This window comes from Phoca vitulina, unplaced genomic scaffold, assembly GCF_004348235.1.
Source record: "Phoca vitulina isolate PV1807 unplaced genomic scaffold, GSC_HSeal_1.0 scaffold16, whole genome shotgun sequence".
In the NCBI taxonomy this organism is placed as follows: Eukaryota; Metazoa; Chordata; class Mammalia; order Carnivora; family Phocidae; genus Phoca; species Phoca vitulina.
In genome coordinates, this window is record NW_022589719.1 from 37062560 (window position 1) to 37131836 (window position 69277).

The 69277-nt window shown below is 59.9% G+C and overlaps 2 protein-coding genes across 2 annotated transcripts; both read left to right on the forward strand.

Annotated features, from left to right (window-relative positions):
- The first annotated feature begins 19342 nt into the window (after positions 1–19342).
- Positions 19343–29334, forward strand: CTSD (cathepsin D). Its single transcript, XM_032414887.1, has 9 exons — positions 19343–19514; positions 21473–21632; positions 23525–23648; positions 24124–24242; positions 25566–25792; positions 27519–27641; positions 28016–28160; positions 28246–28344; positions 28416–29334. Exons 1-9 carry the CDS (start codon positions 19447–19449, stop codon positions 28581–28583), a joined length of 1233 nt encoding a protein of 410 aa, XP_032270778.1. The 5' UTR covers positions 19343–19446; the 3' UTR covers positions 28584–29334.
- A 2891-nt stretch (positions 29335–32225) lies between these two features.
- On the forward strand, positions 32226–40749 carry IFITM10 (interferon induced transmembrane protein 10). Its single transcript, XM_032414839.1, has 4 exons — positions 32226–32233; positions 33219–33330; positions 34201–34653; positions 40109–40749. The coding sequence occupies exons 1-4, from the start codon at positions 32226–32228 to the stop codon at positions 40256–40258; spliced, it is 723 nt and encodes a 240-aa protein (XP_032270730.1). The 3' UTR covers positions 40259–40749.
- The last annotated feature ends 28528 nt before the right edge of the window (positions 40750–69277 follow it).

The following is a 69277-nucleotide window of genomic DNA, read 5'->3' on the forward strand; positions in this document are numbered from 1 at the left end:
TCTCGCTGTGTCTCTCTCTGTCAAATAAATAAATAAAATATTTTAAAAAAAAATTCATTGGATTTGGCTTACGTCACGTGAGAAAAGAGGAGAGGTCTCCAAATCAATGACCTCGGCCTCCACTTGAAGAAATCAGAGAAAAAGGGGCGCCTGGGTGGCTCAGCCGGTGAAGCGTCTGCCTTCAGCTCAGGTCATGATCCCGGGGTCCTGGGATCCAGCCCCCATCGGGCTCCCTGCTCAGTGGGGAGTCTGCTTCTCCCTCTCCCTCTGCCGCTCCCCCTGCTTGTGCTCTCTCTCTCTCTCTCTAATAGATAAATAAAATCTTTAAAAGAAAAAAGAAATCAGAGAACAAGAAAAATGAAATCTTCAGTCAGCAGAAGAAAGGAAGTAATGAACGACAGAGCAGAAGTCTACGAAACAGAAAATCAGTGAAGCCAAAGCTGTTTTTTTAGAAATTAAACAACGTAATCCCAGTCCATGGCGTCAGATGGGTCCGAACCCGCGGGAGCCCACACAGACTGCCGGCATCAGGAGTGAGACGGCGGCCATCACCACAGATGCGGCCGAGACACCCCAGGTGAGGGGGGAGCATGACGACCGCCTTCCTGCTGTTCCACCGCGGGGTGAGAGGAACACACCCCACAGCCTGCCCAAGAAGGCACACAAGCCCACTAACCTCACACCAACCGAAGAGACTAAGACTAGTTTGAAGCCTGGAGCGGATGTCTTCGTGGTGGGTTCTACGGAACACTTCAAAGAAATACTCATCCCACACACACTATACGGAGAATTTGAAGAGAACGAAGCACTTTCTGCTCATTCTCTGAGGCCAGCATTGCCGCGATCCCATAGCTGGGCACAGATATGCGTTATAAGAAAAGAAACGACAGGCCACGAGCAGAAATGCAAAAATTCTTACCAAACCAAATCCCAAAATACATGAAACGGATAACACACAGCCAAGTGGGGCTTCTCCCGGGAATGCCAGGTTGTTTTAACTTTGAAAAGTAATGAATTTAGCTCACCATATTAACAAAGGGACTAAAAGAAGAAAAAGCATGTGATCATCTGCAAAAGTGCAGAAAAAGCATTTTATAAAGCTTGACCTCAATTCCTGATACACGTTCCCAGAAGACAGTGGATAACAGGGAAGTCCCACAGCCTGATGACAGGGTGTATGGAAAACCCCACAGCTGACCATCCTGAGTGCTGTGGGATGGAGCGCTCTCTCGGGCGGTCAGGAGAGGCGGCGGGCACCTGCTCTCACCCCTGCTACCCCACGAGGTACCCGAGTCTTCGCCAGTGCAACCAGGGAAAGGAAAACAATGCATCCAGACCAGAAAGGAAATAAATTGTGTCTTCCTTATTTGAGGAAGACGCGATCATCTTTGCAGGGACCCTACAAAATGTATGAGTCACTGGAACCAACCCGTGAGTTTAGCGGGATTGTAGGATAGAAGGTCAGCACGCAAACCTCAGCTGTATTTCTTACCCTAGACACAAGCATTTGGAAACCGAGTTTTCACAATGCCTTTTACAAACAAATAAAAAATAGAACACATTGGTAGGTACATTTGACAGAAGATGTCCAAGACTTGTGCTCTGAAACGGTAAAATAGGACAAGAAGGGCAAAGCCTTACTAAGTGGGCACAGAGTTCAGGGACAGGAAGAAGCCCATGGGACTCTGACATGTCAGCTCTTCCCAATCTGAATCAAAACCCTAGGAGAATTTTGGGGTTTCTGTAGAAGTTAACAAGCTGATTCCAGACTTTATATAAAAATGCAAGGATGGGGGCGCCTGGGTGGCTCAGTCGTTAAGCGTCTGCCTTCGGCTCAGGTCATGATCCCAGGGTCCTGGGATCGAGCCCCGCATCGGGCTCCCTGCTCAGCGGAGAGCCTGCTTCTCCCTCTCCCACTCCCCCTGCTTGTGTTCCCTCTCTTGCTATGTCTCTCTCTCTGTCAAGTAAATAAATAAAACCTTTAAAAAAAAATGCAAGGATGTAAGGTGGCTAAAATCACGTTGCAGAAGAACACTGGGGACTCAGGGAGCTCACGTGGAACCTCGTGTCCGAGCTCCATTAAAGCCCAGACCGTGCGTCGGAACAGCGTCCAGACTGGACCCACACACATTGGTCGACTGGTTTTCGGCCAAGTTGCCGAAGCAAATCCACGGAGAAAGGATTACTTTTTAAATAGAAGGTGTTGGAACAACTGGGTAGCCCTAGAAAGGAACATAACCCTTACCTGGCATTGTAGACAAGAGTTCATTCAGAAGGGAGGAGAGACCTAATGTCAGAGATCCCACTATAAAGCTTCTGGAAGAAAGCACAGATGAAAATCATACTGGCCTTGAGTCCGGCAAAGATTTATTAAATTCGGCACTCCAAAAAACAGTATAAAAAAATCAATAAATTTGACGTCATCAAAAATGTTTTTTTGGGGGGCGCCTGGGTGGCTCAGTCGTTAAGCGTCTGCCTTCGGCTCAGGTCATGATTCCAGGTCCTGGGATCGAGCCCCACATCGGGCTCCCTGCTCAGCGGGAAGCCTGCTTCTCCCTCTCCCACTCCCCCTGCTTGTGTTCCCTCTCTCGCTGTCTCTCTCTCTGTCAAATAAATAAATAAAATCTTTAAAAAAAAAAAATTTTTTTTTTTTTTAAACTTCTCTTTGAAAGACGCTGTCAAAAGAACGCAAACACGTACCACCAGCTGGGGGAAAATATTTGCAAAACATTGAGTTTTTGCAAAACAGTGAAGGCCGTAGAGCTAGAATATGTAAAGAACTTTCCCCACCTGATGATAAGACAAACAGGACCCAACAAAGAAATGGGAGAAAGGTTTAAGGCACACTCCACGGAGATTCACAAGTGGCCAATGAGCACGGGAAAAGGTGCCCAAATTCATAAATCATTCAGGAAACGCAGAAGAAACGCACATCGAGAGGCCACGAAACTCCTATTGGCACAGCTAACCGTGGAACCGGGGCCCCGGGGAGGGTGGGGAGCAGCTGGGGTCCCCGGGGAGGGTGGGGAGCAGCTGGGGTCCCCGGGGAGGGTGGGGAGCAGCTGGGGTCCCCACACACCCTGGTGTGAGTGGAGAGCAGACACCATCTGGACGCGTCTCCACAAACCCCCCGCCTCTCCCACACGACCCCGCGCTCCCGGATGTCCACCCAGAGAGTCAAAACCGGATGCCAACGCGAAGCCTGGCACGAGGAACACCCGTAGCTGGAAGCCGCCCACCCGTGCGTCAGCGCTGAAATGGACGCATGCGAGTTCTGGGACACTGGTCGTCAGTGAAAAGTAACGTGACAGAGATTGAGGCGGCAGAACAGTGTCCCCGACGACGGGCATGCCCCCACCCTAGGAACCGCGTCCAGGTTCTGCTACCCCACGAAGGGGAAACGAGGTTGCACATGGAATCTCGGCCGCTAGGCAGCTGACCCTGAAGCCGGGGATTACCCTGGATTATCCCGGTAAGCCCTGTGGTCACAGGGTGTTCAGGGCCGGAGCTGGACGTGTGACTTTGCAGAAGGCGGGAGGGACGCCCCGGGACCAGGACTGGCTGCCGCGGCTGGCTCTGAAGACGATCGTGGGCCATGAGCCACGGAATGTGGGGCCTCGGGCAGCCAGAAGGGACAAGGAGCCGGGGTGTCCCTAGAGCCTCCCGAAGGAGCACGGCCCAGTGACCCCCAGAGTTTGGCCCAGTGAGACCCGTCCAGGTTTCTGACCCCCGGGATTGTGGAGTGATATGTTTGTGTTGTTCTGAGGCCCTGAGTGCGTGGTCACGTGTCACGGCAAGCGGCCGCTGATAAAGGCAGGGACAACAGGACCTCGGGTGCGCAGCACGTGACCTCTCCCGAGCAGGTGCCGTGAACGTGGTGTCCGGCGGCTCAAAGGAAATGTGCTGTCGATTTGGACTGGGGGGCAGGACCTCAGGACAGGAGGACAGGGGGCACGGACAGCAAGCTAGCCCTGGGGTTGGCGCCTGTGGGGCCACTTGGGGAAGGGTCTATGGGGCGCCCAAGGGGGCAGCCGCACTCAGCGGGGGTGAAGTGCCGGGCTGTGGGGCCCTGGGGAGACCACACAGACCTGGTCCTGCTTCCAGGTGCACTGGGGACCATCAGCAAGTTTTCAGGGGAGAGGAGTGGTCTCTGACAAGCCCCCTGCTGTAGTGAGCACAGGAGTCTGGGGGCTCTGGAGTGCAGAGAACAGAGGACTGGCAGCCCGGGGTGCGCCGGCAGAGGGGTCGGAAGGTGGGGATCCGGGGGTGACCAGAGAAGGCTAGGGCTCTGCACTGCGTAGTGGGAAATACGGAGGTGCAAGTACGCGTAGGAAGAACCCGCTGAGAAAGCTGCGTGTGTAAGGGGGGGCAGAGGATGCTGCCTGTGACGGCGGAATCGTGTCCCCCACATTCATATGTTGGAGTTCTGGCCCCCAGTACTTCAGAATGTGACCACACGCGGAGATCGTGTCTTTACAGTGTTTAAGATGACACAGAATCCCCGGGGTGGGCCTGACCCAGCAAGACCGGGGTCCTGACGAGAAGAGGGGATCGGGGCACAGACCTGCACGGAGGGACGACCCCGTGAGGACCCAGGGAGAGCACGGCCGTCCACACACGAGGAGAGAGCCTCGGGAGGACCCCGCCCTGCCCGCGCCTGCATCCCGGGCGTCCTCCGGGACCGGGGGACAGTGAGTCTCTGCTGTGAGCCCCGTCCGCGGTGTTTGCAGAAGTGGCTCTGAGCAAACGAGGTCCCGGCGCTTCTGCACAAGCCTCAGGGAGCTGTTTGCCCCCAGCAGTAAGAGGGTAAAACTGACCAAACAGAAGCAGGGTTCCCGAGGAGTCGGGGGCAGGCAGGCCCGCCCATGCTGGGGGGCTGCTTCCGGGTGGCGCACGAGGTGACAGTGCCCAGCCCTCTGTCGCTGGCCTGCAGGGGAGCCGGGAGGGCGGGAGGAGGGCCGAGCAGGCTGCTGTCACCACCCCGCCTGGCCCCTGCCGCTGGCGGGGACTGGGGGCTCCTGGCACTGACCCCCAGAGGCCCCCTGGGTCTCCGCCGGGGCTGCGCTTGGTGACGAGCAAGGTCAGCAGGACGTGAGGCACAGGGCCCGGAAGTGTCGGGGAGCTGGGGAGGCGCTGTCTGGGGGGAGACTCCTCTCTGGGGGCCCCCCTCGGTGGTCGTGGGGCTCAGGCTCCCGACCACTGCTGAGGGGCTGCCTGACCCGTCCATGCCTCGATGTCCTCACCATGAAGTGGGCCCCTCTCCGAGGAGGGCGGGACGGACACGGCGCTTTGCTCCGGCACAGTGGGCACGCGGGCAACGTCGTCGCTCCTTGGCAAGTCGGGGACTAACACACAAGAGGGACAAGGAGACTGACCAGCCGCCCTGGCTGCCCCAGGGACGAGAGGACTGTCACTGTGAAAACGGGGAGCCTGGGCCGGCCGGGAGGGTGGGTCACCTCCACAAGGGCCGCATCCCCTTCCCACGGCCAACGTGCAGGCTCAACACCCCTTACAGTCTGGGAGTGGGGAGTCCAATGTGGGTCTCACTGGACTAAAGTCAGGGCATCCTCGGGGCTGGCTCCCCTGGAGGCTCGGAGGCAGGATCCGCTCCTGGCCCTTGCCAGCTTCTGGGGGCGCCGCACTCAGTGGCACGTGGCCCCGTCCCCCAACCACAGGGGCAGTGGCCTGGTGTCCTCCCTGTCTCCCTGTCTCTGGCCTTCCTGCCTCCATCTCGTCGGGACCCTTGGGATTGCAGTTAGGACCCACCCAAACCTTCCAGGACAGTCCCCCCTGCACTCGGGTACACCCGCCAAGTTCCTCTGCCCAGTGAGGCACGTCCTCTCGGGTTCCGGGGATCAGAGTGTTGTGTTAGTCAGGGTCCTCCAGACAGACCGCCGGTAGGATGTCTGTCTCTCTGTCCATCCATCCGTCTATCTACACACCATCTCACAAGGACTTGGGTCCCATGATTACGGAGGCTGCCAAGTCCCAAGAGCTCCAGTTGGCAAGCTGGTGCCCCAGGAGAACCGGCGTTCCAGTTCCAGTCGTCTGAAGGCAGGAAAAGGCCATCAGGCAGGGATTCCCTCTGACTCAGGGGAGGGTCAACCTTTTGAGCTAGTCCAACCTTCAACTGATTGGACAAGGCCCACCCACCCTGTGGCAAACCATCTGCTTTATTCAGTCCACCCATCACGTGTGCATCTCATCCAGAAACACCTGCACAGACACACCCAGAATCATGTTTGACCGAACATCTGGGCTCCCCGGGGCCCAGCCCAGCTGACCCATAAAACTGACCCTTACACACATGGGTATCTCTTGTTGGGGCAGGGGTCGGGGGGGAGCACTAGTCAACCCAGCACAAGGACAGAGGGACTGGGCAGCAAGAAGGGACAGAGCAGGGCACGGGGACTGAGGGTCAGGGACGGGGTGATGCAGTGCTCTTGCTCTGTCCCCCATGGGGGCACGGGGCCTGGACTCCTCGAGCTGCCGGGCAGGTCCTGAGACCTTCCATGGTAGGGGCTGGGTGGGCAGAGGTCGGAGGTCCCAGCAGGTGGGAGGACCAGCAGGGCCACCCAGGTGACAGTGGCCTGTGGGAGAGGACCTGAAGGGCCCACGGGCTGTGGCCACATCGAAGGGCCTTCAGGAACACGGGCCCCTGTGGGCAGGGGGCTGGCTGTGGCCAACAAGAGGGGCTGCCTCCCCCAGGCGGTGTTGCAGGGCCGCGGACGGGACTGGGCAGGTGGAGCCCAGGGGCAAACACCAGCCTCCCACGACTGCCCCCCAAAACACACCCCAAGAGCAGAAGCCGCCTGAAGAAAGGGAAGGAAGCTGCTGGCTGAGCCTGCCGGCCGCACGACGGCCTCTCATCAGGGCTCAGAGGTCAGCAGGGCCCGGGGCCTCTCCAGGCGCCCAGGGACCCCGTGGTCATCTCGGTGACCTGCCTGCTTCTCTCTGACTCTGTCTTCCCCTGAAGGGCTCTCCCTGGGGACACTTCTCCCCGTGTCACCAGCTGCCCCTCTGACCGCATCCCTGCGGGCTGTTCCTCCCAGGGACAACAAGCGAGCGGTGGCCGCCACCCCTCCTCTGCCCCCTTCCCGCCGCACTCCCTGCGCTTGGAGCCTTCCCCCTGTTCCTCCCGTCTCTGCTGCCCCAGGAGCGGCTCCAGCACCTCAGGGCGGCTCCCGGGCTCCTCTGCTCACGTTGGGGCCTTCCCACTTGCTGCCCTGTCCCTTGGCCTGGACACTTGCCCAGTGGTCAGGAGGCTCACTTTCTCCCTGGGTCATCACCCCGACCTCCCATGTAAGCTGTGACATGCCCCCGGCCAGAGCCCTGTGCCCCCTCTCTCAATGGCTCCTCGAGTGGCTGTCACCTCCTGATTCAGGACATTCGTCCCTCCCGCCGCTGCCCCCGCCCGGGCCATCGGCTCCTGGGGGCCGGGGCCCGGCTGGTCCTGCTCATGACGCGTCCCCAGCGCCCACGTGGACGCCGCACAGGTATCTCCCTGGTGCGGCTGCTCCACCCTGGCCACCTCTGGCCCCAGGAGACCCGCCGCAACCCGGCCTACACGGAGGGGACCTCTGCCCAGGGCCTGAGCCTCCTTTGAGGCCACCATCCTAGGAACTCAGGGCAGACCCGTGAGTGGTGGGCTGGGGCCGAGAGAGGGGGTCTGCTTCCTGCAGTCAGGACCCTGCAAAGGCATCACCTATAAACAGACTCAGCCCCTGACTTCGGCACTCGAGGCTCCTCACAATACCCCGTGACCTGCCCGTCTGGCCTCCAAATCTGCAGCACCCTCCATCCGTGCACCATCCGTCCCAGCCACGCCAGAAGGAGCCACACAGAATTCTCCTGCCCTGCCCTCGCTGGGGGCCCCCCCGTGCGCTCCTTCGGGGCCTCCACTCACCAGCAAAACCCCTTCCACCTCGGCTGCCCTTCCCTTGGACCCCAACCTCCCTGGCCTCTGAGTCCCCGAGTTCTGTCCCCACACTTCTCCCATGCTCTGGGGTTCTCCCTTCAGCCTGTGGGCAGAGGGGACATGTAGCTGGGGGGCGGGGGTGTGGGAGCACCCGGCTCCAGGGTTCCCAAACTGACCGGCTCGGCTGCTCGCCACTTAGAAAATCCAGAGGCAGACAGACGAGTGGTGATGACACAAGAAAGGGGTTTATTTCCGCGAGGCCGCTCCTGGGAGGACTGCGGACTGGCCTCTCCAACACTGCCTCCAAAGCGCTGGAAGTCCCTGCAGGTTTATGTAAGGAGAACGTGGGGCGAAGGTGGGCAGGTCTGTGCAGGTGGGCCGTCAAGGTTGATCACTGTCTTGGGGTCTGTCACGCGGGGGTCCCGCTGGCTCGGGGCCATCCTTGTGCTGGAGGGCTCGTTGCGGGTCCCATCAGGGCACGCTTCCCCTGGGGTCTTCTGCCTGAGTTACGGGATGAGCCGGAACAAGGAGCTTCCTCAGTTAGAAAGTACAGAGCGAGGTCAGAAGGGAGGTGGTCCAAGTCCTCGTTCAGACAGAGGGGGTGGGCCACACCTGGAGCTGTGCCCCCCACCCCACCCCATCCCCCACCCCCCACCCCCACCCCCACCCGCTGCAGGAGAGGTCTGTATCATGATCCCATTTCACAGACTGGAGGCCAAGGCTTAGAGAAGCTGAGGGTCTGCCAGAGCTCTCACGAGGCGGTGGGGGGGGGGGGCATGTGTGTCTCCAGAGCCATGCTTCCTGGCAGCGTGTAGTGGGAAGTGCAAGGGACAGCCCTGGGTCACCTGCAGGGTGGGGGTTCACATCCACGGCCCCCGCTGCCCCGCCGGGTCCCTCCAGGACTGAACGGGGAGGCCTGGGCGTCTGCCTCCGGGCGGGGCCGAGGCCCATCCTCCCTGCCCCTCAGCTCATGGACTGTCTGAGCCAGAGTCTCCAGAACGCTGCCCCCATCACCCCGGCTGGGCGTTTGCGAAGGAAGAATAGGGGCATTGTTCACGGGACACAGGGGCCACCTGCCCCCACCCACTCTCCTTGCCCTTCTGAGTCATCGCTCCAAAGAGAGGGGGCGTTGTAGCCCCAGACCCGTTTGTCTGGCTGCCTGGGAGGGGCTGGGTGCCGCAAGGAGCTGGCATTCCCCAGAGCAGGCGGGCACTGACCGCCAGCCACCGGCCCAGCCCTGGGAACGAGCCCGGCGGCCCTGCTGGCCGTGGGCCGAGGGTGGAGGGCTGCAGGAGTGATAACGTCTGTTCCGGGTCAGGCTGAGGTGGAGCAGGTTCTCCCAGCCGTGGAGGTGAGCTGGGACTGGCCCCCACCACTGTGGGGTGGTCCCCTGCGGACACCCCCTTCCCCGATGCTCTGCCACAAGGACATCTCTGGGAGCACTGCGGCAAGACGGCCTGCCCCCACCCCCCCAAGAACAGCTGGCCCGGTATGACCTCTTCCGGAGAAGGTCAGCTGCAGCCAGCTGCCTGGAAGGTAGTCGCTGGTCACATCTCAGGTGGAGCCGGATGAGGATGCTTGGGCAGCGCCCCTCCACGGCATCAGCCTCCAGCTGCCGGGACACAAGTCGCACCTTTGTTCTGTGGGACACATGGAGGCCAAGAATACTTAGGGGAAGCCACAGGCATTGCCCAGCTCTTCCTGACACTCACAAAGCCAGCACCCACAAACAAGCAACCCACCCCACCCAGCCCAGCCGACTTGGAGCAGATAGTCCAACCACCACGGCCATCCCAGCTCAACCAGCCTGCCCATCCCACACAGCCCAGGTCCCATGGCCCATCCCATCCCAACCCAGCCCCATGGCCTCAACCCACCCGGCCCAGCCCCCATGGCCCCATCCCACCCACCCAACCCAGCCCCCATGATCCATTCCGTCCCAACCCAGTCCCATGGCCCCATCCCACCCACCCAATCCAGCTCCCATGAGGCATTCCATCCCAACCCAGCCCCCATGGCCCCTTCCACCCACCCAACACAGGCCCATGGCCTCAACCCACCCAAGCCATTCCCCATGGCCTCATCCCACCCAGCCCAGCCCCCATGGCCCCAACCCACCCAACCCCCCCCCCCTGCCCCCCCCCCCCCCCCCCCCCAACCCCTTCCTCATGGTCCCATCCCACCCAGCCAGCCCCCATGACCCCATTCCACACACCCAGCCCAGCCCCCATGGCCCATCCCATCCAACCTAACCCCCAAGGCCGCATCCCACCCAGGCCAGCCCCCATGGCCCATCTTCTCATAGCCCTGCTCCACCTCCCCAAGTCCAGGCACCTATCCATCCCATCTCCAGCCCCTCAGCTCAGGCTTCCTCAGGGTATCCATCCTCTTGCCCCAGACCCCATCACAGACCACTCAGATGCAGGGGGCTCCAGGATTCAGGCCCCTGCCCCTCCTTTTACCTGGACCTTTGCCCCAGCTTTCATGCATGTGCCCCTGCCAGCCCCTCACCCCCGTCAGTCTACTCCCACAACTGTCCCTCCCCTGGCCTTGCTCTGACCTTGCCCCTCACGTCCAAGGCCCTCAGGGACACCCCTCCCTGCAGGTCCAGCCCACCAGCTGCGTACACTCTCTGGGCCCCAAATTGAGCCACTTTGCACCTGATGTTCTCCATTTTGACAAGTGACAGTATGTGTGGGTGGAATAGTGCCCCTCCAAAGCCATCTACATCCCAGTCCCCCAAGCCTGTGTATATGTGACCTGATGGGGCAAAGGGCTCGATGACCTTGAGACCAGGATTATCATGGATCCCCTGGGTGGGTGCTTCTCAGGGGGAGGCAGGAGGGTCAGAGCAGAGGGACCAAGCGAGGCTCCTGGCTGTGAGGGTGGAGGAAGAGGCCGAGCCCAGGAATGTGGGCACCTCCCCAGAGCCTCCAGCAGGAACCAGCCCTGCGACACGTCCGCATTAACCCAGCAAGGCTGGCTGCAGACTTCTGGCCTCCGGAGCTGTAGGAGAGCACTTGGCGCTGTTTGAAGCCACCCAGTTTGTGGCACTTGGCCACTAACAGGCAGTTCTGTGTCTGCAGTGACTCACGCCACAACCGGGCCGGCATCCTTCTTTCCTGGAGGGGCAGATGGGGAAACGATGGACGCTGCCCTCATCCTCTTCCTCACCTCCTGCCTCCTCCCTCCTAGTATCTGACAGAGGACCCCTGCCCTGCCCCCGGAGAGCCCCCCAGCCTCTGCCTTCCACATCACCTGCTGTTCTCACCGGGCCCTTGCCCAGAGCCTGTGGACCAGACCTCCCGTCTGGGGCCTCCTCCTTGCACACCCAGCCCGGTCACCACCATCGGCCTGGCTCACTACGCACCTCAGGTGCACCCTCCCCAGGAAGGCTCGCCTGAACCCAGTTCTCCAGAGAAACAAAACCAAGAGGGTGTGTTTCTCTTACCGTCACGGGGGCTGTGAGTCTGGGGCCTGCAGCCTGGACACCAGGGAAGAGCCAACTTGCTGCTCCAGACTGAGGCCATCTGCAGGCAGGATTCCCTCTTCCTTTGGGGGGGGGGGGCTCAGCCTGTGCTCTGAAGGCCTTCAACTGATTGGATGTGGCCCACCCACATTATGGTGGGCGATCTGCTTTACCAAATGTGTGATTGGAAATGTGAATCACCTCCAAAAAATTCTTCACGGAAACATGCAAAACCATGTGGACCAAATGTCTGGGCACCATGACCCGGCCAAGTTGATGCCAAGTTACCCCTCACACCTGCCTCCCCTGTCTCTTCCGCCCTCACCAACGGGCTCTCTGGGCGGCTCTGCACCGCCGACCCCCTGGCCTCCTTCTGCGGCTGGCGGGTCTGCAAAGGGCAGGATGGTCTCCATCCTCACTCTCAGTTTGTCACCATGTGGAGCTCGGGGAGTGCAGGGCATGGACACTCTCCCCAAGGGCAGCCCTGCTTGTCTCTGCACTGACCAGCAAAGCCCTGGATGAGCCCTGTGCAGCTCCACCATACTGAACCCCAAACCCACACCCCCAGTTGAACAGCTCAGATCACCCACACCTGGGTCGCCACCACAGCCCCGTGTGTCCCTGCGCCCCAGCACCCACCCTGCCCCAGGCCGCAAGGCCTGTCCGGGAGCTGGGGTCCACAGGCAGGGTTCAACGCCTGCAGATCCCCGTCCTTCCACGGGGACGCAGCTCGTCCCCCCGGCGAATGCCCTCCTGGGGCCTGGCCACGGCACATGCCTGCGTGCGCACACCACCCGGCCAGGTCCCTGTCATCCCTCTGACCCCACCTCACACATGCTTCCCGCCTCCCCCAGCCATAGGGGGCTTCTCTCCGTCCCTGGAACTCACTGGGCTCAGTCCCATCTTGGGGTCTTTGCACATGCTGTTCCCAAGCCTAAAAGGCTCTCCCTACCTTCCCCAGCCCCCAGCCCACCACTGTTCCCGGGCTGGCTCCTGTTCACCACCCAGCCGTTGTCGTGAAGGCAACCCCCCCGCCCCCCCACTCTAGAGCAGTGGCCTCAGCTGTCACTCAGCCCATGCCACAGCCCGGAATAGGCCATTTGTCGGTTAAGGACTTGGTTTGGGTCTAGCTGCCCCAAGAAGGCAGGTCTGCGTCTGTCCTGCTCACCCCCAGTGTGCGGCACGGTGTCTGGTGCCCTCTGCTTCCGTGGGTTTTGATAAATAAAGAGAGGGGTCCCCAGCCAAGCTTGGGGACCAGAGAGTCAGCATGCAGTCATTCCAGGGCAGGGACACTTGCAAGCTCTGCACTGGGCTTTCGAGGAAGGTCCCAGACCCGTGGGCCCCTGGGGACCCCTAAGGGTCCCACGTGGCTGCCCGCCCCCCCCCAACTCCCCAGCGCAGCCATGTTGGAGGAAGACCATGACTCGGGGCTCAACCCTTGGGGTTGCAGTGTCTACTCCAGAGGGCTTGTGAGCCACTGGGACCCTAACTGTGCCCAGGCACCCCCCTCGTTCCACCTGTGCCCGGGTACCCCCTCCCCCACCCTAACTGTGCCAGCCATTCCCAGCCTCCCCCACCAGTTGTCCACGGTCAGCCGACCTGAAGCTGATTCCCCCACATGGCCTCCTGTGTTGTCCTAGCAGAACTAATAGCCTGGGCCTCTGGCTGGGGCCCCGGGACACCACACCTTCACCTTCCTTCTGAGGGCTGGGGTGACTCAGGCCCAGGAGGACGGCGGGGCGGCGGAGGGGGGGGGGAGCAGGCATGACTCAGCATCTCCGCTGCTCTCTTGCAGCCTCGTGGGAGGTCCTGGTGAGAAACCACTTCCTGCCTCCTCCTCTCCCAGGGTTCTGCCCTTTGGCAGGTCCCCCTCAGCTCTGGGGCTGCTCTTAGGACCTGCAGACCCCTCTTTTCTGTCCGGGGCACCCAGGAAGCCGCAGGTGCAGAGTGCCAATGAGAGAGAGTGGCAGGCAGGCAGCTTGCTTTGCCCTGGGGGCTGCTGGGGGTCTCAGAGCCTCCCGGTGACACCCAGGCCTGGGACAGCAAAGAGCCAGCTAGGAGCCCCCGTCCTCCTCCCTCTTGAACTGAGGGGTGGGGGCAGAGGGAGAGAAGGGCCTCGGGCGCAGTGCCCAGCACCGTGTTTCCAGGTTCCTGGCCGTGCGCCCGGGGGTAATTCGTTCATTCTCAAGGCTGTGAGCCTCCCCTTGTGTGCATTTGCCACAAATCATTCATCCCTTCTGTGGTCTTGGGGACAAGCTTCTCCAGGCTTTGGGGAGCTTTCCCGTTTGGGGCTGTTGTCAACATGGCTGGGTGCATGTTCTAGTCCCTGACCCGGTGGCTGGGTGCATTTCAGCTGGGGGTGTGCCTAGAAGAGGTGCCACTGGCCAAGGACAACTCGGGACCGGCTCTCGTGGATGGGCCACACGGTGCGGGTATCAATTTTCATCCCACAGGCTGGCACGGGCCAACCGCCCCGCCGTCCCGACCCTGGCTGGGGTTCTCCAGGGTCTCCTCCGCAGCCATCCCCCCAGGTGTGCGGGGTGCAGACCTGGGCTCGAATCCGCAGTTTGCTGACGGGAGTGAGGACAAGCCCGGGTTCATGGGTTTCCTGAAAGCTGGGTTTCCTCCGTGTGGGCGCGGAGTGCCTGTTGTCATGGGGATCGCTTCCTTCTGTGTCGGGTTGTCCGTCTTCTGGCTTTGTAGTTTGTGTGTTTCAGACGTTCTACGTTCTGTAGTGGAGTCTGTTTTCTCTCGCTGTGGCTTGGCTCTTCGCTCTCTTAATATGGTGTATTTTAAGGAACAGAAGTTGTTAATTTTCGTGTAGTCTATTGACCCTTTTTCCCCTAAGAGAGATTGGTGCTCCTCTTTTTCCATTACTAGACTTTAATTTCTAGAACAGGTTTACGTTTACAGAAAGATTGGCTGATGGCAGAGTCATCACAGACCCATCCTTCATACATACAGTTTCCCCACTACGAACGTTTTCATCAGTGGCTGTTAAAGTTGACGAGCCAGCATTGCTCCACTATTAACCAAAGTCCATCTTTGACATCGGGGGTCACTCCCTGCTGTGCATTTCATGGGTTTTGACAAGTGTATGAAGTCCTGTATCTGCCATTCACGTCCCATACGGCGGAGTCTCCCTGCCCCAATAATCTGTGCTCCCCCAGTTCCGCAGCCCCCTTCCCTTCTGAACCCCCGGCAACCAGGGGTCTCACCGCTGTCTCCATAGTTTGCCTCTTCCGGGATGTGCCTGAGTTCGAATCAGACAGCACAGGGCTTCCTTCGCTTAGTGAGATGCACGTAAGATGCCTCCATGAATTTTCACGGCTTCACAGCTCACTTCTCTTTTGTGCTGAATGGTCCACAGTTCACACATCCACGTGCTGAAGGGCCTCTTGGCTGCTTCCAAGTGTTGGCAATTATGAGTACAGCTTCCCTAAACACCCACGTGCAGGTTTCCGTGTGGACGTAAGTCCTCAACTCCTTTGGGTACATACCATGGAGCGCGACTGCTGGATCGAATGGACACAGATGTCCAGTTGTGTGCCTCCCAGAGCAGCCTCACCAGCTTGCGTCCCCTCTAGCAGTGGACCACAGTTCCCATTGCTCCGCATCCTCACCAGCATTTCGCGCTGTCAGGGGCTCGATTTTGGCCATCCCAGTAGGTGTGTAGTGGGTCTTGTTGTTTTGATGTGCATTTCCTACGTGGCACGAACATTGTCTCGTGTGCTTATTTACCCTCTGTATTTTTCTTTGGTGACGTGCCCGTTCAGGCCTTTGGCCCATTTTTTTTTTTAAAGATTTTATTTATTTATTTGAGAGAGAAAGAATGAGAGACAGAGAGCATGAGAGGGAAGAGGATCAGAGGGAGAAGCAGACTCCCTGCTGAGCAGGGAGCCTGATGCGGGACTCGATCCTGGGACTCCAGGATCATGACCTGAGCTGAAGGCAGTCGCCTAACCAACTGAGCCACCCAGGCGCCCCTTTTGGCCCATTTTTTAAATGGATCATTCATTTTCTTATTGTCGAGTTTTAAGAGTTCCTCACATATTTTGGAAATCAGTCCTTTACCAGAGGTGTACCTTACAAAAATGTTCTTCTCTCTGCAGGTTGTCTTGTTATCTTGACAATGTCTTTTGCAGGTTTGACATTTTTGTGTGTGTGTTTCCTCCTTAAACAAATCTTTGTTAGTTAAATTCATGATTCCAAGTTCAAGAAGACATTCTCCTTTGTCTTCTTCCTCCTAGAGGATTTCCCATTGACTTTCAGGTCTCTGATCCACCTGGAATGGATGGCCGTGTACTGTGTGAGGGAGGCCTAGACATCCTCCCGTCCACCTGCCCATTTATGGAGAAGATAATCCTTCTCCGTGTGTGAGACTCTCCCCTGTTCCGGACGTCTCCTTGTCTTCTCTGTGTCAACACCACACTGTCTTCATCACTGGTCGACACCCCAGCCCTTCCCTGAAACTGCTCTCCTCAAGGTCAGATTGCAAAATCCAGTGTCCGGCGTGCGGTCCCATCCTCCTCCTGGCCCGTGGCACAGAGGGCCGCAGCCTCCTCCAACGGCTCTTTGCTTGGCTTCCAGGCACTCCTCTCTCAGTCCTTCCTGTCCCCAGCTGCTCAGGCTCAGTCTCATCTGCTGTTCCCTCTCAGTTCCCTCACCTCTCAGAGTCGAGGGGCCCAGGGGCCTTCCTAGGCTCTGTCTACACTCAGCCCTGGTCGCCTCCAGCCTCAACCCCCAGCTCCCATAGCTGTGGCTTCTCAGCAGTGCCCCTTGCATGTCTGATAGGCATGATCTCAACCTGACGCATCTGAAACTGAGCTCCTGGTCTTCCGCCCGGATCCCCTGCTCTCGTATGTGCTCTTCACGTTGCCAATAACGCGCCATCCCCCAAGTCAGCACTGATCCCTCTGTCACACACCACTTGTCCAGCCCGTCGGGAAATCCTACTGGCCTGGCCTCAGAAATGCCTCCTGAAATGCTTCTCACTGTCTCCTCAACTGCCGCCCCGACCCAGGCACCGCCTCTGGCCCGTCCACCGTCAGCCCCAGGCCCGGGCACCACGGCCTCCGGCCCGTCCACTGTCTGGTTCACTCCTCAGAACAGCGGCAGGGTGATGCTGGTCAGGGCCCTCCTCTGCATCTGCTCAGGACCCTGAGCTCACCCTGCTCAGAGGCAAACCAGGGCCCTCCCAGTGGCTGCACGTCTGAGTGCCCCAGCAGGGTGGCCCCTCTCTGCCCCGAACCGGCATGCTCAGCCTGCTCTTGCCCAGTCTGCTGACCCATCACCTCCTCAGTCTGCTCACATGAGCTCTTCTCATTGCAACATGTTCTTCCTTGTTCCTCCCGTCCTTCCTGTGCCCTGAGTCCCCTGTGCTGTGGCAAGTGCCAAGTGCTGGACAATTGTGTGGGGGAGAGACAAATGGGTGCTCAGGTCCCAGAAGGGTTGACCTAAGAGGCATGGGAGGGGAGATCAAAGGGAAGTGGCTTCTAACCCACTCTCATCCTCTGATTCACCCAGGCCTACCCTACCCATCAGGGCCTTGGCTCTCCCTGCCAGAGTCTCTAGACCCTGGCCCCCACCCACTAGGAGCCAGAGACACTGGAGTCATACCCTGGGCTCCTCACTGGGTTCAGCTTTCCGGGACACTCCACACCTGCTGAACTGACTTGGGAGTCCCGTCCCCACCAGGTTTGCCCTGGGGCACCCGGTCAGCAGGCCCTGGAATGCCCTTAAGCCCTGTAGTTCTGTGCTGGGCCCACTGCCTTTGGCCCAGCAGGGGAGTATGTCTTCCCGGCCTTGCCCCACATTTGGCAGGGGCAGGGGATAGGGGCCTTTTGGGACCTTTGCACCTAACTGAGGCTACAGGGATTTAGGGAGCACCAGGGCCCAGGCCAGAGCAGCTGTGTAAGGTGGGGACATGGCTCCTGTCTGGAGCCGGCTGGTGGGGGCCCAGTGCAGCCCAGATCCCAGCCTATGCAGTCATGGCCTGTGGCACTGCCCACCAGGGAGGGAGCCCCGAGTTGCCCTCTGGGGAGCAGCTGCAAGGTCCACTCCCTTTCCACCCCAGGCCTCTCCTAGGTGTTGACGAGGTAGGTAATCACGGCATCCCGAGGGCCTTGGGAGGAAGGAGCGCAGAAGCCAGCCTGGACCCCTGAGCACCACTCAGGACCAACAGCTCTTGGTGGGCACGAGCCAGGGTCTAGGGGGCCCACGCATCTCTCCCGCACACCACCGGCCAGCAGCCACCCCGTGCCAGGCCCTGCTCTGGGTGCTGGGGGGTCGTGGGAACAGCACAGAGACAACGTCCTTGTTCTGTATGGAGTGGCTGGACCCATGGTCTGTCCAGGCTTTAGGCCACCAGTGGTCCCTTCTCTGCAGCTCCCCACTGTCCTCAGGGGGAAGCCCAAGGTCTCAGCCCGGCTGGCACCTGCCCCAGCCAGGCACCAGCAGCTGCCGCCTCACACCTCTGGCCTGTCTCACCGCCGTGCCCGCCCGCGGCCTTGCTGGCCCCTGTGGAAGAAGCAGATGGGCCCCTCTGAAGCTGTTTGCTCACACATCTGTGTCTGAGCATCCTGGGACACACGTGGTCTCGTGGGCGCCCAACTGACCCGTCTGAGATAGCGGCCTGCCAGGAGGGAGGTGACGATGCCCCGTGCGAGGGTCCCACTCTGGGGCCTGCGTGGCACATGGCCGTGGACCTGCACACCTGGGGTCAGATTCTGAAGGCAGGGGTATTTGCTTGCCTCCGGGCTCCAGTCCTCGTATCTAGAACACACCACGGGAATCCAGTACAAATGTGTGGAACGGCCCGGTGTGGAGGCAGGGCAACACCACTCATCTGTGGCCATCCAGGCTGACCAGGGTGGGAAGGTGTTGGCTGGGGTCAGGGTCCTGATTTATTTGGTGGTCACAGAAAAGATGGGGATTCCAGTCCTGCCTGCCGTGGGTCACAGAACCCATTTGCCCGCCTTTAAGTAGCTGGCAGGACCACTCAAGAAAAAGTGCCCTATAGGTGAGTCCCTTTGGGAAAGTTCCTCATTGTTCACATCCTGCTCAAACGTCACCTTCCCAGAGAAGCCTGCTCCCAACAAGGGTCACTTCCTAGCACATTCTCAACATGGACCTCTCTGAAGTGACCGATCCAAACTCCCCTCCTCCTACCCTCCTCTGGAGAAGTGGACCGGGCCCTCCCCTCCGACAGCAAGCTGGCCATGACTTAGTGACTTGGGGGGGTGGGAGGTCCTGGAGGGCCATGGAGGTCCTGGAGAGCCGTGGGTCACTGTGGCCTCAGCAGGACTGAGCACTGGCCCCAGCGAGGGACTCACTCCCCCAGCCCCTCACTCTCCCGAGGCTGGGAAAACGACCCCAGTCACTCAAGGTGAGAGACCTGGCTCCTTATCTGATCCTGCTGCGCAGCATCCTTTGGGATGGGGCCTGGAAGGGACAGTGGGCTCCCAGAGGAAGGAGGACCCAGGGTAGGGTCAGGCAGGTGCTCCTCTGCGGAGGTGAAAGGGGGGACCTGGAGACACTTGGAGCCGGAGGATAAGGTCTGGACGATCCCCAAGGTTGAATAAGAGTGGGAAGGGAATAGGCTTGGGCGAACGGGGCCTGGGTGCTGCAGCAGGTGCAATGGGGAGGGGGTGACAGGAAGGTAGAGCAGGGGCCTGGGAAGGGCTGCGAGGCCTCGCGCGGTGCACAGCCCGCGATCTGGGGCGGCGACGGAGCCCCGGGCTCAGGGGGCTGCCCGGCTGCCGGCCTCCGGAATCCCACGCGGGTCCCGGCCCGTACGCCCCCGCCCGCGCGCCCCTCGGGCTGGGGCGCTCCCGGAGCCCGCAGGCCGGCGTGCGCGCCCCCGAGCGTCGTGCGCCCGCCTGGCGGGGACCCGGCCCGGATCGCCCCGCCCAGGCCCCGCCCCGCGCACGCCGGCCGCGGCCCGCGTGACCGGCCCCGGTGCAAACAGTGCAGTCAGCTGACTCGGCCAAGTGCGCCGTCATCCCGGCTATAAGCGCACGACCTCCCGGCGCTCCGCTCGGACCCGGCCGCCGCCACCATGCAGCCCCCCGGCCTGCTGCTGCTCGTCCTTGGCCTGCTGGCCGCGCCCGCCGCCGCGCTCGTCAGGTGAGGCCCTGCGCCCCCGTGCGCCCCCGGTGCCCTCCGTACGCCCCGCGCCTTGGAATGCAGCCGTGCCGCCCGCGCGGCCTCCCCCGGGGCCCCCGCCAGCCGGCGACCCTTCTCTCCCGCCGTGGAGTCAGACTTGGGGGGCCAGGGGGCTGCAGGAGGGAGGATGGCTGGGGCCCAGGCTGAGCGAGCCTCCCCAGGCCAGGTGGGATTGCGGTACCTGCGCTCAGGGCCCACCGTGCGGAAGCCAGGAGACCCCGGTGTCCTCCGCAACAGCCCCTGTACCTGCGAGCCGCTTTCCCGCTTGGCTCCCCCTTTGCCCGCTGTGAACTGGGCGTGTCGCGCTTGGTCGGTGCGGGGGGGGGGGGGCTCTGACCACAGCGCTCCGGCGGGAGACCCTCTGCCCCGAGGAGCCCCGAGTGTTTCAGAGACGGAAGGGAGTTAGCCTAAGGAGAGGGTGTGGGTGAGTGGCCCGGCTGCAGTAGGCTTCCCCACTGGCACCTGCCCTAGTGAGGACCACACCTTCCTCAGGCGCAGGGGCCTGTCCCCCTGTACCAGGTGAGCTCATCCGCCGGGCCTGGATCGGGGCTGTGCCATGCTGTGCCAGCCAGGCTGAGGACGGGCGCCAACCCCCACCCTCCCACTCTTGCCAGGCAGCCTGCTTTCCCAGATGGGGGAGGGGTGCAGTGGGCCAGCCCCTTCTGGTCCCGCACCCACCCTTGCCCCCAGGGCCTTGGTGCCAGGCCTGGGAAGGCATCCTTGCCCCTCTGCTGTGGGCTTTTTGCCTGTGGGCAGGTGGGTGAGGTCACAGAGCCGTGGGAGCTGGCTGGGGGCCGAGTGGGACTCAGCCTTGCCAAAAGGCCGTTCTGCGTGGGCTTCAGCACGGGCTGTGGCTCGGGGGCATGTAGCCCCAAATGGAGTCTTTGTGGGGAGGCAGCTGCAGGGCTGCGCCTACCCTGGTGCCGCCCACAGGCCTCCCCTCCGGGGCTGGATGGCTGTGGGGAGCCGAGTCTGTGGCTGTTTGGGGCTGGGCAGCCGAACCAGAGCCCCTCACACGTCCTCCAGGTCCTGTGGGGCTGATGGCACCTGTTTCCTGGGTTACTGGAGGGCGTGTCCCCTTCCCCCAGGCAAGAACCTTGGACTCTAACAGCCTACCAGGTCTTAGGCAAGAGTCCCATCTTCCCGAAGCATGCCCTTGGCACGCCAGGAAGGGCCAGCTATGACCTTGAACTCCCAAGTCCCCTTGGCTGGGAGGACCTTCCATCCAAGTGTTGGAGTGTGCTCAGGGGTGCCTGCCTGTCCCACCTGCACCGTCAGAGCTGGGAGCAAGCTGAAACCCAGGAGCCAAGGATCCAGGCCAGGGGACCCCACGCACACTAGAACCAGGCCACCTGACCTCAACCCCATGCTCTTTCTGCCCAGGCAGACCGCCAAGGCCGGGAGGCAGGGGCTGTCAGTGGGGGTGCCGCGGGCATCTCAGAGGGAGGCACAGCCAGAGGCAGAGACCCCTAGCACCCCAGCACAGGCCTGGCCTTCCTGGGGTCTGCGCCGTGATGGGGACGGAGGATGCATCAGCAGGAAATGAATTCACTACTGGGAGGGCCCCGGAGGGCAACAGGGTCACGTTGAAGGATGGCCAAGGAGGGCTTCTCAGAGCTGGTGGCATCGAAGCCCCATCTGATGGCCAGGCATAGCCAGCCCAGGAGGCCAGACAGGGAAGTGGGGACCATCTCTGCATGGCATCTGCATGGAGAGCAGCAGATTCAGAAGGCAGGTGAATGGGTCCCCTCAGAGGGCGTCGGGCAGAAGTGACGGATGGACACCGATGCTCTAACAGACCCCACAGGCACAGAGTGGAGACAAGGGATGGGAGGTGCTTTTGGAGCCCCCGGTGGCTGAGGGTGCAGAGGGGGAGGGGGCGGCGAGCCCTGATGAGTCCCTTTCCCTCCTCTTGACAGAATCCCGCTGCACAAGTTCACCTCTGTCCGCCGGACCATGTCGGAGTTGGGGGGCCCCGTGGAAGATCTGATCGCCAAGGGCCCCATTTCCAAATATGCCCATGGGGTGCCCAGTGTGACAGGGGGGCCCATTCCGGAGATGCTCAAGAACTACATGGACGTGAGTATGGGGGTCGTCCTCTTGGGGCTGGGGCTGGGTGGACCGCAGACACTGATTTCGACAGCAGATGGTTTTTATGAAAGGTTCTGCATAAGCGGGCAGCAAACACTCTGCTCAGCAACCCAGGGTTTTGCAGGATTCTCCTGCTCCATGGGGGGAGGGGCTTCTGCTCAGCCATGCCCTTCCCTGCTGGGTGCCCCTCCCACTACCCCTGCCCAGTTGAGCACTCCCACCTGTGTCCCCCTGTGGGGGCGGGGAGGGCAGGTTGGGGTGCCCGTAGCTCCTCCGTGACCTCTCCCCCTGCGTACCACGACCATCACTGACGTCAGGAGCTATCTTGTTCCTGAGGCCAGCCTGTGGGCATGGGGGCCAGGGCCATCGTCTATAGATAAGCGAGCTGGGCCCAGGGCCATCAGCTGGGTGCGGAGGAGCCTAAATCAAACTTAGGCCCCAAGGGGCTGTGGGGTCCTTGAGCTCGGGTCATCTGGGCCTGCCTGCCCAGGCGTAACTAAGGGCTCTGGAGCTTTTTTGTTTCTGCCTATCCTGCTGGAAGGCCTGGTGCCACCCTTGACCCAGTCCTGCCTCCTTCCCTTCTTCCTCTTTGATCAGCAGCCAGCACTGATCATGCCCAGTGCTCCTTGAGGGGCAAACAGGCTCGGAGGTGGGACATTCTGTAAGTCACATACCGAGCTGGGGCTGGGTCAGCCTGGTCCTAGCTCGGGGGTCAGGTCCTGGGACCCAGCCTGGCACCTTTGGGGCTGCCCAATTGGCATCCTTCTGCGTGCCTGCCCCTGAGTGGTGGGGACCTAGCTCCTTGCTGCCATCCAGCCACTGGTCCACCTGGGGTTGGGACAGGTTTCTGTGCCCTCTGTCCTGTCTGGCCAGAGCCCCAGCCGTGCCAGGAAGTGGTGGCCTCAGAGGCATGTGACTGGGCTGGGGGGTGGGGGCATCCTCCTGTGGGCCTGACTGACCAGTTCCTGATCCCCTAGTGCAAGTGTGGGTACACACACACACACACACACACACACACGGAGATTCGCTGAGTCATCCCCCAGCCCCCCAAATCTGGACACTTCTGCTAGGTCATGAGGTAGCAGCTGCTGGTTCTCCTGGAGCCAAGTGGCAGGAGAGAGACTCCCGCAGGCATTGGAGCCGGACTCCCTGGGTGACCTGGGGCCCAGGCTCCCTCCCCAGAGAAGGGGGCGCCCAGGCAGGCAGGGCTCAGGTGGCCTCAAGCTCACACCTGTCCAAGCATCCGTGTCCTCTGACCTGTGAGAGCACCAAAGACGGGGTTTCCCTTTGAAGCTCAGAGGGGCACATGCCCCCTTCATGCTCACCTGAGCCGTGGATCAGCACCCGGGGCTTCCCCCAGGCTGCCCTCCCCCGCCCGCCATGTACCGATGAAGAAACTGAGGCCCAGGGTAGCGAAGGCAGAGTGTCTAGGCAGTGAGAGACTCTGAGCTAACACTTCCGGCCTCCAGGGTGTACCTCCTGCCTTCAGCCGCCCACATGCCTCTACCTAGGAGCCCTCCAGGCTTGGCCCGGTGGGGCAAGGGCAGGGTGGGAAGGAGGTCCCAGAGGCAAGCCCTGACGTGGCCCCCATTGTGGGAGGAAGTCTCCCCTGCTGGGGCCCTGGGGCAGAAGGGTCTTCCAGGGCTCAGGGATGGCCAAGCCGATAGGACCGCTGGTTTCCTCTTTCAAGTGGGGTGGTCTTCCAAGCTCACGTGGTCAGGCGGGACCCCCCCCGAAGCACCCGGGTACAAGGACCGAGGGCTGGAGAGGGGGGGGAGCACGTGTGGACCCTGGGTGTCCCTCCCCTGGCTTGGGCCTTCCAAAGTCTGGGTCCCAGGACAGCCAGGGGCGGCCCTGACAGACCCCGCTCCCCTGCCCAGGCCCAGTACTACGGGGAGATCGGCATTGGGACGCCCCCGCAGTGCTTCACGGTGGTCTTTGACACCGGTTCCTCCAACCTGTGGGTCCCCTCGATCCACTGCAAGCTGCTGGACATCGCCTGCTGTGAGTCACAGCGCCGCCTCGTGCGGCCAGAGGGGGCGGGGGGGAGGACAGGGCCCAGCCGCCGCCTCACACGGGTGCATGCTCTCCCCCGGCCGCGGGGCCGCCCCGTCCCCAGTCCCCAGTCCAGGTGGGGCCAGCAGGGCAGGCCTCAGGCCCTCAGTGGCCCGGCCTCAGCCCTTCTTGGGCAGTGCACTGCTCTGCCTCTCAGGCACACCGGACGGGCCCGGCCCCTCTGCCCCGCCCCAGGGCACCCCACTTTCCGGGTGAACCTGTTCACGCCAGCCTTGCTTCTCATCCGGGCTGGGACCAAGGTGGCCGAGGATGGGGCGAGCCAGGCCAGACCACTGCTGGCTGAGACCGAGCCTGGGGTCACAGGCCCACCCCGACACTGGGAGGATGGCTGGTGGGGGGCTCCGCAGCGGGTGGCTGGGGCCCGGCTGGGGCGGCGGGCTGATGGGCTTCTGGGCCGGCACAGGGATCCACCACAAGTACAACAGTGGCAAGTCCAGCACGTACGTGAAGAACGGCACCTCCTTCGACATCCATTACGGTTCGGGCAGCCTCTCTGGGTACCTGAGCCAGGACACTGTGTCGGTGAGTCTGGGGCGAGGCTGCTCCTGGGCCCTGGACGCCCAGAGGCCTTGGTGGCCCCTGCCCCACCCCAGGGCTGCGCGGCTGAGCCAGAGCAAAAGCCGGGAGCTGTGGAGGAGCTTGGTGGGCCTGGCTGGGCAGGGGTTGGGGAGCAGACCCGGCCCCGTGTGTGTGCGCTCGCGTGCGCTTGCGCGGGGGGACAGCCGGGAGGGCTGTAGGGGAAAGTGGGCCCACCAGAGCATGGGTGCAAGAGCTGCGGGCCTGGCTCTGGGACCAGGACCTGGGGAGTGATCCACGGTGAGGCTCCTCCCAGGGTCACGGAACCAGTTGGGGGGCTGGCTTCTGTTCCGATGCCTTGGGTTTGAGGTGTGTGCTGGGCGCTGAGGCCTAGGCCCTGTGGACGGGGTCCCCGCCACTGGCTGGGGACTTGGGGTCGGGGAGGGCAGAGATGCGCCGGGAGCCCCTGTAGAGGACACTGGAGGGCCCTCCAGGCACCCTGCCTGCCACAGAGAATCTTTGGGGTGAGGTGGATGGGCAGGCCCTGGACGGTTCTGCCCGCGCCTCTGTGTGACCCCTTGGTATGCAGCTACCGGGAAGGGTCCGGACTGGGAGTCCTGGGGGCGGGGGAGCAAAGTGGAACCCAGCCCCCGGCCCCCCAGCCTCCAGCCCCCCATCCCCAGCCGGACCAGAAGGCGGCAGGGTGTGACCAGCGCCCAACCAGCGTCCCCCTTGTCTGTCCCTTGTCTGGACAGTGGAGTGGGCCATAGTGGCTGGGGACCTTCCTGCAGAAGCACTGCCCCTCCCCTGTATCCACCTGCCCTCTTGGGGTCTCCGCCTCCTGATCTCTGTGGGCCCAAACCAGGATGTTGCCTATCACACTCCCTTGTTCTCGGTGTCAGGGTGCCGGCCCCAGACAGCCGTTTCTCCCCACATCCTGCTCTGCGTCAGCCGCCGCCTGGTCGCGGTGGGGGAGAGGTGGCGTGGCCTTGAGTCTGCTGACTTGGGTCATGGGGTTGGGTCATGGGGTTCCAGTAGCCCAAGGGCAGGCACAGGCCTGGGTGGAGCCGGCCCCAGGCCAGAGGTCAGAGCTGAGCTCGAAGCCCACCCGTCTGTGCTGACTCGGATGAAAACCGTGTCCTGACAGCCATGGATTCCCACGTCCCTGTCCCTGCTGTGTCCTACCCAGTGTTGCCAGCCCTTCTGGGCTTGTGTGCAAGGTGGCAGGTGACGACTGAACGGGGCTTGTCGCCGTGCGTGCACACCCAGGGCCCGGGGGTTGGGCTCCGTGGTTCCTGTGGCCCACTGCCCCCCCCCCCCGCCCCCCAGGTGCCCTGTAAGTCGGCTCTGTCTAGCCTGGCTGGCATCAAGGTGGAGAGGCAGACCTTTGGGGAGGCCATCAAGCAGCCGGGCATCACCTTCATCGCGGCCAAGTTCGATGGCATCCTGGGCATGGCCTACCCCCGCATCTCGGTCAACAACGTGCTCCCCGTCTTTGATAACCTGATGCAGCAGAAGCTGGTGGAGAAGAACATCTTCTCTTTCTACCTGAACAGGTGGGGTGGGAGGGGCCTAGGCCCCGTCTCTTCCCCACACCTCACCCCTCCTCCCAGTTCCGTGCAGCTGCCCGCCTCCCCGTCCACCCTCCAGGCACCGGGCCGCGGCCTCTGACCGGAGGGGGGACTGGCCAGCCTTTTACAGACGAGCAGCAGGCTCTCTGGGCAGGCTCTGGGGTTGGGGTTTCCCGTCAGGAACGGCTCGGGCTGTGGGCCCAGGGTCTCGCTCAGTGGGCCTCCCTCCTGGAGAACCAGACTCCGGTCAGGGCTCATGGCAGCTCCTCTTCCCGGGTCCTCAGCCCGGCCTTCCCTGCGTCTGACGGTGAGCAGATGTGGCCCCTGAGTCACTGATGGCCCAGAGGGGACAGAGCTATGAGCCCCAGTCTGTGGTCGGGCCTCTGGAGGTGAGGGGCCTGGGGGCTTTCCGGGGGAGGTGACCCCAGTGAGGCCCTGAGGGCCAGATGCTGCTAGAGGGAACCCCGGGTGGAGAGTGGCCCCCACCATCCGTCCCTGCAGCAGCGCTGACTGTCCCAGTGGCCCTTGCCCCACACGGAAGGGTGGGCGACCAGTGTGCCGTGCCCTTGAGAAGGGCCCCTCGCTGTCCCCTCAGGGCGGTGCCAGAGGTCCCGATGCGGGTGTGCCGAGGACAGGTGTAGGCTGCGTGTGAGTGGGCGGCCACCGACCGCTGGTGGTCACTGCACCACACGCCCCCTCCTCACCCACAGGCCCACTTCCCCTCAGGGTCCAGCCCCAGCACTCCGGCTGAGTGCCAGGCGCAAGCCTCTCCTCTTGCCCAGCTCCTGGCCTCGGCGGGGCTGCTGCCCTCGGTGGTAAATACCCAGCAGCTGCCTGAGGCGGAGCCACCCACCGGAGGCTGGATGACCGCACGCTGGGGAATGGAGTGGGGTCTGTCCCTGGGAGCCCTCAGGCCCAGGGTGGGCAGTCAGGGGAAGAGGACCCAGGGGGCTGGCCAGACCCGGGCTCAGGGCTCCCTGGGTGGGGGGGGGGGGGGAGCAGACAGGAGACAGCCCTCTGGTTTCCACACCGGACTTCGGAGGTGAAGGCTGGGGGGAGGGCTGGAGGCCGCCGGTCGTAGGGGGAGGACAGGGTTTGGCCTGGTGTTTCTGCGCGCGGACCGGCCGGGAAGAGGGCGGTGAGCTCTAACGCCAAGTCTGGAGAAGAGCCTGGAGGCCGGGGCAGGGCCAGCCGTGGAGGCTGAGTGCAGGAAAGCTGAGAGGTGAAGGGGGCGCAGGAGCAGTTGGGTGAGGATGAGGGCATCCTTGGGAACAGCAGATGCAAAGGCCCCCGGGCAGGAATGAGCTGGCTCAACTCTCAGCGCTGCCCAGTGCCTCCTCCCAGAAGCCCTCCCTGGTTGGTTCTTCTCAGGCAGACGCGGTCCCCTTCCTTGGGTTCCTAGCTTTCACTTCCCCGTCGCCCGCTAGCCTGACCCCGGCTGTCTCCAGCTGGCAGGCCGGGCACCTGCAGGCCACGCGGTGTGGGATCAGAGCCCCGCTCCTCAAGGAGAAGGAAGTCCTCCCCCTTCTCATGCCCCCTCCGGATCTTTCCATCTCTGCAGCTCCACCCACCCCTTCTGACTTGGCCCCAGCTCATGCCTGTCGGGCCTGCGGTCAGGCTGGACGCATGGGGTGGGGGTGGGTAGCCCCCCCCCCCCCCCGGCTGTGCTTGAGGAGCAAATGCAGCTGACTCCGCCCCTCTCTCCTCCCAGGGACCCCGGCGCGCAGCCTGGGGGTGAGCTGATGCTGGGCGGCACAGACTCCAAGTACTACAAGGGCGCCCTGTCCTTCCTCAACGTCACCCGCAAGGCCTACTGGCAGGTCCACATGGAGCAGTGAGTGCTAGCTGGGGGGCCGCGCTTGGTTCTGGGGGAGCGTGGTGTGCGGGGGCTCCGCCCAGCCGCCCGCTCAGCAGGCCTCTGGGTAGCTACGGCCCTTGGGCCCCCTGGTCCCGGGTGTCTGTTGCCACCTCCCGGCGCCCAGCTGAGCTCCTGGCCCCTGGGCTCTGGCTCTCTGCTGCTCGAGACTTGGAGGCTGGTAGTTAACGTGCTCGTGGCCTCGTGAGCCCCCAGCCCACCTCTGTTCACAGCCAGAGAGGGGAAGAAAGGGTCCCAGCAAGGCTGCGGCCCTGGAGATAGGACTGCCCCCGCCCCCAAGGCCCGCCCTGAGCGCGAGCCCAGGCCGGGTGTTCACACCCCCTCCCCCGCAGGGTGGATGTGGGCAGCAGCCTGACCCTGTGCAAGGGGGGCTGCGAGGCCATCCTGGACACGGGCACCTCCCTCATCGTGGGCCCCGTGGACGAGGTGCGCGAGCTGCAGAAGGCCATCGGGGCCGTGCCGCTGATCCAGGGCGAGGTGAGCGGGCCGGGCTGCGTGGGCGGGGTGCCCCAGCCGCTGCCCCCCGCACCGCCCCGGAGCTGCTCCGTTTTCTCTCCCTCAGTACATGATCCCCTGTGAGAAGGTGTCCACCCTGCCCAAGGTCACCCTGAAGCTGGGCGGCAATCCTTACACGCTGTCCTCAGAGGACTACACGCTCAAGGTCAGTGGAGGCCGGGGGCGGGGTGGCGGCGGGGGCGGCGGGCAAGGTGCTGACCACCGTGGCCGTCCCAGGTGTCGCAGGGCGGGAAGACCATCTGTCTGAGCGGCTTCATGGGCATGGACATTCCCCCGCCCGGCGGGCCGCTCTGGATCCTGGGTGACGTCTTCATCGGTCGTTACTACACTGTGTTCGACCGGGACCAGAACCGCGTGGGCCTGGCCGAGGCCACCAGGCTGTAGCCACCCGCCCGCTGGGGAGGAAGGAGTCCAGCAGGAGGCCGGCCACCCCCGCCCTCCCGGCCCTCCCTGCCACACACACTCACGCTCAAACTCACACTCACAACCCAGCTCAGCAGGCGCCGGCCTGCCGGGCCTGCCGTTCTGTTCTGTGGTTTTCCCCAGCCCCGGTTGCGGAAATGCCGCCCGCCTGTCTGCCTGTCTTGTGTGTCTGTCTAACGGAGGGGCAGGGTGCGGGACAGCCAGTAGGCTGACCGGAGTGTGGAGCCACTTCAGTACCTTGGAAGCCCAGCCTGGCCTGGCAGCCCATCAGTTGCGCATCCCAGGACCCCCCTCCCCCACCCGCCCCCAGCCTGTGTCTCAGGGGCCTGGCTGCCCAGCCAGGACCTCTGGACTGAGCCCCCACCCCGAGCCAGGCTGTTCTCTGGGCTCTGCTGCCGCCTGGCCTGGGGTCCGGAGCTGGGCGCTGCCGGCCCCCCTATCTTCCTGTGTGGGCCCATCGAGGAAGGGGCCAGCTCAGGCCTGAGGACAAGCAGGAAGGATTTGGAAGGGTTGGGGCTCAGAGACAAAAGCCAGCCTTGTGACGCCTTTGGGGTCATCCTGGGGCTCGACCCCATCCAGGAGGGCATTCGCTGGTCCAGGGTCAGGGAAGAAGGGGAGGAGGGGGGCTGGTGCCACCTTCTCTGCAGCTGCTCCTCTCTCGAGCGACCAGGAGCCAAAGTTGACATGAAAATACAGTTGTTTGGGCCTCTTTTTTCTGTGTTGGCGTGTTTTGTGTTTGGTGGGAAGGGCGGTTCTAAATCTGGACGTGGGAAGGAGCCGGTGTGGCTGGTGAGAGGCCGTTGTTCCCGAGGCCTGACTCACAGCCAGGCAGGGGGAGAAGCTTTGGAGGTGCCCTGGCTCCCAGCCCCCAGCCCCCCTGCCCTGCACAGGGGACCCTGGGGGCTTTAGCTTACTGCCCGGCCTCACCGGCGGAGGGCTGGCTCGCCCAGAGGCTTGGGGCAGTGACCACCAGCAGGATGTGGCCTTGGTGGGGGCTGCAGGGTGGGGCGGGCGAGGTTACCAGGGCCTGGACTGAGCACGGCTTTCAGGGAGTGGTCCAGGCGCCTGCCTGCCATGCTTCCCTACGATGTTCCACCGGCAGCAGGGACCCGGTCTTCCGCAGCCCCCCTGACACCCCATGAGAGCCTAGGACAGGAGCCTGTGCGAGGCTGACGGTGAGTGGGCAGCCTGCCTCCTGGGCCTCCTGGCCAGCACCTGAACACCGTCTGCAAAGCAAGCCGATGATGGAGCAGGCCAGCCCGGGGGCCTGAAGTCTCGGGTTCAGGGATCCCAGTTAGGAACTCCCTCACGCTGCAGTGACCTCCCTGGGGACCTGGCCTCTTGGGAGTTTGCTGAGGGGTGCCTGGGCTCATCTGCCCAGAGGCAGCTACACAGCCAGGAGGTTTTAAGGGATGAACAGGAGTTTGAGAGCCACTGGGACAGAATTCCCTTGGATCAGCGGCTCTGGACTCTTGCCTGGAGCCCATCCCCTGCAGGTGTAAGGGAAATGGCAAATATGACCGATGTCACCGTCCTGGTGCCTTCTCGGCCTTCAGTGCCTTGGCTGTCACTGGCCTGGCCCTAGGGGGTCAGGGGACTGCACCCCAGAGCCAAGTCCTAGCTGGCACCTTTAACAAGCATTCAGCCAGAATTGCGAGGAGGCCCATAAACACGTGTGCTGTGCTCTCCGCACTTGAAATCCGAGCAGGGAGACGGCAGAGCCGCAGGGCCTGGCAGGGCCGTTGGGGAGACAGTGTCATCCAAGCCTCTGTGTCCTGAGACACCTGGAGTCAGAGCTGGCCAGGAAGGAGGCAGCCTCCTTCAACAGCCCCCCCAAACCCCTGGTGGCTGCCCTGGGACCCGCCTCCACCCGCCAGGGCCTGGCGGCGCCTCCCCGACTCTGCTCGCCCTGCAGCTGTGACCCTCAGCTTGGAGGCCACCTCCGTCTGCTCTCTGGGAGGTGGGGACAAGCACAGCGGATGCCCCTGGGCCCTCCCCAGGTGCTGTGTAGATGAGCACAGGTGAGCTTCCAGCCCCCAACCCGCCGTCAGGGCGCCGAAGCTCCTGCCCAGAGCCCAGGACCCGTGCGACTGCCCCGGGCTGCTGGCTGGGATCCTCTGGCCCCTAGCATCTGCCTCCCGGCTCAGATCCAGCCTCTATGACCCAACCCTAAGCCTCTAGTCTGACTAGAAGGTGGGTAATAACAGGGCATTCCTCGCCAGGGCGCAGGCGGGTCCCCACGGGGAGCTCAGCTCAGCGCCTGGCACTCGTCCCAGCTGGCTTGCCATGCTCTGCACCAGCCCAGCAGGCCCTGGTGGGCATTTCCTGCCTCTTGCCCTTGCCTGGAGGACGCCCGAATGGAGTCGAGCGCCTTCCCTCCCCTACTGGGAGGAGGCCAGTGGGGGCTAACGTGACCCCCCACCGCTGCTCGGGGTTCCGGGGCCCAGGGAGAGGCAGCCTCAAGGCCGTCTGGAGCAGGGGGCCCTGACTCCACCCTGGGACCTGGAGCAGGCCCCTGGGGGCCAGGCGCCCCTCTCCTGCTGTCTGAGGACCAGCTGGACTCCTGTGCCGACCAGCCCCATTGGCCTCGGCCGGCAGCCTGCCTGCCCACAGCAGCCCGGGGCCGAGCCTGTGGCAGGTGGGGCGGTGCCCGGCCCCAGGTGAGCTGGTGGCATGTGGAGCCGACCGCAGGCAGGCTGCACTGTAGGTCAGGCTCGGCCTGAGGCCTGCGGGTCCAGGTGCCCCTACGTGTGGCCCTTGGGAAGGGGGCAGTGGGTGTGGCATGGGGGAGAACTGAATCCTGATCCTCCCACAGTCCCCATCCTCCCTCATGCCTGTGGGCTCTTGGACTGGGCCTGCCTCTGCCGAGGACGTGGCCAGGATGGGGGGTAGCCCTGGTGCCCGGGACCCTTCCCACTCACAGGGGCCTTTATCAACCTCCTGGAGGTTCCTGGGGTTCCTGACAGCCACAGATGAGGCTGGGCCAGGGGCAGGGGGCGGGGCTGGAAGGGGAGGGCTCGGGGAGGGGCTGGGGCCTGTCCAGCGAGATGGGTTCCGGGAAGGCCTCAGACTCAGAGAGGTTTGGGGAGAGCAGGGGTGGGCAGAGGACTGGGCATAGGTGGGCAAGGATTGCTCCTGAGAAGACCCAGGCTTGGAGGAGAGGCTTGTGGAGATGGGGAGGCAGGTTGAGCTGGTCAGGCGGCAGCCAGGGCTTCTGAGGGGACAGGGGCTGGGGGAGGGGGGGAGCTGGGGAAGGAAATCTAGGGCCACCACACATAGGCGCAGCTTCTGGGGGGTTTGGAGGGTCTGGGGTCTGTGGAGGCTGGTGGGCTGGTGAAGAGGGCACTTGCAAGGTGAGGGGGGGGGGGGGGTTCCGGGAGAGGCAGAGAGGGCTAGGGCTTCTTTCTCCCTTGCAGATGGGACTCACTGGGACTTTTGCAGGAAGGAGAGGTCATCTGGGGACACGTGTGAGAGAGAGCGAGAGGGTGTGGAGTGAGTGGAGGCCCCCAGAGGGGGCTGGGGCTGGGCCAGCAGGCGCTGGCTAGAGGAAGGGGCATCTGCAGGGGATGCGGCCTGGGTGGGACCAGCAGGGCTGGCAGGGGCATGGGCAGGTGAGCAGAAGGAGACAAGGGTCATGAGGGGCTTGGAGAAGAACATCTGGCCCCATGGGCAGAGGGGACCAACCAGTGAGAGGTAAGGGCCTTCAAGACTGAACTAGGTGAGGGATGCAAATTCAGGAGGTGGGGCTGGGTGCTCTGGGCTGGGGTGTGTAGGGTCAGATCTGGGGAGAGGGGGTCCGGAGTTTCCACAGGGGTGGGCTCAGAAGGGATGGGGCCACATCAAGGCTCAAGGAAGGCCGGACTTGGTAGCTAGGACCGGGGCTAGGTCCGGGGCTAGGACCTCGGTTAGGGGCAGGACTGTGCAGAGGTGGCTGCTGGGGCTGGGGCTCAGAGAGGGGCTACAGTTGGGGGCCGGGCGCCTGCAAGGGGCTTGGCTGGGGGCAGGGGTGTACGGGAACAGGAGAGCAGATGGGGCTGGGCTAGGGGCAGGGATGTGCTGGGAGGGGCACAGGCTGGGGAACCTGGGCTCTCTGGGGGGGGGCTCTGCCAGGCCAGGACTGGTACTTGAGGAGGGGTGAGGACTGAGATGTGGGGAGGGGAGGGACCCGGCAGTCTGAGAGGGGGCAGCGGAGGGGAAGGGGCTCAGATAGCCGTCCTGGTGGCTGGGGTGGGGCAGAGGAGGACAGCAGGAGGATGAAGGGGCTCCATCCTGGAGAGACAGAGGGGAGAGAGGCTGGGGGCTCGGCAAGAGGGAGGGGCAGCGAGGCGAGAGAGGCTCAGCGGTCGGGCACACCGGCTGGCACTGTAGGAGGACCCATCCCCGCAACCCCCGCCGGCTCTGCAGCCCCCGAGGGTCCGGCTCCCGGCCGCCGCCCGCGGCCCCCACCCTGGGGCGGGAGGAGGCGGGGAGGTGGCCGCGCCCGCCGGCGCCGTGAGTCAGGCTGGGGCTGCAGCCGCGCGGCCGGCCTGGCGCTGCGGAGGGAGCGCAGGAGCGGGGACAGCGGCGCCGCCAGCCCCGCGCGCTCCCCCCGCCGAGGCTGGGCCGCCGGGACGCCGAGCTGCGGGGCGGACAGCGAGCCGCCGGCGGGCGGAAGGACGCGCGGACCGCGGCGCAGGGGTCGGTCCGCCCGCCGAGGAGTCGCCAGCAGGTGAGGGCGCGGGGCGCGCCGTCCGTCCGTGCGGCTGCGGCAGCCCCGGGCCGGGTCGCGGGGTGACGGCCGCAGACCCACCCCCCCGGGGGGGGCGCAGGGCGCGGACGCCTTAGTGCCTGGCTGGAGAAGTGCGCGTTTCGCAGAGTGTCCTTGTGCGTCTGTTTGTGGCACGGGCTGGGTGGCTCCCTGCGAGCGAGAGCGAGCGCTCGGGTCCCGGCCGCCGCTCTGGGCCGGGGTTGGGGGCGGGGACGACGCGCACGAGTTTGGGGCGCCCGCAGTGGCCGTTTCCATCCCCGGGCGATTGCGTCCGAGCCCGTGTGGCTGTGTGTGTCCACGCTGCGTGTCACAGTGCGGAGCTGTTTACCTGGAAGCATCTCAGCACACGGGTGCGCCCGGGGGTCTGGAGAGTCTTGGTGGCCGATGTCAGCGTTGTCAGCCTGCAGGTGCTCCGGAGAGCTCTGCTCCTTCTGCCGGATAGTGGCCGAGACGCTGCCATTGTGGGTTTGCCTGGCCTGTGTGTGCCGGGGTGTTCGGGATGCTGGCATGCTCTGTTACAACAGCCTGTCAGTTGGGGCGTTGCTGGGTATGGGGGTGTTGCTGTTGTATGTCAGTGGGTGAATGTTTGTGCGCAGATGGCAAAGTGATGAAAAGCCCCCGATGTTCCTGCCAAGGCTGCTGTGAAGGGCTTTGGCATCGGGGTGGCTGGGGCGGGTCGGGGAGGCAGGCTGGCAGCTGGCCGCCTCGGTGGGGATTTCCATCTCCTTTGGGGCTGCTTGTGAGTCTGCAGGGGAGATGCTGCAGGACGCCAGGGCAAGCCCTGCAGGGCAGGCGGGACCCAGCTCATTCTTCCTCCCCGCCTCCCTCCAGGCCCAGGGCCCCGGCCAGTGCCCAGCGCCGCTGGGAGCCCCGGCCAGCACCACGGACGGCGCCCAGGAAGCCCGAGTCCCCCTGGACGGGGCCTTCTGGATTCCAAGGCCCCCGGCAGGCTCACCCAAGGGTTGCTTTGCCTGTGTGTCCAAGCCCCCGGCCCTGCAGGCTCCAGTGGCCCCGGCCCCTGAGCCCTCAGCATCGCCCCCCATGGCGCCCACCCTGTTCCCCATGGAGTCCAAGAGCAGCAAGACGGACAGCGTGCGGGCCTCTGGTGCCCCCCAGGCCTGCAAGCACCTAGCCGAGAAGAAGACTATGACGAACCCCACAACAGTCATCGAAGTCTACCCAGACACCACCGAGGTCAACGATTACTACCTGTGGTCCATCTTCAACTTCGTCTACCTCAACTTCTGCTGCCTGGGCTTCATCGCGCTGGCCTACTCCCTCAAAGTGAGTGGGGCAGGGGAGGGGGGCAGGGGGAGCGGGGGGTGGCAGGTGGGGGCCGCCTCATGGGATCCAGAGACACATGGCTGCCGGCTAGCTCCGAGCCAGCAGGGCGGGGCTGCCCGTCCCAGTCCTGAGCTGCGGAAGCTTCCAGGCTGCCTTGACAGGGCTCGGGGGGCGCAGGACTGCGTTCTCTACACAGCCAGCTTAGTCCTTGCGGAGCAGACCCAGGGCTCAATGTCCTGTCCTCTGGGTGGGGTCCTGGGGCTACCCCTGGGCATGCGGGGATGGAGCCGCACACCGATGAAGACCCTTGGAGCCTTTCCCCTGTTGACAGGAGGACAGTGCGGAGAACGTCTCCAAGCCCCTCACAGGGACCCTGAAACCAGGCAGGCGTTCAGAAGGAGGCCACGGTAGACAGGGCCTCTGATCAAGTCACTGCTTTCTGCCTTCCCTCTCCCACACGGTTTCTAGACAGTCCGTCCTGGTGGCCGGGGTGCCCGGTGGGGGGCGGGGGGTGGAGAGAGCCACAAGCATGTCCCACACACCCCTGACCCCAAACCCTGAGTGGGTACAACTTCCAGGAGCCCCTCACTGCTGTGAGAGGAGCTGGCTGGGAGCAGAGCAGGGCGCCAGGCAGACAGGACCTCATGTCCCCAGGGCAAGGCAGAAAGAAATGGACCAAGATTGCAGGAGAGAGGCTGTGATCCACTCACATTCGAAGTGGGGAGCTCGGTGCAAATGTATAAAGACTGAGGGGCCCCACCGGCAGGACCCATCTCCCTGTCACTCCGGAAGGGTTTGGCTCATGTCTAGCCAGATCATCACTGTCCCTGGATTGCGGGTCCAAGCCCAGGTGCATGTCACTGATTACAGCCGCCCAGTGAGGTGGGGGCGGAACGTGGGGGCTGGAGGGAGGGGAGGGTCTAGGCCAGGGAGGCTGGCCCTGGAAAAAGGACAGAAGCCTGGACAGCTCTGCCCCTGTGCGTCTTTGAGCCCCACCCCTGCCCCTGGCATCACACGCCCTGGCCACCCGGCTATCCCCACCTCCTGACTCATCGTCAGCATCACCCACCGCCAGGCGCACCTTTGCCTCCAGGCCTGTGTACTGAGCTCTGGGCTCCGCCGTGTGGGGACTGCGTTGTGTGAGTGAGTGTGTGTGAGTGTGAACATGTAAGTATAATTGCACGTATGACCATGTGTGCACGAGTGTGTGGGTGTGAGTGTGCGTGCGTGTGTATGTGTCACGTGTGGGCTTGAGTGTGCGTGTATATAGGAGCAACTGTGTGTGAGTGTGCACGTGTGTGCATGAGTGTGTGTGCTGTGGAGGCAGCGAAGGGAAGGGGGCCTAGAAATTGGGGAGTGGAGGCCCCAGACCAACCTCAGCTCTGCCCCCCTGCTGCCTTCTTGCCGTGCCCTGACAGTGGCCTGTAGACCTGGGTCGTGCTGCGTGGGCTCCCGTCCGGAAGCTGTCCCCTCCTCCCCTTGGCTCGGCTGTGGGTGCCGGCTGGCACAGGGCAGGCCCATCTGGTGCAGGTTGTAGGTAGGTCAGAGATTTCTGAATGGTGCAGGATTAGCTCTGGGGTGGGGGTGGGTAGGAATTAGTGCTTCCGAGGGGCAGAAGGGAGCTCACCGTGACTCCCCTCCGGGGGACAGCCAGGGCAGAAAAGCTTGAGGCTTGCCAGGGAAGGGGGTGCAAGGTGAGTTGTCTCTGGCCTGGGGGGGGGGGGGGGCGTGCAGAACCGGCTGGCTCAGACTCCTGCATCTGGGAATGTGTCCATCTGTCCATCCAGCTGCATGGCTCCTGGCCTGCTGCACCCTACACCATTTGTAGCCCATCATGGGCACTTCCAAGGGCACCTAACGGACTTGGGGTCAGAAGGCCTTGGCCAAATTCCCAGCTTGGTCCCTTAAGAGCAGTGAGCTCTTGACAGGCCACCTTCATCTGAGCTCATTCCTTCGTCTGTTCACAAAACAAACTGAAATGAAACGACATTCCAGCAAGCACACCTGCGCAGGGTAGAGTTTGGCATTCGGTGGGTGTGAAAGAAACACGGTGTCCCTCTCTGCCTTCCCCTGTCCATCCACCCATCAAACTGGCCGTCTACCCTCCACCCACATGGGCCAGTTCAGTTCAGGGCAGGCTGGGTCTGCAACACACAGATCGCCGATCACAGCCTTATGTCGCTTCGCCTAGTGTCCGGGGAAGGCAGAGACACAGAACGTCAACTCTCCACTCTTGCAGTAGGCGCGAGCTGCTCATAACGACCACTGGCGCCCCCTGTTAGCCGAGCCAGAGTCCTCACCTTGGCATTCAGGGCTCTTCAAGATGTTCAAGATGCATTCTCAGCCATTTCCTAGCCCCCCCCACACGCGCCCTGCCCTGCCCCAGCCTTTCTGGGAGCACACCTCGGTTTGCAACATGCTGCTCCCTCAGCCTCAGGGCTTTCCGTCTGCAAAGACTCTACTGACTCACTCTGGCTGCCCCCCACTTCCCAGCAGGGACTCCCCTGCCCCAGTCATGGCTTCCCGCCCCACCAGAACCACCCCTTCCTCTTGCTGTCACTGGTGCCAAGGCAGGGCTGACCACGGTAGGGGTCAAAGGGTGTTGTATGAATGGGTGGATGGACAGAGGACACCTCCAAGATGGAAGAAGTGTCACAGTGTTTCAGAAAAAGAACACTTCATTCCTGATTTGGGACAACTCTGGAGCTGGGTGTGGGAGACTTACGGGAGGAGGCATCATTTTCACTGGGTGAGGGGGGGTAAGGAGACAGGTGTTCCAAATGGAGAAAAGAACATAAATCAGGACACGAGAGTGGGGCAATCAGGGGGGGATTGCAGGGCCCCCATCTTCTGTGGGGGACAAGAAGATAGTCCTGGAAAGCCAGACACAGCCATGCAGGGAGGATTTGAAAAATTATGTGAGAGGTTTGGATTTCATCATGTGGAAGACACAGAAGGGAAAGATAGGGTTGGAGCAATAAAATCTGCAACCAATGTGGAGGAAGGGGACAAGAGAAGCCCAGAGGCAGAGAAAAGTTAGGGTCCCAGTGTGGTGGCCAGGAAAAGGAGCACATAACTTGAATTAGGGCAGGGATGGTGGGCAGGAGAGAAGGAGCAGATTTAATGACATGGTGTCTCCTCAATCTGGGCCTAGGAGGCTGTGGACTTCCCAGTAACAGGGAAGTAAAAAAGATTGATTAGGAGGGGGGATACTGTGCCAGTTCTTGTATATACATATTTGCCCATTACTTGCTTTATGAATATCAACATCATCCGCCCACCCATCCATCCACCCACCCACCCAACCATCCACCCACCCATCCAACCAGCCACCCATCCATCCATCCACTCTCCATCTATCCTTCACCCACCCACATCCACCTGCCCATGTACCCATCCATCCACCCACCCCCCACCCATCTACCCACCCATCCACCTGCCCATCCATCCATCCATCCACCCGTCCACCCACCCATCTACCCATCCATACATCTATCCAGCCAGCCAGCCAGCCAGCCATCCACCCACTCATCCACCCACCCATCCATCCATCACCCATTCATTCACCCACCCATCCATCCATCACCCATTCATCCACCCACCCACCATTCCATCCACCCATCCACCCACCCATCTACCCACCCATCCACCCATCCACCCACCCACCCATCCATCCACCCGCCATCCACCCATCCATCCACCCACCCATCCATCCACCCACGCACACATCCATCCACCCACCCACCCATCCACCCATCCAACCATCCATTCTTCCACCCACCCATCCACCCATCTATCCACCCACACCCCCATCCATCCACCCATCCAACCATCCATTCTTCCACCCACCCATCCACCCATCCATCCATCCACCCACCCATCCATCCACCCATCCAACCATCCATTCTTCCACCCACCCATCCACCCATCCACCCACCCACCCACCCATCCATCCACCCATCCACCCATCCATTCTTCCACCCACCCATCCGCCCATCCATCCACCCACACACCCATCCATCCACCCATCCAACCATCCATTCTTCCACCCACCCATCCAGCCAGCCAGTCACCCACCCACCCATCCATCCATCCACCCATCCAACCATCCACCTACCCAGCCATCCGTCTACCCACCCATCCATCCACCCATCCATCCACCCATCCAACCCCCACCCATCAAACCATCCACCCACCCACCCATCCACCTGCCCATCCAACCATCCAACCATCCATTATACATTGACCCATCTTCTTTTATTCCCTTCAACCCATCCAAATCGTCACCCAACCCTCCATTCATCTGTGTTTACACATGTTCATTATGCATCCTCCTCCTTTCCCTACTTCTCCTCATCTCATCCCACCTATTTTATATATCAATGCACTTAACTATTCATCTAACCTCAATTTCTAAGTAACTTTTTCCATCTTACTTACCAACTCTACCTGTCAGCCATCCATCCATCCTCTGACCCAACACATCAATACATCCATTCATCCTTCAAGCCATCTGCCATCACTTCTGCTCCTCTAGCTAAGCCATGTGCATCCATTCATCCTGTACCTGTCTTCACACTCATCCTTGCTCACTCACACCCTATTACCCCTTAAGTCATCTCATCCATCCATGCATTTTATGCACTATTGCTTTTTTTTTTCTATTTTCCTTCCCTTTTCATCCATCCACATATCTAACTACACTTCTTTGGACTTTGTGGAAGAAGAAAGTGCTTAAGAGAAGGAAATCCTAAGATTTATCCTGGGTGAGGGTGGCCTCCTCCTCGGGAACATCTCTTCATAACCAGAGAATCTTGGAAATGGGTCCAGCTCTGCCCACTGTCTTCCCAGAACTTCCTGGGCTCCAACCTACTCCCTGTATCTTAACATCCCTTCCCAGAGACTGCGGGGTCTGCCACTTATTCTGTCTATGCATAGCGCCTATTCTTAGGTAATCCCTGTTAATTTGAGATTAGGAACCCCGTTCAGGGTAGAGCACGCTTATATCCTCCATTGTCTGATCATATAACTCTCTGAGACCAACTTCCTCCTTCATCTTATGTATTCATTTATTGATTCCAGCTTTATTGTTATACAATTGACAGGTGACAGTGTGTAAGTCCAATGTGTACAATGTGATGATTTGATACACGTACATGCTGCAAGATGATTGCAACAGGGTGTTCGTTAGCACATCCGTCACCTCACATAATTATTGTTTTTGAGGTTTGTAGTTTTTTGGTGGTAGGAACACTTAAGATGTGCTCTCAACAACTTTCAATCAAATAATAGAGTATTGTTGACAATCCTATTTTATTTTAAATAATTTCAGACTTACTGAAAAGTTGCAAAAAGAAATACAAAGAATTCCTGTGTGCCCTTTGCACAGATGTTCCCAGTACTAGCCTTTTCCTTCTCTCTGGCCACTGGCCTCACCTCCTCCCTCTGGCCTCAGGTTCGGGACAAGAAGCTTCTCAATGATCTGAATGGAGCGGTGGAAGACGCCAAGACAGCCCGGCTGTTTAACATCACCAGCTCTGCGCTGGCAGCATCCTGCATCATCCTTGTCCTCATCTTCCTGCGGTACCCGCTCACCGACTACTAAGGCCCCACCGGGCACGGCTGGCCGTGGAGACAAGGCACTGAGACATGTTCGTTTTCACGCCTGATGTGACTCGGGATGCTTTGTGGTTGGGGCAGAGCAGGGCGTGTGCCCTGGAGCCCCCCTGAAGCTGTGACCTGGGCGGAGAGGCCGTCAGAAGCTCCGTACAATATGGGGGCAGCGAGCTTCGGGCTGGCCCACCCTCTCTGCCTCCTGACCCTCTCCACCTCTGCCTGTTTCTGGGGTCTGTGGGCGTCTCCTTGTGCTGCTACACCCTGGCTTCCGCTGGCTGCCCTCCCTGCCCTCCTGTGCCCCCCCAGGCTCCTGGGGCCCCTCTGACCCGATACCCAGCAAGAAGGGCTTCTGTGGGAGCTTCCCAGTTTGGGGGTGCTGCCAGCATCTGGGGACTCACTCTGTCTTCCCTGACCCCACCTCCTCCAAGCTGTGACCCTGCTCAGAGTTCTTGTATCTGTGAACTTTCAATAAAATACCTGTCTGGCTCCAGCCCGGCCTCTTCCCACGGCCGAGCAGGGCATGGGGGGGGAACTTGGCGGCTTTGGGAACCCCACTCTGGCACTGCCCGGTGGCCCAGGCCCCCAGGGCTGACTCTGCTGGGAAGGCTTACTCCGTGACCTGGCAGTCTTCTGCCCACGATGCAAGGGGACGGAGCGGGGCTTTGGCAGAGGGAGTCCCAAACACAAGCCCCCTGAGGGTTAGGCGGCAAGAACACAGCTGCCCGCCTGGTTGTAAGTTAGAGCAAAAAAAACCAGCGTGTCCCCCAGGAGGGGCAGAGCCCTCGTGGCACGGGGTCATGGCTGGTCTGGGAAACCAGGCAGCTCAGGTGCAGAGAGGGAAGGAGGAAGGCCTGCAAATTTTACCCCCAGGCCCAGGGGCATGCTTAGCAGGGAGGGACCAGGTGTGCTTCGTGGTTTTTGAGGATGGTGCTGTTTGGAGTGTCAGGACCCCTTGGAGGGGACAAGGTGGGGCACAGACTGCAAGAAGTGGGAACCATGGCGTGTGGGCTGGGGCTGGGGCAGCTAAGGAGGGCGTTCACCGTGTCTCAGGGGCAAGGTTGATGGAATCTGGGGACAGACTGGGTGTGCAGGTGAGGCGGGCATGGAGGAGCCAGGGGGATCCCTGCACGTCCGACTTGGCCAGGGCTGTGTGCTAATATGGGGACCCCAGGAGGAACCCTGTGGGAGCAGAAGAGCCATCTGGGCTGAAACTGTGGGTTTGGAGCCTCTGCAGGGAACCCGGGCAGCCTGAGCAGTGACAGCCTGCGCGGAGCCCAAGGAACACCACCACTTCCGGGACGGCTGGCAGGAAGACAGGCATCCCCGTAGGAAAGCCGGGAGTGTGGCGGGCCGAGGACGGAGAGGCCAGAGGTGCCCATTGGGTTTAGGGGCCTGTAGGGGAGGAAGGAAGCAGGGAAGGGTCAGAGAGCTGTGCTTGGAGGGATGGGGACGTGGCAGCAAGTGGCCATAATGGGAGAAGAGAGGCAGTGTGAGGTGTTTCGGGTCTTTTCTGGGCAAATGAACCAGGTGGGGGTGGGGCACTGTGCCCTCGGTCTCTGGGGCGGTGCAAGGGTCAGCTGAGGGCATGCGTCCAGGGGCTCCATGGTTTTCCCACGAGGTGCCCTTCTGTGGCAGACCCACCAGAAGGAACGCATCAACAGGGCTGGAGAGCAGGACACTAGGCTGGGCATCGGGTGAGGACGGGACGGCGCTGGACAATCCCAAAAAGGCTGGGCTGCTGGGACTTGAATCCTGGTGGGTCCAAGGTTACGTGTGCAGAGTCATGCTGAGCGGGGAGGCAAGTGTTTCTGTGGGAGCAGCAGATCCGGTCTGGAGACATGTTTCCCAGGTGAGAGTGTTAAGAGGTTGTTAAGAGAGTGTTAAAGGGGCTTCAAGCAAACAGGGCCTGGGAGGTTGGCAGGTGCCTGGGTGAGTGAGCAGGACTCCAGCCCCTGGCCTGACCCAGAAGCCCAGGAGAAGGGGGTGAGGTGTGAGGGGGTGAGAATACCATGGCATGACCCCTGACCCCTAGGCAGTGGCAGGATGCGGGGGGGTGGGGGTGGGGGGAGCTGGGACCCCTGCAGGTTTGCACGCCACCCCGTGGAGGGAGCAGAGAGCCTTCCAGATGGCCCCCAGGAGGGTGGCTGGTGGGGCGCTGGAGGGCAGGGAGCATCTGGGGCCAGCTTGGTCCTGCATGCTTCCAGAGCCTCCAAGATCATACCAGGTGGGTTCCCATCACTGCCCAGCGCCTTCTGGAGGAAGCAGGGTCTGAATGTTATGTGGAGGGCATCTGGGAGCTGGGGACTGGGTGAACCTAGGCCCTACCCTAATGTCCACGTGGCTTTATTATGCCTGGCGGGGCCGGGAACGTAGAGGCAAAATGTTTTCTTCGCTCTTTTTCCTTAAGCCTTTGCAGCCAGCAGCTGGCTGAGCCCCTGGGACAGGTACCTGGAGGAAAAACATCCCCAGGAAGGAGGCCTCGCTGGGCTCTTCCCTGGAACATGCCCCGCCCAGCTGAGGCTTTTGGGCTCTTGTTCAAAACTGGCCCAGTAGCCTCGCAGGCAGCAAAGGCACCGTAGCCTACAGATGTGTCCTTCCTGGGCAGCGCGGGGCCACACCCCAGAGGTGCCGTCTCCCCCACCCTTGGGCTCAGGAGAGAGGCTGGCGCTCGCTGGGCGGGGAGTCTGTGGGGGTGTCAGGTGCACCCCTCACCCCAGCAGGCGGGCGGCATCGGGGTCCGGCCTGGTCTCTGGCCTCCAGGTCTGTGTCTTCGCCCCTTGGGGCTCCTCCCTGACCTTCCGGCAACTCCCCTCCCTGCTTTCATTTGGTTTCGCACTATGTCGGGCAGGCACTTGCCGCTCAGTAAATACTTGTAGGAACAAGGGAGCCAGTCACCTCGGCTCACTCTCTTCCTGTCCTTCTCCATGTGCCCCTAGTTTCTGCATCTTCAGGGGCAGCTTTCTCTGCCCTCCCCCTCCCCCATGCTGCCCCGATTGGCCCCACCACTGCCCTCGTGACCCCAGCCCACTGTCCAGCTTCAAAGGATTGAGACCCAGTGGCTGAATGGAAAATGGGTCTAAAGGCCGAGACCGGCTGTATGCACATGTGTGAGCACGTGTGTGAGTGTGTGCATGTGCATACGTGTGTGCACGTGTGCCCATGTGTGAGCGTGCGTGTGCATGTGTGCCCATGTGTGAGCGCGTGTGTGAGTGTGTGCGTGTGCATACGTGTGTGCACGTGTGCCCATGTGTGAGCACGTGTATGTGCATGTGCCCATGTATGTGCATGTGAGCCTGTGTGTGTGCTCGTGTGGGCCTGTGTGAGTCCGCAGTGCACCCACGTGTGCACGTGTGTGCATTTGTGTGTGCCCGTGTGTGCGTGTGAGCCTGTGTGTGTAACTGTGTGTGCAGGTGTGTGCATGTGCCCGTGTGAGCACATGTGTGCCCGCGTGTGCCCGTGTGAGTCCGCCTGTGTGCCCGCGTGTGTTGAGGAGGGCTGCTGTGCCATTCGCCCCCAGCCCCTCCCCTTGGCCACAGTGGCCCAGAATTCTCCAGCCTGACCCTGTTCTCCAGACACTGAAACCACAGAGTGGTCTTTCTGCATGACGTGCTCTCAGCTCCCCTCCTGCTCCCACAGAATAGAGACCACTGGCTCAGATGGGGGGCACGTAGTGGGCAGCGCCTGACCGCGACAGCCGCAGGGCCCAGGTAGATGGGCAGGTCCGCGGGGAGGCTGCTCTGAGGCAGGAGAGACCCCGACCCGCCCTGTGGGCACCTGCCGGGCCGCAGACACCAACGGGCGGGGCCCGGGGCTGGTTGGAAGGACGGAAGCGCTGCAGCCTGGAGCCCAGCGGAGGGGTGTGAAGGGCAGCAGGGGAGGGCAGTGGTGCAGGAATGTCAGCTCCTGGGCATCTCATTCTCCCTCCCTTTCAGCCGTCCTGGGGGAGGTGGCGGGGTGGGGGGCTCCCGGGGCGTCAGGCTGTGCTCCCCAACCCTCATGACACGAGCATCTTTCCGTATGCTTCCTGCCACCTGCATGTTCTCTTGCTAAATGCCTGTTCTATTCGCTTGAGCACATCGTTTCTCCCAGGCTGTGGATTTCTTCGGGGAGCCTCGGTCGCTCTGTCTACGTCTTGTCTCGCCCCTCGACGGCCCTGCTCGGAGGCTCTCGGAGGGCTCTCTCCCTAGCATCTTCTAATAAAGAGAAATGTCTGGTTTCAATACGGTCACAAATACCAACACCTTCCATTAGGTGAGGGCCTTTCTCCCAAGACACAAAAAGAAGCGAATGTAGAGAAAAACACCCGGACATTTGCCAAATCAGGGCACACGGGGGTGACGCCGGGCGCTGAGGAGGTTCTATTTCTTGACGCCCGTGGTGGTTACGTGTTTGTTTTATAAAAGTCGTTAAGTTCTGTGGTCGCGCCTTTTGTAGTTGCCGGCACGACATGCACGCGTTTCTACAAATATATTCATGAGTGCTGTCAATGGGAAATACCTCAAGCGTGTGTTAACATATATTTTCATATACGTATGAAAACAAATTCATAAATGTGCACAGCTTTGCTTGGACTCAAGTGATTTCCGTAGGGAAGTTGTCCTTATATTTATTCATAAACAAGCACAATGCATGGAAGAGAATGTCTCTGGAAGAAACCACACGGACAAGACTGAGGTGTGAGGGGGGCGCTGGGGGTGGAGCCGAGAAGGTCTGTGGGGAGCAGGCAGGTGCACGGGGCGGGGGCCGCGGGCATGACGGGAGGCTGGATACAGACAGGGGGTTTGGTCAAATACTACATGTGGTAAGGCTGATGGGAGTTGGTGAGAAAAGTGTCGAGGGACAGCAGAGCCACAGCGCTGGGTGGGATTGGGGAACCCGGACACCCAGCCCTCCCCACAGGGCGGGGCGGCAAGCCTCAACACTCCGAAAGCAACAAGCTCGCTGGCGCCCAGATCCTGGCTCTTAAGGTCGCTGGTCCCTGCAGGGACCGGGCATCCCTGGGATCAGCGGGCAGCGGGCAACGCCTGGGCTGGGACCGGGCCGGATGAGATGACCAGGAAGCAAAGACCTGAGGAGGCATGAGCCCCACTCTGGCCAAGTCAGGCACGACTGAGCTTCAGAGTCCATCATGTTAGTAAAGGTTACAGTCCACGAATGCAATAGGAAACCCAGAGTCCACCTGGATGCTCGGGGAGCACGGGGTCTGTAGTTTGCAAGAGCATCCTGGGGAGCAATCATAATCACAAAGGGAGCATGGAACCCCAGCAGGCCATACGTCAGGGGTGCCCACCACCCCTCCTGGCTGGCTTCCGTCCTCTGTCGCTTTTCTAAAGCGGTTCCCGGGACTCCAGGAAACTGTGCACTTGCTGCTTACCAGCTTCTGTGATGAAAGGACACGACAGGGGACGCGGACCAGCATTCCAGATGGAGGACACGCACAGACCCAGGTGTGTGGGAAGGGCATGAAGCTCCCTCTCCCCAAACCTCCAGGTGTTCCCCAACCTGGATGCTCGCCAGACCCCACACTTCTGGATGTTTCGGAGGCTCCTCCACGTAGGCATGATTGATCGTTAACTCGCAGGAGGAGGGGGTGGGCTGAGAGTGGCAAGCTTCCAATCAGGTCTCGTCTTCCTGATGACCAGCCCTCCCAGGACCCCCCACACCCACCCCAAGTCACATCTGGAAAGCAAAAGATGCTTCTGTCACCCAGGAAATTCCTAGCAATTCAGGAGCTCAGGGTCAGGACCCGGAGTCAAAGACCAAATATTGGAACAGAAGATGCTCCTAGAGCTCTCCTTACTGGAGGCTGCGTGGGGAGCCGGGACCAGAGGCCCACGTGGATGGTGGCTGGGATCTCACGCGGCCCAGGATCACAAAAGCAAGCACCACACAAGCCCACACTGAACGATAATCCAAACAGAACCATCCCGCCACCTGCAGAAGCCTCGGGGCCACGGGAGTCACAGGAAGACGGGGGACCGCCGCTGACCACGGTGCACTGGTCACTGCAGACACTCCGTGGCCGGCCTTCCACGTGCCTGCACTATCTTTCCATAAACCCATGTGATTATGTCCCCTCACGTCTCATTCATAAGTTTTTCTGGTATGATTAATGTTTTGCTACTAGGATTCACGTCCTCCTGACGCTTCTCACAATGTTCACGGCTCCCTCCAAGGTTTGGAGACCTGCCCTTGGTGGTTGCTTCACGGGCGGTCCCTGCCACCTAGCAGGTGTCCCCTCCTGCAGGAGACCGTCTCCGAGCTGCACCAGCACCACGGAACCAAAATTACCATAGCTTCATCGTGCGTCCAAACACCTACTGGAGCTCCCATAGCGGTCTTCTCCAGAACTTTTTGACTATTCTACTTTTGATATTCATTGAATTGTAGAATCAACTTATCAAGCAGGGGGAAAAAACCCCTGCTGGGATTCTGATTAAGTCTATAGATACATTTGGGAGGAATTTACATTTTTATACGACTGGGTTTTTCAAATCTGTAAGTGTGCCATAGAGTTTCATTTATTTAAGCCCTTAAAAAAAAAAGATTTATTTATTTAATTATTTGTGAGAGAAAGGTGGGGAGGGGCAGAGGGAGAGAGAGAATCTCAAGCAGACTCTGAGCTGAGCACAGAGCCCGATACAGGGCTGGATCCCACGACCCTGAAATCATGATCTGAGCCGAAACCAAGAGTTGGACACTTAACCAACTGAGTTAAGTGACCGCCCTCCCAGGAGCCCCCCACCGACCCCGAGTCACCCAGGCACCCCTTTTAAAGCTCTCCCCAAAATATTCTGCAGTTTTCTGCATAGAGGTCTTACACAGGATTTGTCAGATTTATTTCCAGATATTTGATTGTTATGCTATTGTAAATGTTAAGGTGTGAAATATTCTCTTTCCCAAGTGTCTGCTGCTGATGTAAAGAAATGCATTTGACTTCTAAGGTGCAATCCTGTATTTTGGCATCCTTACTAAGAGGATTTTTATTTTCATGATATTTTTTGTAACTTCTGCATTTCCCACATATCCAACCCCAGCGTCTGTTCATCTGCAAACTTACAGTCCCACTGTTCCTTTCTAATCCACAGATGCTGTATTTGTTTTCCTTAATTCTCTAGGACTTCAGTTACACTGTGAAAGAGAGGTCATCCCTCCCTCACAAATGAATCTCTCCAGGCTGTACGATTTGGGATGACATTTGCTCTAGGTATTTGTAGACATCCGTTACTAGCTTAAGGAACTTCCCAGTTATTCATAATATGCTAATATTGACATTTTTGATGCAATCGCACGGACAGGAGAAACTTTGCAAATTCTCCCAAAGCAGGGACTACAAATGAGAGAGCTGACAGGAACACAGATTTGGGGGCAGACGGACCTCTGTGATCGGAGCTGACAGCGAGCACCAGCCCCCCACGTCCCCACAGGGTAGGCGGCCAGCGCCCCTCAGGCTGTGCCCCTCTGTACTCCTGCCACGCTTATTTCTACCAGTCCTTAAGGGCGTTCACTCCGGATTCCACCCAGTTTAATCATCCGACCCAGAACGGAGACATTCCCAGACTTCTTGAGCACAAGCGGAGTGTCTTCACCGCTTCCTGATCTGCGTCTCGGCTTCTCCGGGTCTGGGTCCACTACCGGGCGGCGAGGGTGCCCACCACCCTGGGACCGCAGCTGCGACTGGGCGTCTTCTGCACCGGACTCCCGGCGCTGCCCCCACGGTCTTCACGGCTCCCAAGCCTTCTTCATCGTGACAATGCTAAGCTCAATTATTTAACATCATTAATAGGCTGGGGGAAAACGTGTCTCCATAATCACGGTCCTTGAGCCAGACCGATAGCTCTTTATTTACCCATCGCTTTTGGGCTAATTCGCATTTTGTGAACAATTTTGTTAAACTAATATCGAATACGATTGAATAATTTTCTGTGCCTTTTGATTTGATTATGTGACTTTCCTTTTTTAATAAGTTCATTTGCAAATTACATCATTTGATCCCCCCCCCAGTATTAGAACAGCCTTGCACACCTGAAATAAATCTAAAATATTCATTGCGTAGTACTATTTTAAAACACTGCTGTGTTGGTCGTGATTTTTCTTTTTTGCATCTGTGTTCAGGAGTGTGATTGACTCGCTGCTTTCCTTCCTCACACCGTCCTTGTCAGTCCTGGGAGTCAAGACGATGCTAGTCTTGACTTATTTCAAGGGGTTTTATTTGCATTTTATATTTGGTGAATTAGCCGGTGAAGCCGTGGGGCCCTAAGTTTTCTTCGTAGGGAGGTTGTTTTTTTTTTTTTAAAGATTTTTTATTTATTCATGAGAGACAGAGAGAGAAGCAGAGGGAGAAGCAGGCTCCCAAGGAGCAGGGAGCCCGATGAGGGACTCGATCCCAGGACCCGGGACCATGACCCGAGCCGAAGGCAGACGCTTAACCATCTGAGCCACCCAGGTGCCCCGTTCGTAGGGAGGTTTTGATTTTAGTTTCAGTCCCTTTAATAGTTAGTGTTTTATTTCCCATTTACTTGTTCCTGCCTCCGGTCGCTCGCAGTAAATACCTAAGTCATTCATTTTCATGTTGTCTCATTTTCGAATAGACACTGGCCACTGTCTAGTCTAGTCTCTGCCCCATAAAGGCTACTGACCATTCCTGCTTCCTTTAATACAACCATTTCTGTTTTATTCCTTGCGGGGGCTTCCTCACCCTCCAATACGTTAAAAAAATAAATATAAGAAGTGATACTTCGTCGTTATGGTTTCAGACAGAGATGCGTGTTCCTCACTCAGCACGACCGCGGGGGCCAGAGAGTGTGATGTTATATGATGTGAACTGTGCGCCTCGTGGGGAGCCCAGCGTGGCTGCCACAGGCGGGGGTGGGGGGGCTGAACCACAGATGGAGGGAGCCGTGCAGGGCGTGAAGGGGTAAAACGGACCGACGACAGTCACTTCCAACTGTTTTCATTGTCCGATGGAACCAAGTTTCTGTTTGTTAAAGCAGTTTTGATATTTGGGGACGTGACGAAGACGTTGAAATTTTTCACATTAAATTTTTCACATTAAAGTCAATGGAAATATGACTTTGTCTTCTGGCTTGTCACCAGCGGCAGGGTTTTCGCAGAAAAGTCAAGTCATCTCGGGGTCGGACATGCTCGCGTTCAAGCCGCGCATGTTTTGTGGCTCTTGTGAATTCATATCACTGTCCCGTCTTTGACAACGTGTTTTCATTAAATGTGATGGGAGCATTCGACTAGTGACATCATTAGCTGCAGCTACAAATACGTCCCGAATGGCACTGTATGTTTACCCACCGCAGCCGACCCATACCAGGGAATGTTCTAGTTCAATGTTCTCCTGGCATTGAGCGTAAGTGCATTGTGGGCAGAGAATATTCTCTATGTGATTTCAGTCTTTCCAAATGTTTCAGCACTTCACTGTCGATCTTCTGTTACTCTGTCAAAATGTCCTTCAAAACAATACATCTTTCCAGCATTGGAGTTGGGCTTTTTGCACGACCTGCAGGTAAAATTTCGGTCTTCAGTAGCTTGCTGGCTTTGCAAAGTGGGAAGCGGTGGGTCAGAGGCACCTGGGCCCTGAAGCCTCACCCACATTGGCCCTGAAGCCACCAAGGGGCTGGCGAGGCAGGCTCCTTCCCGACCATCCCCCTCTGCCGAAAGACAGTGGCTTACTCGGCACCTGAGCGTCTGCAGCCCGGTCTCGCATGCGCCCTTCCCTGCCCCTTGTTCAGGGTCAGGTGCGCACCAGTCCCAGGGTTCCTTCCCACCTTCTCTCTCACAGACGTTTCCCCAGGGAAGTCCTCTAGTGGGATCCCTAGAAGACTGAGACCCGCAGGAGTGGCACCCAGAGGATCTGAGGGGACAGGGGCAGGAGTGGGGGCTGGCGACTGAGGCGTCCCCATTCTGGTAGTCGGATGGGGCACGGATAGCGCCGGGGACACCCTGGAGGCCCTGTTGTTAAAGGTTTCACTGGTGACAATGGGCAGAAGTCCCAGTGGAGGAGAACCCAGAGCAGGTGTGACAACGCAGGTGTTTGGGGAACTCAGGGGGACAGGGCCCCCAGAGACAGCAGAGTCAGCTGGTTGTGGCTGAGTCGTTGTGACGCCCCGTCCAGTGACAAAGAAACAGGACGTAAGGGACCCTGAGAACAGAGATGGGGACACACAGACGGACACATCCAAGGATGCTGACTCGGCAGCCCACCTGGACACTGGACCTACAGAGTTGGTCCCCCCTCCCAGGTAAGAGCCAGCCCTTCTCGAACCCTGCAGGATGCTGTCAAAGCCCCTCCCACACTGGACAGAAAGCCCCTCCCACACTGCGCCACGCCTGCCCCCTCAAACGTGCCCCATCTTGTCACCTGGCTGCCAGGTGACTGGGGCTAATTCCCACATAATCCAGTCGGGAACATGTGGGGTCTGACAAAGCAGGGGACACCATACCCCTACAAAATCACAGAACAAGCCTGCATCCTGGCGGGACCAGGGGGGTATTCCTGGGATCGGACTTCATTTCCATAAAAAAATTAATGTACAATTTACATACAGTAAAATCCACAGTTCTTTGAGTTTTGACAAATATATAGACACAGAACCCCCACCGAAACCAAGATACAGAGCAGCTCCACATCAAAAAGAAAAAAAGAAAAGAAAAAAAACTCCCCCGTGCCATTTTGCAGTCAAGGCCTCCCCCCACCCCAGGCCCTGGCAACCCCTGATGTCTTTTCTGTCCCAAAAACATTGCTTTTTCCAGAACACCATCAAAATGGAATCATGCAACACGTATCCTTTCAAGTTTGTCTGCTCTCGGTCTTGATAGTGCCCCCGAGCCACTCCTACCATGGCAGGTGCCGGGACGTGGCTGCCCCGCCATGTGTCCACCCCCAGGCAAGGGGACAGTCCCCAGCACCTCTGCCCAGCGGTGATCACAGATCAACACCTGCACGCGGGCTTTTGAGTGAACGTGGACTTCTTTTCCCCTTGAGTCAACGTCTGTGAGCAGGACTGAGTCACGATGCGTGCGTGCTTAATTCTGGAAGGACCCGCCGAGCACATCCTCCGTCCTTGCCAGCCCCGGCGTGGGCTGTTTTCATTCCAGCCACTCTGCAAAGCACGCAGTGGCCCCTCGCCGTGGCTTTCACATGCATGTCCCTCCTTACTGGCCACGTCGGGCCCCTTCCGTGCCCCTGGCCATCCGCGTGGCCCCTTTGGGGAGGGGTCCCCTTATGTCTTTAGCCCATGTTTTGATACCGAGTTGTTCTCTTCTTATTGGTGGCTGAGGACTCCTCAGGTACCCTGGATACGGAGACACCTGTTTTCAAGTGTCTTCTTCCCCGTGGCTCGTGTCTTCCTTCTCTTCGCTGTGACTTCCGAACACAAAATTTCTTCATTTTGAGAAGGTCCAATTTATCTCATTTTTTTCTTTTGTGGATAGCATATCGAAGACATTTTCCCCAACCCAGGGTCACGAAGATTTTCTCCCACACTTTGCATTTCGATCTAGGACCGATTTGGAAGTGATTTTTGCATATGGTGTGAAACATGAGTCAAAGTTCATTGTTTGGCCACGGAATTCCAATCATTCCGTGCCTTCTGTTGAGAAGGCTGTTAGTTGTCCATTCATACATGGGTCTACTCCCAGACCCTCCATTTGGTTTACCCTTCCTCCCCTGCCTGGTGTCCCGGCCTCGGCCCTGCGGACACTTCGGGCCAGGCAGTTCCCTGTGGAAGGGGCTGCCCTAAGCACTGGAGCCTGTTTGCAGCACCCTGGCCTCCACCCACCCCCAAGTGTAGCAGCCAGACATGTCTGGAGACCCCACTGTTTTCATCTGCCCGGGTCACCATAATGCAGTTTCACCGAGGAGGCGGCTCACACAACAGGATGCACTGTCCCCCGGTCCCAGAGGCCGACGCCCGAGATGCAGGCGTGGGCAGGGCGGGGTCCCCCTGAGGCCTCTCTCCTCGTGTGTGGACGGCCATGCTCTCCCTGGGTCCTCACGGGGTCGTCCCTCCATGCAGGTCTGTGTCCTGATGTCCTCTTGTTACAAGGACCCCGGTCACACGGGATCAGGGCCACCCCAGTGACCCCGTTTTAACCTGATTACCTCTCTTAAAGACCATCTCTCAAATGAGGTCACATTCTGAGGTCATGGGGTTAGGGTTTCAACCTGTGAATTTGGGGAACACAGCTCAGTCCACAACCCGTTGCCCTATCAGTGACTTCCTAAGAGTCCCCAGCGTCAGGGGGGAGGGGACATGCCCCTCGCTCACACCCAGCCCTCCCCTCAGGATGAGACGCTCGCATGGGGGACAGAACCAGCCTTGCGAATGGACTGCTCCAGGCCTGACCCTCAGAAGCACCAGGGCTGGTAAAGACTCGGTGTCTTCACTAGGAGAATTTCATCATGTTTCTGTTGTTTCCTTGTTTAGAGACATTCCTGGATACGGTTTGGTCAGTTATAGTTAAATTTGACTCTTCTTTTTTTTCCAGAAAAAAAGATATACAACACCAAGAGTGAATCCTGGCATAAAAACCGAAGTGTGGACTTCAGGTGAGGACGATGTGTCTGTGGAGGCTCACGGACTATAACACACATACCACGTGGTGGGGATGTTGAAAGTGGGGAGCTTGTGTGGGAGCAGAGGTATGCGGCCACGTGTACGCTTTCCTCCCAATTTTGCTGCGGACCTAACACCGCTCTAAAAAAACAAAGTCTATTGTAAAATGAATAACATCCATCTTTTAAAAATAGCTCCCAAAAATGAAATCTTTAGGTATAAACCCCATTAAACATATTCAGAATCGGTCTGCTAAACACAACGCAACCCTCAGGAAGGAAACCGAAGATGGCCCGGCGAAGCCGACGGAGGCCACGTGGGCGTGGAGGGGAGATCCAACACCACAAACGTGTCCACTCTCCCAGCTCTCGTCTGCAAATGTAATGGGATTCCAGTAAAACTCGTAGCAGAATTCTCTGGTAGATAAAGACAAAATGAAGTTTCGTCTGTGAGATTTACAGTGGAAAGCAAAAACAATTCCGAAAATGGAAATAAAGTGGGAGGAATGGTGTTCCCTGCCTGTAAGCCGTGTTAGCGGGCGCTCGTGGTGGGGGGGGACCACGTCCGGACACCCACGAAGTCGCCTGAGATCCCCGAGCTCTGACAGAGGCACAAAGACAGCTCACTGGGGGAGGGACAGCCTTTCTCAACAAATGGAGGGGGGACAACTCAACAGCCACATTACAAAGACCTGAACCCCACATTTGTACGAAATCAAGTCTCAGTCAGTCATGGACCCAAATGCAAGCTACACACAACTAGAGCACATTTAGAAGGAAGCATAACACAGCAGAACGCTTTTATGACCTCGAGTCACAAGCACAGTGTGTACAAGAAACAAAAGTAACCAGTGGGGTTCACTGCATTCTGAACATACGGGGTAAGGTAAAGCAATCTTACCGTTCTCCTCAAAGGCAGGAGGGAAACCTGACCTTGGGGGGGGCAGGTCACACGATCTGTCCCTTCCGAAGGGACGTTTGTCTTCAACTTCTTCACCAAACATTTAGCCTTTGGGGGAGCTCATGGTTATCTTAAAATGTCACTTAGTAATAAAGTGACGGGGACTCCGCCCTCATCAGGACATCACAGGGAGCTCCACAGATCACCCCATCCCCCCGGCAAAATAGAGAAAATGTTTCTAAAAAACTACGGACTGTCACTTAGTCTCTGGCAATGGCCTAATTGTCATTTCAAATGAAGGGACATTTGTTCAATAAAATCTACTAAAAGCCGGTACAAAGTGTGAGTCTGTGGTATTTGAACCAAGACGTGTGCCCTCCCTCCCCGTCCCAGCTCAGCTCTGCTCCGGACCCCGCACCACGGTGGTGAACATGGGCCGCCCGCCCCACTTCCCGCGGTGGCCACCCTCCTGGGAGGCAGCAGCTGCCACGGGAGACGCGTGACCTTCAGGAACACAGGCAAGTCAGGGGATGGCCCTCCCATCTGGGGCTGAGGGCAGTGACTCCTCCGGGGCCGGAATGTTCTCGATCGGAGGGCGGCTCTAGGAGGGCTGGTGAAAGCCCAGTGAGACCTACTGCACACTGTGTCCCCTTTCCCGTGGCTTCACTCCCATACGCTGTGGCAGCAGCAAGAAGCAAACGTGTTCGGGTCTGTGCCAGTGGTGCCCGCGGGCGGCCCAGGACCACACGGTCGCTCTTCTCCAGCCCCTCGGTTTGCCCCACAGTGACCGCCCCTACTTTTATAAGCTCAGCTAAGGATTCAAAAGGATTTTGTTTATTGCACCCCACAATGACATTTTTTTTAAGATTTTAAGGATCCAGGATTTTCCAGGTTGTGCGCCTTCTGGGGTTTCTAGGATGCAGCACTGGAAGCGCCAGGTCTTACTGGGTGAGGGCGGCCTGTCCCCCTCCCCCCCTCCCCCGACTTCACAGGCGGGGCCCTCCTGCCCAGCGGCAGGGCAAGGAAGACGGCGGGCTGGGAGGCGGCAGACCTGTCCTCTCCCACGCCCCCGCGGAGACTTTGATGTGCGGGCTCTCTGACGCTCTGCAGTTCACAGGCATCTCCCCCCCACCCCAGCAGGCCCCGTGGCCATGCGTCCCAGGAGGCCAGCATGGCCCCAGCACATGTGCGCACCTGCGGAGGAGAGGTGCCGGAGTCTTCTCACGGGACGGGCATCCTTCCCAGCACTGCTAGTTGAGCTCTGGCCTCGCTGTCCTAGATGGCATCACACGGAAGAAGTGCAGGATGGCCAGACGCGTCTGTGGGCAGCCTCCCTGCAGCCATCGGGCAGTGTGCTGGGCAGCGTTCTCCAGAGCAATGGAACCAACAGGATGTGTAGATAGAGAAAGATACTTATTGTAAGGAGTTGGCTCATGCCATTGTGGAGGCTTGGTGAGCCCAAAGTCTGGGCGGGGAGACCAGCACCAGAGAATCAGGTAAGAATCAGGGTATGAGCGCAAAGGCGTTCTGCTGGCAAACAAGTAGGAGCCAATATTGCTGATGGAACCCAGAGGTTGTCCACTGGCAGAATTCCCTCTTGCTTGGGGAAGTCTGGCTTTTGTTCTCCTCAAGCCTTCAACTGATTAGATGAGGCCCACCCACATCGTGGACCTCCATCTGCTTTACTCAAAGTCCACAGATTGAAATATCAATCTCATCCAGAAACACTCTCATGGATGCACCCAGAATAACGTTTGACCAAATATCTGGGCACCAGGGCCCAGCCAAGGGGACACATAAAATTAAGCATCACACTTGGGAATGTGTAAGTCACATCCTTGCTCTGTGTTGGGCCTGTCGCTCTTTCCCTGGACATTAACTTCAAATCCATTGTCCCATGTGTGAATTCATCAAGCTTTAGACTTGCAAAGTGCTGCTCTTCCAAATCAGCCCTGTGACTTGGTCCCTCAAGTCTCACTGAGGCAGTCCTGGGGACCCTCAGCCCTGGAGGGCGCCCTCTATTCTGGGGCCCATCACCCCATGTGTCTCAACCACCAAGTTGTTTTAATGATACATTTGGGACGAAGTTTGTAAACATTTCCTTCCAGCCCGGAACATGATGCTCAGTAAGTGTTGGTTGATCCTAGTTCTCACGTGAAGCGAGATGCTGCATTAGGTCCAGATGGAGTGGGCACCTCTGGCTGGCAGAGAGCACCCCTGGCCGAGGACAGCCAGGCAGAAAGATGCAAGGTTTCTGATGCCCGAGGCTGGTTCCCGAGATGTGGGGTTGCAGGCAGCCTGGGGGTCGCACATCCATCTGTTGACTTCCAGTACAGGGGGCGTTCACTTGCCCTGACGCCTCAGCCCTCCCGCCATCTTTTATAAGTCGGAGCCCTCGGCACTGGCTAAACCTTCTGTCCTGGTCACAAGCAGGACTTGCAGCCAGACAGAAGGGTTAGGATTGCAGCGGTACCACCCCAGGGGGTGCACACTCCATGCTGGGGCTCAGCCCCTGGAAATGCAGAAACAACAGGACCAACCTTGTTGGAGAACTGAGTTGGCCAACCCCTCCCGGAACAAGAACCTGGGCCACAGGTCTTTGTTTTCCTTTCTGCTGTCCCTAGGGCGGAGCAGGGAGCCTGAAACACAACAGGTGCTCAGTACACATGAATGAAGACAATGGACGAGCGGAATCCGATGACAAAGACGTTAGGAAAAGAACCACCATGAGAACAAGGCTGACAGGTGCAGAACATTTTATTTAAAGGGACTGAAGGCCCAGTTGGGCCCGAAGAGTCTCAGCTATAGTTTGTGCCCCTAGTTCTGATCTCGGCTGCAGGGCTGGCTCAGTGGGGAGCATGAAGGGAAAGGGCAAAAAGGGAGCGTCAGTAGGAGCCTGCAGACATGGGGGGTCCCCTCCTGGGCTGGACCTGGAAAGTGCTTGTGGAGGAAATTTCAGGGTGCAGGTGTTGGATGCCAGGAGGGATGGGGTGAGGAGGAGGAGGCTCCTTGTGATAAGTAACTGGAAAAGGGGTCACAGGACAAACCAAGGACCATGACAGGGTCATTCTCTTCCTCAGGACTCAGAGAAAACTGTCCCTGGGTCTGGAGAGCAGCTCAGAACTGAAATGAGGAGGGGTGTCTTCCTGGGGAGACTGAATTTACCTAAGGCTTATGGTCACATCTCAGATCTTGTGCTGGCAGCAGATGGGGACACAGCAGCTGGACTGGGAGCAGCCACAGCCCCCACAGCTGGAGCCGCAGCCCCCACAGCCAGAGCCACGGCCTCTGGAACAGCCACAGCAGCCCATGGTTCTGGTGGGCTGAGGGTGGAGCAGGTCAGAGGAGCAGGTGCAGAGGACAGGTGTTCAGGCGTGGAGGCTCCTGGACCGGGAGCCCTTTATATACCTGCCAGGGTCAGGTGTGATGCTGGGCACATGGTCCCTTCCTGGTCCCTGTTTGGGCCACTCCCCCAGGGAAATCGTATTTGTTTGTTTTTCATCTTAAAATAACCTCAGTGCTGTCACAGTTTTGCACTTTTTCTTTAGTCCATGATTTCCCCTCATGTGTTCCCTGACAAATAAGAATGCCCTCCATTTCTGTGTCAGTTGAAGGTGATGGGAACAGGGTCCCTGGCTTTGAGGCCGTGTTCATCTCTGCTACCTGTATTGGTTTTCTGTGGCTCCAGAACAGATGACCACAAAGTTTAAGACGACAGACATTTCTTCTCCCACGGTCTGGAGGCTGGAAGTCCGAGATGGAGTCAGCAGGGTCGCGTGCTCCCTGAAGGCTCTGGGGGAGGATCCTTGCTGCCTCTTCCAGCTCCTGGGGGCTGCCGGCATCCCTGACGCTCCCTGCCTCGAGCTGGTGCCTAACTCTGTCTTCACGTGGCCTTTCTCCCTGTGTGCACCTCAGCTCTCCTCCTCTCTTCTCTTACAAGGACACCAGCCATTCAATTAGGGCTTCACCTCATCCAGGACAACCTCAACTTGGTTCCACCTGCAAAGACCTGATTTCCAAATAAGGTTGTATTCTGAAGTTCCAGGAGGACACTGTTCAACCCACTGCACTGCCTCATCATGTTCCTGATGTGGCCTCTGATGCTGCCCTGGCTGTGAAAGCCCAGGGAGTGTCCATAGAATGCATAGGGGGATGGAGTCCAAGGAAGTGCTCTGGAACAGTCAGTCCCATCTTGCCTGTCACCTCTGGGAAGAACAGGACTCAAGGTCAGGACAGGACCCAGGACTAGGAAGGGACTTGGGATCAGGACAGAACTCAGGATCAGAATGGGACTCAGGATCAAGACAAGACCCAGGATCAGAACAGGATTCAGGATCAGAATAGGACTCAGGATCAGGACAGGACCCAGGATCAGAACAGTACTCAGGATCAGGATAGGACCCAGGATCAGATCAGGACTCAGGATCAAGACAGGACTCAGGATCAGAACGTGACTCAGGATCAGGAGAGGATCCAGGACTAGAAATGGAGTCAGGATTAAGATAAGACCCAGGATGGGGACAGGACTCAGGATCAGGATAAAACTGAGAATTAGGAAAGGACTCAGGATCAGGACAGGACCCAGAATCAGGATAAGATTCAGAATCAGAACAGTACTCAGGGGTGCCTGGGTGGCTCAGTTGGTTAAAGTCCAACTCTTGGTTTTGGCTCAGGTTATGAATGATCTCAGGGTCCTGAGATTGAGCCCCATGTTGGGCTCCCTGCTTAGCTCTGCTCCTCTTCTGCTCATGCTCTCTCTCTCTCTCAAATAAATAAATAAATCTTTTAAAAAATGAACAGTACTCAGAATCAGGACAGGACCCAGGATCAGGATAGGACCCAGGATAGGGACAGGATCAGCATCAGGACAGAACCTAGGATCGGGTTAGGACTCAGGATTAGAATAAGACCCAGGATCAGAATAGGACTCAGGATTAGGATAGAACTCAGGATCAGGATTGGATTCAGGATCAGAATAGGACTCAGGATCAGGACAGGACCCAGGACCAGGAAAGGACCCAGGACTAGGAATGGACTCAGGATCACACAGAATTCTGGATCGGAATAGGACTCAGGATCAGACTAAGACCCAGGATCAGAATGGGATTCAGAATCAGGACAAGATCTAGGATCAGAACAGGATTCAGGATCAGAATAGGACTCAGGACCAAGACAGGACTCAGGATCAGAACAGGACTCAGGATTTGAACAAGGCTCAGGATCAGAATAGGACTCAAGATCAGGACAAGACCCAGAAGATGACTCAGGATTAAGACAGGACCCAGAAACTGGACAAAACTCAGGATTAGAACAAGACTCTGGATCAGCACAGGATTCAGGAACTGGACAGAACTCAGGATCAGAACAAGACTGAGGATCAGGATCAGGACAGGATTCAAGACCAGGACAGGACTCAAGATCAGGATAGGACACAGGATCAGTACAGAATTCAGTGTCAGCACAGTGCCCAAGATCAGAATAGGACTCAAGACTCAGGATCAGGACAGGACTCAGGGTCAGGACAGGACTCAGGATTAGGACAGAACTCAAGATCAGGACAGGACCAAGGATCAGGATAGGACACAGGATCAGGACAGAATTCAGTGTCGGCACAGGGCCCAAGATCAGAATAGGACTCAAGCCTCAGGATCAGGACAGGACTCAGGGTCAGGACAGGACTCAGGATCAGGACAGGACCAAGGATCAGGATAGGACACAGGATCAGGACAGAATTCAGTGTCAGGACAGGGCCTAGGATCATGATAGGACTGGCTGACTCAGGGATTGCTTGTTGAGGGTTTGAATGTGGCATTTCAGCCCTTGCAAGATACAGACAACACACTCCAACGGGGTCCACGGAGCTGGAGAAACAATGGAAACATGCCACCGCTCATAAGAGCTGAGAGGGTGCCACTGCTCCCATCGGGCTGGATTGGCAAGGGGGGCCCAGGGACTGAAACCCTGAGAGAACCACACTGTGGGCGAGGCCCTGCCCCCACCCCAGCTGCAGGACTGTGGCCATCAGCATAGGAACACCGCCACGGCCAGCCCAAGGTGAGTGCCAGAAAGAGAGCCAGGAAGACATGCCATGGCTGATGGCAGCCTTCAGAAGCTGAGGGGCAGGGGTATGCCCATGACGTGTCCTTGGAGGTCAGCCACAGGGGAGAAGGGCAGAGGGTGGACCTGGAGGGTCCCAGCACTGGTGGCGGCACAGGCTCAGGACCAGCTCCCAAATTTGCAGGGCCTCTGCAAAATGAAACTGTAGAGCCCCTCATCCAAAAACAGTTAAGAAATTCAAGAGCAGATACCACTTCACACCTGTTAGGACGGTTGCCATCCAAACGCCAAGAGAAGACAAGTGCTGGCAGGGATGCGGAGAAAAGGGAGCCCGCGTGCACAGCTGGTGGGGTGCAAACCGGTGCAGCCACCCCGGAAAACAGCAGGACTGCCATATGACCGCAATCCACTTCTGGGTGTGCATCTGCAGGGAATGAAACCACTATCTACCTCACAAAGAGATCTGCTCCCCACGTTCACTGCAGCATTATTCACAGTAGCCAAGACATGGAAACTACCAAAGTGTCCATCGATGGATGAGCAAATAAAGAAAATGTGATATACCCACAAAGGAATATTATTCACCCTTAAAGAAGAAAGGAATTCTGGCTCATATTATAACACAGATAAACCAGGAGGACATCATGCTAAGTGAGATAAGTCAGAGAAAGAAAAATACCTCATGGTATCACTTATATATGGAATCTAAAAATTTAAAAAGTTGAACTCATAGAAAAAGAGAGAGTAGAAAATTGATTGCCGGAAGAATGGGGGGGAGGGGAGAGGTTGGTGAGAGAGAGAAATAAAGAATTCAAGGGGGGCAGAAGAGCAAGCTGAAACCAAGCACTTATCCACCCACCCACCTGTGCACCCACCCACCACCCATCCATGCATCCACTCATCCATCCACCCACCCACCCATCCACCCATCTACCCAGCCATCTACCCACCCATCCACCCACCCACCTGTGCACCCACCCACCACCCATCCATGCATCCACTCATCCATCCACCCACCCACCCATCCACCCATCTACCCAGCCATCTACCCACCCATCCACCCACCCACCTGTGCACCCACCCACCACCTATCTATCCATCCATCCGTCCACCCCTCCATCCACCATCCATCCACCCATCCACCACCCATCCACCCACCCCTAGTGGAGGCTGCCTGCACGCCCGACCTCCATGCCCCACCCCCGTCCACAGCCTCTCAGGATGGGCTGGGAGCTGCAGGATGTGCTGAGGGGGTGATGGGCCTCGTGGCTCGAACTCCAGTCCCTTGTAGAACCACAGAGTGCAATCCCCACCTCCCCTCCCTCTAGTCATGTGGCCCTAGGCAATCCTGTAACCTCTCTGGCCCTCAGTTTCTTTGTCTGTAAGATGGGGTTCAGTGAAGGAAGGGCTGCTGGCCCCCAGGGTCCCAGCAGGAGCACAGGTATCGGCTTACTCTTGCTCTCCGTGGACTCTGGGGTCAGTGACCTAGCATGGCCCCCGTTCTTCCCAGCACGGCCCGCACCCCCCCGCGCCCCCTAGAGCACCTCCCCGTCCCCGGTGCCCACCACACTCCCCTAGACCAGCCTCCCCCCACACCACCCCAACACCCGCCGTGGGCCTGAACGTGGAGCGCAGGGGCTTAGAGGAGCGCAGGGGGCTTAGAGGAGCGCAGGGGGGTGGGAAGAAGCTGTGGGAGCAGAAAACATTTGAGGCCCATGCTCGCCCCCTGGCGCCAGCGAGGCAGGGCCTGCGGACACTCAGGGAGGAGGAGCTGACCCGCGGGGGACTCAGAGGCTGGGACAGCCTGGAACCGGCCACCGTTCCCCAGGACAGGGTCTGGGCATGGCCCTGCTGGGTTCGTGGCCTTTCCTGCAGGGAACAGAGCTGGGTATTGAGGCCCCCCGACCTTGCTGAGCTTTCCCGGGTCTGACCCTGCTCTGCCAGGCAGGGATTGGGCAGGGGAGCATGGTAAGGGCAAGGCTCCCACTGCGAGCCAGGCAGACAGTGCCTTCTGCAGGTGCCTTGGGCAGAGGGGTGGGTCAGCCGCCCTCCGGGTCACCGCAGCGCCCGCCATCCCTCCGGGGCTCCGCCAGACTCCCTGGGCACTGGCTGGCAGGTCCCTAGCACAGGCCTTCACCGGTCTCTGGGTACCCCCCCGTCCCTGCCCCCTTGTTCTGCCAGGTGCCCGCACCCAAGCCCCCATCCCCATCGCTCAGGGGCTGTGTCCTGGCTAGACTCTGGTCCCCACCGTGACTGTCACCAAGTTACTCATGCTCCCTGCGCCTCCTTTTCTCCACTCTAAGTCGCAGTGGTAATCGCCCCCCCCCCCATTAATGAGCAGGTGCATCCCTGGGCAGGTGCAGGCGGGGCTCCTCAGGTGCAGCGGGGTCCGCGTGCTCGGCAGGGCGCCACCTGGTGGCAGCATCTGCACACAGCGGGCCCCGGGCGATGGAAGGGCAGCTCCTTTCCCAGCCCTGGGCTCTGCGAGGGGAGAGTGAGCTCTGGGGTCTGGGCTCTGCAGGAACGCACCCGCCTCTCAAGGAGCCACTTCCCCGGGTGGCCAGGTGGGACAACTGACATGCCTGGAGGCTGTCCTCTCCTGACCGATCTGGACAAGACCACACGGAACCAAAACCACGCAGACGCATGCTGTGAAGTTTCCTTCTCCCCTATCATAATGTCTTTGATGTTTCTTAAAAAATAAAATCACACATCCCTAAAATGTGGTTTCAGTGGTCTCCTCTTCCTGGGGCCGCCAGCTGAGCCGGCACAGCCAGAGGTCTGGCCGCCTTCGGTGAAGATCTCTACGGGGAAGTGCAGGCAGTGCCCACCTACGGGGGACGTTTGGTGTGGGACGCTGTGGGCTGCACGTGAGGCTGGCAGCTCGAGGACCCCCGAGGGTGGTGGGACCTCCTGGGTGGGTGTAGCGTGGGGCTGGCTGAAATCTCAACCTTGAGCCTCCCTCCAGCCCCTGGCCCTGCGGAGTGGGGGTCTCCGTCTTCCTACCTGCCATGGGGACTCCCCTGCCGGGGTCCCGCATGCTGAGTGCATGGCTGTCTGTAGCCTTCCTCTCCGACGCCCCTCCACGTCAGCTTAGTGGGCCATGGCCGACTTGGGGAGAGGCCCTGGGGACGGAGGCTCTCCCTCCCCATTTCCTCGCTCCCTCCCGAATTTTTCCACGGACTGAAGACTTTATTCTTTCTGCTCATTAAGGGCCATTAGGGTTAGTCCCCTTGGAAGATCCTGGCGGCACCCTGGGAGTGAGAAAGGTGCATTTCCAAACTGGGTGAAGCTGACGAGCTGCCCGAGCCTCTGGCCTCAGTTTCTGACAAACAGCCTTCTCTCTGGGCTACCGTGGGGATTCACAGTCTCGGAGGCACCTGCCTGCAGCGTGGGGGCCCTTTGTAAGGCGGCAGCCACGTGACATCTGCCAGTGCTCTGCACCCCTGCGTCCTGGGCCCCGGTCCCGCACGAGGCCCTCTGCGGCTCCCCTTCCCCGGACAGCACCTCCTGGTCTGGCTATGTGGTCCCAGCCACATGAGCTGGCTGTGAGCACAGACCAGCCTTAACCAGCGTCCACTGCCCACAGTCCTGGGGCTGAAGCCTGAGGTCAGGGTGTCGGTGGAGGGAGGCTCTGGAGGGGCCCTCCTCCCCCTTCCAGTGTCCTCGCCGAGGAGAGGCAGTGGTCTCCGCTTCTGTAAGGACACTAATTCTACCGTGGGGCCTACCCTCCTGACCTCATCTACCCCTCATCACCTCCCAGAGGCCCTGCGTCCCGACACCGTCCCATGGGTGATTAGGGACGGCTTCCACATGTGAATTTAGGGGAGGACACAGTTCAGTCCAGAGCAAACCCGCAAGCGGCTCAGGACAGCTGGTCCCACCCCATCGAGCAGGGTCCCAGCACATCCCCGAGAGCCCGGGCCAGCCCCACACTCCTCTGCATGTACCATGCCCCTCAGCTGGCGTGGAAGCCATGCTTCTCTGCAGCTTCCTTCCTGGACTCTGCACCCAGTTAGTGCCACATAAATGCTCTATGTAAGGAGTGGGTGACCAGCAGAGGGACAAGCTGGATGACACATGGTCTCTGCTGCCAAGGCCAGGGGCCAAATCTCTGCTCCAAACACCGGACCCACACTGTGCCTGGGGCCCCGCACTCGAGGGCCCACGTCACTGCTGGGGTCGGAGTTCTTGGACGCCCTGCAGCCACTACCCAGGATGGGCCACACATGGGCCCGGGGGCTGTGGGCATGGGAAGGGGCTGTCCGAGTTCTCGACCCCGTGGCCCTTAGCCAGCTCCACTCCTGGTCAGGCCTAGAGCTGGGCTGGGGCCACCAAGGAGGGGGGACACCAGCCAGCACCCGACAGTGGTCACAGTGTCCTGAGCTGATGGCGGTTTGCCCTAGTGCCTGGCAGGGCTGGGGCCGCGGGAGAGGGGGACACATAGGACTTCCAGCCGGGCCCACGGCCGTCAACCCTACACATCCAGAATCACAGCGTCCTGCCCGCCCGAGGATTGGTTTTCCCCTGGATCCTCCCTCTGGGATAAAGCCACTGGTTCTTGGCACCCAGAGCCTTAGTGTTCCCGACGGGCCCCGACAGCCAGTATGGGCCACCGTGGGTCAGCTGGACGGGAGGGCTGCGTGACACGTGTGTGTTCTGGAGTGATGGACAGGGTCCCTTCCCAGCCGTGACAAGCCGGGAAGGGGCGATGACAGGATTCAGCCACCACGCGACCGTGCGAACCGTAGCTCTCCCTCAGTGCCGGTGACCCGCGCATGTTTACGGTTCCCCGCCCGCCCGTCGCACGGCCCGTGAGAAAAGACATGGACTTGCACTTGCTACTTCGCACACGGAAGCGCGTTTGCATCTGTCCCCCTGAGCACGTGCCGCTTTGTCGTTAAGGAAAACAAACACAGGCACTGAAAAATCACCCACGCTGGGTTCACAGCCCCGCCAACTCCAAGTGCAGGAAACCCCAGCTCGGCGCCATGTCGAAGTCTGTGACCACCCTACCTGGAGAACTTGAGAACTCAAGCACCAAACCCACCCAAAAAGAGCAAAGCAAAATGTTCACTTAGTCAAAGAGAAGGAAGCTGCCGGAGAGAAGGCGAGAGAGACGCAGAGCGAGGGCCGTGCTCCCTCCCAGCAGTGATGCCACGCCGTGGGGCCGAGTCCGCGCTCGGAGCAGGTGCTCGGCGGGGCTGGGGCAGCGGGGGCCGCTCTGCCAGCAGCCGGTGGAGCCCCCCACGCCCGGCCGCCAAGGGCTCCTGGGCTCCGAGACGGCAGTTTCCCCACCGCACCCGTATCTCCAGGGCAGGACGACGCGACTTCCACGAGCCGTGTCCGCGGGAGACTCTGACACGGCAGCGGGGCGGGGGGTGGTGGCGGGAGATTACGAAGCCGCCGGGGTCCTGGGTGTGAAAAGACTGATCTCAGGGGAGCGCGGAGAGCCTGCCGTTTGCATGATCACGCGTGCTGCAAGGAGCAGTCAGGACCTGCGGAGGAGAAGCGGGCCCCTCGGCAAACCGCGAGGGCGGGCGCGTCTGGGTGCTGAGCCCACGGTCCCGCGCCTTCAGGTCCCGTGCTCTCCCACAACAGAGCGGGGCCGTCTGACTCCCCACGCCTCGTGATTATTTGCAAAGAGGCAGCTAGACCAGCAGACCCCGAGGGGCGGGGGCGGCGGCCGGACAGGACTGCGGGTCTGGGTCACAGCTACTCAGGGCCGAGCCGTAGAGCCCGTGGGGGCCGGGGACCGAGCGGCAGCGGGGCGGAGGCCTGCCTCCTGTCCCGTGAGCGGTGGCGGCTGACGGGGACACGCGTCTGGGTCCCTGGACGGGAGCTGCAGACAGCCAGGGTCCAGGGAGGCCGGTGGCCCCGCCGACTGCTGAGTGCTGGAATGGGAGGGGGGCGTCAGCGCCCAGCAGGACAGAGTGGACGAGGCGGCCTGCCTGACCTGCTGCCCCGAGCTGGCATGCGGGGGTGCCCGGCAGAGGACGGAGTGCCAGCACCGCGGGCTCCCCGACCTGGGCGTTCCTGTGGGGCGTGAGGCCTCAGCAGATGGTCACACGGCGGGTGGGTGCCGCTCAGAGCAGCTCCATGCGGAGCGTGGTGACTCGGTCCAGCCACGGCGGGGGTCACAGAAGGTGCTAGAAGGACGTGGGTCTGAAGCACAGTTGTCGTCACACCCCTGGGCATGAGACCACCTGGGCGGGGCCGGCAGCCCGAGGACAGAGACCCCAGGACGTCCCGTTCGACAGCGTGCAGGGCAGGAGGGGTCACGTGGCCCAGAGTGGGTGTCTGCGGGGCGGAGAGTCCCGGCGTCCAGGCCCGTGCCATCGTACTGCCCGGGATCCGAGGGCGAGAGGGACGGGAGGCCCGGGGACCCTGGTCAGGGAGGGGAGAATGCGTGTCCTGAGGACAACAGAGGACCAGCTAACAGCGGGGCAGGGGCAGCTCTCCCGGGTGACGGAGGAGGAAGGGGGCAGTCCTCACAGGGGAGAGGACGATGGTAGGACGTGGACCTGGAACCGGAGGTTTGGTCCAGCTCCCTGGAGAAGGAGGACCCGAGACCAGCCTCTGGGACCAGGTGCAGCCGGTGGACGCCTGGCCCGAGGGTGGGCCCCGGGGGCCTGGGGACACCAGCAGGGTGTCTCTCGTGGCACCCCAGCCCCACGGCCCCCGGAACAGCCCGGCAGCCTGTGGTTCTAGCAGCTTGAGGGCGGAGTGGGTCGGAGGGGCAGGTGGGGAGGAGCGAGTCCAGGGCCTGCACCCCGGGTCCCCCGTGCACGGGGGCCTCTCGGTCTGTGGACAACCCCGGGTCCCGCTGCCCAGTCTGAGCCTCTGCTCACAGGACACCCCAGAGGTTTCGGCCATCGTGTCCAGCGGCCTGCCCCGATGCGGGGGCTGGACAAGGACCCCCGCCCTCCACCGAGGGCCTGCTCCCCGGGCTGACGGCCGGCTGGGTTTGCTCCCACCTGCGCTGCCGGCCCGGGCTGTGGCTGACCACCCGCAGGGCCGGGCCAGGGGCTGATGCGTCCCCCAGATGGGGCCGTCCGGAGATGGCGAGCCTCGCGTGATGGCGCAGACGGTCCCCGGGGACCCCAGAGACCTGCAGAACATTACCCCAAATGAAAGGGAAGGAGAGGGAGAGACAGACGCGGTGTCCTGTAAACAGTCTGATTTCTCGATGTAAACCAGATTCTGGCCTGGGACGTCAGGTAAACATCTGTGCCAGAGCCCGGGCCCCCCACCTCCGGGGAGGCCCAGCGGTCTGCATCGCCTACTCTGGGACACGTCAGAGTGACCGCCGAGACATTTCGTAATTAGGCAAAATTGGTCTTGCATTCCTTCCCTAAATCCCCAAGATCTCTGCAATTTCAGGTCTTCTCAAAAATGAAAACATTTGGTAATTCAATGACACAAGTGAAAAAAGCATAGGATGTTCTCTCAACTGGAAAATACCAATTAAGGAAGCAATTCTGATTTTCCACCCACCTCGGGCTGAGCGGGGAGCTTGTCTCCGGGGAGAGGGATCGCGGGGACCAGGGCCCCTCGAGGCCCGAGGCCGGGGCTGCTGCCTGAGGCTTCGCCCGAGAGCGTTGCCCGGCGGCCGGGCTCCGAGGAGGGCCGGGGGCTTCTGCGGGGGTGCCGGGAAAGGCTGCGGCGGGCCCTCTGTCTGAGGTGGGCGTTGGGGACGGGCCCTGACACGGCATCCCGCTGTGTGGCAGCACCAAGGACAGTGTCCTGGGCCCTGGGCAGCCGCGGTGGGTGATGGGTCTCCCTGCAGGCTGGCCGTGTCCCGCCACCTGGTCCAGGCTCCTGCGGGGGTTTCGGGCTCTCTGTGGGGGTGCGGGGGGTCATCTAGTCCCTGACCGTCCCCACATTCTGGCCCCAGGAGCCTCCCCCTGCTCATGGCCCAGCTCAGCTTATGGTCCCGTCCTGTGCAGTTTCCTCCCATCTCTGAGGTGTGCGTGGATCCCGCCCTGGGTCAGCCGTGCTAACTGCGGGTTGGGGTTTCCGAATCTCTCACTGCTGCGGAGCCAGGAGTAGTTGGCATCTTTCAGGGTCAGAGGCCCCACTGCTCCCAGGGACTCAAATGCAGGGAGAGTGTTACTGGGTCTCGTGTGTGACCCTGACCTCCAGGACCAGCTTTGAGGCCACATCCTGCTTGCCCCACACTCTCACAATCATTTTTACATTTCCAATGGTTGAGTAAAAATCAAAAGCAGTATGATACATTGTGACACATGAAAATTATACGAAGGTCAAATTTCAGTGCCCGCACAGAATGCTCTGCTGGAGCGGAGGGCCCCCAGCATTTCCAGACCGTTTGTGGCCACTTTCCTGCCATGGAGGCAGAGCTGACTTGTTGACCTGTTGACACAAAATGAACAAACCTCTTAGAATTTCTTTTAAGAGAAAGGAAGAGAATTTCATCGGAACCCGGGTGAGGTCGGCTGCCAGGATGCACAATCTTCACGAAGAAGGGGGGGGCTGGGGGGAAGGAATGTGGAACAAGGGATTATCGATGGTCTTTGTTGCATCAGGACTTACAAATCCCCAGGACAAAAGACAAACTTTATCTTACGTGTTTAGTATGTGCAAGGTTGCAGGCTACGGAGGATCGAAACCCAGGGAGATTTCTACTCTTATCTTTAGTTTGAAATGTTTCTTTCAGGTTGTTTGCTAATGAAGCAGATGTACCGTGTGTGCTCAGGGCAGAAATAGAGCCTGTGCTTTGAGGTTTGGTGAAGTCATTCCGACCCTGGTAAAGTTAAAGTATAGCTTTCCTGGGGGCCCAGGGTCCACCGACATTAAAACCTGAAAATGTCCTTTATGACCCCAGAGACCATGTGGCCTGCAGAGCCTGAAATACCTATTTCCTGGGGCTGCTGAGCCCTGAGCCAAGTCCACACGCAGAAACTTTCCAGGTCCTGAGCAGAAAAGGTGCGGGCCTCGGTTTCCACCTCTGCAAAGCTGCCTCCCTCTCGACGGAGCCGATGTGCCCGTAGAAGGTGTCTGCGTCATCCCAAGTATGGCAGTGCAGACATCCTACAGCACACATGCTTCCGGAACACCCACTCGCGACAGGTCATCAGGTGGGGAGACTGGGATGTGGTCTTGGTCTTCCCGGGCGTCCTGATCGTCCCATAAAGACACAGAAGTCAGTCCCACGGAGCCTGGCTGGAGCCCGGACGCTGGGCTGGGGCGCCCAGGGGGGACTGCAGCTCCAGCCCGCAGAGGAGCGACCCTGAACACATTTCTTATCCCCTCTGAGCACTGGGCCCCATCTTTCAATTGAACACAGTTATAGACCAGTGGTTACGGGTCTGCTTTTCTTTATTTTAGAACATAATTGCTAGGTTCAGTGAGGTGAGAGCTAGTGTCACGGTCACACACACACGGACACACACGCATGTGGACACACACGGACACACACACACGGACACACACACACGGACACACACGCATGTGGACACACA

What these genes read in the sequence shown, in the direction of transcription:
- CTSD (XM_032414887.1), top strand. Translation starts at nt 19,447, where the DNA reads ATGCAGCCCCCCGGCCTGCTGCTGCTCGTCCTTGGCCTGCTGGCCGCG. An exon ending in TGAGCCAGGACACTGTGTCG is followed by an intron (nt 24,243 to 25,565) that starts GTGAGTCTGGGG and finishes CCCGCCCCCCAG; the next exon opens with GTGCCCTGTAAGTCGGCTCT. An exon ending in TTCTCTTTCTACCTGAACAG is followed by an intron (nt 25,793 to 27,518) that starts GTGGGGTGGGAG and finishes CTCTCCTCCCAG; the next exon opens with GGACCCCGGCGCGCAGCCTG.
- IFITM10 (XM_032414839.1), top strand. An exon ending in CGCCGAGGAGTCGCCAGCAG is followed by an intron (nt 33,331 to 34,200) that starts GTGAGGGCGCGG and finishes GCCTCCCTCCAG; the next exon opens with GCCCAGGGCCCCGGCCAGTG. An exon ending in CGCTGGCCTACTCCCTCAAA is followed by an intron (nt 34,654 to 40,108) that starts GTGAGTGGGGCA and finishes CTCTGGCCTCAG; the next exon opens with GTTCGGGACAAGAAGCTTCT.